General features: G+C 41.6%; 2 protein-coding genes across 3 annotated transcripts in view; both read right to left on the reverse strand.

Annotated features, from left to right (window-relative positions):
- Positions 1-17712: 17712 nt before the first annotated feature.
- CRHBP (corticotropin releasing hormone binding protein) lies at positions 17713-30446 on the reverse strand. 2 transcript variants are annotated; one of them, XM_060007004.1, is made up of 7 exons: positions 30314-30446; positions 29863-29956; positions 29436-29593; positions 27802-28012; positions 25941-26089; positions 22070-22187; positions 17713-18414 (listed from the first exon to the last, which is right to left on the reverse strand). In XM_060007004.1, the coding sequence occupies exons 1-7, from the start codon at positions 30392-30394 to the stop codon at positions 18257-18259; spliced, it is 969 nt and encodes a 322-aa protein (XP_059862987.1). In that variant the 5' UTR covers positions 30395-30446; the 3' UTR covers positions 17713-18256. The 2 variants fall into 2 exon arrangements, with proteins under 2 accessions (XP_059862987.1, XP_059862986.1); XM_060007003.1 differs by having other exon boundaries at positions 30275-30408.
- Positions 30447-70791: 40345 nt separating this feature from the next.
- The window catches only part of S100Z (S100 calcium binding protein Z), a 9264-nt gene continuing 7966 nt past the window's right edge, over positions 70792-72089 (reverse strand). The window contains 1 exon segment of the mRNA XM_060007176.1: positions 70792-70968. Coding sequence (XP_059863159.1) covers positions 70792-70968 — 177 coding nt within the window.

The raw sequence follows: 72089 nt of genomic DNA on the forward strand, positions 1-72089 counted from the left end.
GTTACTTGTTAAAGTCGTCAGCGTCCATAGAATGCCCTGAGGCTGCCATGCTGTGAGGGGGCCCACGGGGAGAGGCCCTGGGACTACAAGTGAAGAGAGAGGTGCCTGGCCAGTCCCCAGCTGCTCCACCCCCTGCTGTTCTAGCTCCAGCTATCATCTGACTGCCACCATAGGAAGACGCTGAGCTGCAACCTGGCAGTTGAGTCCTTCCCAAACCCTTTACACACAGAAACTGTGGGAGATAATATAATGATTATTTTTGTTTTGGGGTGATTTTTAAGCCAGTGATAGACAAACAGAGAATTCAGTGGCTGGAAATTGAATGCTGCCATAACCAAACCCTAAAGCAAGTGGCATTGGCTTTGGGACTGGGCTGCGGGTGGAACCAGAAGGGCCTTGAGAAAACTATTAGCGGAAATCTAAAAGCAAGAACCAAACCAGACCCACCCCACTGGGTGCTTCCCCAATGCCCAACCCACAGCCAGGAGAGTTAACAATATGGTTATTGTTTTAAGCCAGTAAACATTGGGATGTTTTGTTACACAGCAATAGGTAACAAGGACACCTCACATCTGGTACCAAATTCTGGACTGATTACTGTTCGATAGGAGAAACAGAACCACAGTAGGGATTAGACATCAGGCAACGTGGGAGGTGGCTAAGCAGTCTACATAAGGCTGCAGCTTCTGCTTCTGGTGCCGGGCTTGAAATTGGCAGACCCAGAACCTGAGAACGAAGGATGGACAAACTGGAACCTGTGAGAATAACCCAAAGTTCAAAGATGACAACCTGAACACCACATCCATCTCTCAATCTTAAAGATGCAGATAACCTGCAGTGTAAGTTCCTGCCCTTCAACACGGAGCTGCACGTACAACTGTCTAAGGATTCACAGACGGGAAAGGAGCTGCTGAAGGCCATGTGTCACTCCAACCTAACAAGTGAACCAGAAGACTGGTGACAGTTTGCGGGACCTGTAGCAGCACCTGGTCCCAGATCACCTCACAATGTAACAAAACAGCTGTCGCTGCTTTTCCACCATCCATCAGTTTCCACTCACATAAATCTCTCCTGTGACCAACTCTAACCAGGGCCATATGGGGAAGGAAATTCTGGGAAATATAGTACCAGCTCACCTGACACTGTACAAATGTACTACAGGGTCGACGAAATCAATATGGAAGCACACTTACTGACAAGGGAGATATTTACAAAATATAGTTTAGGAACAAAAGCAGATTAGAAAACAGAAAATACAGTGTGATCCCATCTTTAACATATTAATAATATTTGTAAATAAAGAGAAAGCCTGGAAGAATATTAGCAATATTAGTAATAATATTCAGTTATTCCTGCATCAATGCTGTCATATGCTTTTATTTTCCTTTATTTTGCACACCTATTTTTCTTATCTGCTGATAATCAACCTGCATTATTTATGCTAATAAAAAAAGTTCTTAAAGTGGTTTAAGATTAGCACAGCAGGAAGACATACACTCAGGATTGTTTTTTCTGTGTCACTTTAATCAATTGAAAACTCTGAAAGTCTATTTGAATGAATTTTGAGCTCAAACAACACAAAAATAAACCTTGATTATAAATTAGGAGAATCAATCTTCCTCAACACCAATAGCAGGTCTTTCTTCCCAAAACCACTCTTGTCAGAAGCCATTCATTGTTTTGGAAGCAAGGAAACCCAGAATTCCAAAGAGAGAGGGAGAGAGACAGAGTGAGCAACTAGGCATTCTTTATTGTTTAGGTGCAATTTCTGCAGCCCAGAGCTCAGATGTCAACGTTTTCTTTCTTTTCTGTTCCATTCAATTCCTTTTTTTTCTTTTTTTCTTATTTTATGATCAGCCATAGTTGGTGCTGGCTTCATTCTTTGTGCCAGAACTCTCTTCTGTTGTTGTTGTTTTGTTGTTTTAATTAAAAGAAAATGGAAATGTTATGATTTTAAGAGACAGAGAATAGCCACAGGGATTTTCTTTCCCTTTTTTCAGTGCCAAAAATGCCCGATGAGGCTTATGTTTTTATCCTCTGTTTGAAGGTGAAATACGCCCATTATCTCCATCTACACAGTAATAGTAATGGTTCCACCATATAAAGTTCTAACCCCACCGCAGACGGGTGGCCTTGCTAAATATGAAGCAGTTATAAAACTTTCTTTCCTCCACTGGATTGTATTGTATTTGAGAATGGGTGTGTGTCCTAGGGAGGGGTGTGTGTGTGCATGTGTGTGTGCCCGCATACACGCACACACACACACATTTGCAGTCCCAGAGTTACACAATGAACACTCAAAAGAAAGCAGGGGCAGGTCCACAGCTTCCACAGGAAGGAGCGCTTGAATAAGTTTAATGTACCATTGCTCATTATAGACGGTCCTGCTGGAAGTCCTTCCCCTATAGTATGCTTCTGGGCTGGATAATTCAGAATTAGGAGAAAACACAGCTAGGGGTTATTATCATAAACTGTGGGGGAAGGGAAATCAGTCCTAGGGTGAAACCAGTCCCTAATGGTAGTGCATGAGATTTCGCTAGAGCCGGATGGCAGAGTTGAACTGTGGAGGTTTGGAGAAGATGCTCCCGTACAAAGCCCTGACCTGAACCTTGAGTAAAGTGGGGAAATGGTGGAGCCCTATGAAGGCCTTAATTCTCAGAGATTTTTTCTTTAGAGTGTAGGAGAAGTCATATTTTCCACAGTTTTAAATTCTTTCCAGCATACCTTCTAATTCCTTTAATCTCCCTCACTCATTGTGTTAGTTGCCTAGGGCAGCCATAACAAGTACCACAAACTGGGTGGCTTCAAACAATAGAAATTCATTCTCACAGTTCTGGAGGCTAGAACTCTGAAATCAAGGTATTGATATGGCCGTGCTCTCTCTGAAGGCTCTAGCAGGGGAATCCTTCCTTGTCTTTCCTAGCTTCTGGTGGTTGCCAGCAATCTTTGGAACTCCTCGACTTGTGGCTGCATCACTCCAGTCTCTGTCTCCATCGTCACATGGCCTTCTCCCTGTGTGTCCTTTGCTCTTATAAGGACACCAGGGATTGGATTTAGGGCTCATCCTAACCTAATGTGAACTTGTCTTAATTAATTACATCTGCAAAACTCTGTTTCCAAATAAGATCCCATTCTGAGGTTCCTGGTAGACATGAATTCGGGAGGAGACAGTATTCAACCTGCTACACTCAGGAAAATGTTCAGCTCAGTGTGGTGATGTTATGGAAGGAAGTAACAGAGAGAAGCAAGAGGGGAAGTGAGAGCCGCACCACTCTCCTCACCCATATCCCACCAGGTATCAGATGGGACAGGAGTCCATGAGGCCCCTGGGCCACAACCAAAAGTGAAGTGCACAGGCATGAGAGGAGGGGAGAGTGGCTGCAGCCGACGTCAGGAAGATGCCTCAGAGAAGCCCTAAGGCAACCTTCCTCCCTTCCCCCACGCAAGGCTTTACCCACAAGCATAAGACAAGTTGCTGAAAGGGAAGTTGTGTGCCCTTCTTATTTTTCCATCTATAGTCAAAAGTCACTGAAGCAGAACAAATAATGAGTAGTTTCAAACAATTCAGAACAGCTAAATGTAGAAGCTTTTGTGCGTGGTTTGGGTTGCGGCTGCAGCTGAGTAGAGATAACTGAGGGGGTGGGCCTCCCTCTCAGGGAAAGTATATCAGATGCTTGGTTATAAATGGTCAGAAAGCATCCTTAACAAGACAGGGGTATCGATCAGGAAATAATTGTTTGCTGGAAGCAGGGCAGTCTTTTCCATGAGTAATTAAGATGGTGTCACTTGATACCAGCTCCAGGGAGAATCACTCTTCCCTTGCGGTGTCATTAACCTGGTGTCATGGCAACAAGCTGGTCATGGGTTCTCCCTCTGGCGCTTTCTTTTATTAATGTGTCTGCTGTTCACAAGTTACAGCTTGCTCCTTCCGTTGTGTTTCTCCAAACACAAGTGACAAGGTGGAAAAAAAGGGAGGTAGATTTTATTACTTAGCACAGGCCTCAAGGAAAGCAAAAACAAATAAACCAACCATTGGTTAGCTATATTGAAAGGTAACCTCCTTCCCCCATACAGGTCCCTATACCCTCATAATTCATGGACCAGTAACATCAGCATCTCTCAGGGACTGTTAGAAACTCAGAGTCTCAGATCCCACCCCAGAATCAGAACTTGACCTTTGATCCCCAGGAGATTCATATTCATGTTATAGTTTAAGAAGCACTGCCAACTTTAACTTCCCTTCAAATAATAACATGGCCAGCAGCTGTGTACAAGGCGTTTCTCTTTTGAAACAACATGTTTTTATTAGCCTTGGTGGCCTGATAAGATTTCACAAAAAAAGTGGAAAAGAGTCACTGTTTTCTGCAGTAAGAATAAGGCTTGCAATTTAGGCTAAATTTATCATAAGAAAATGTCTCCAGGCTGTGCCAGGTATTTTGTCCCCAGGCTTCTCTGGTACCTTGTCTAGATTAGGAGACCTGTCCCTCTGATTCTGAGCTCACCCAGTCAGCTCAGAGACTGCAATCTGTGAATCAGGAGCCATGTTCCAGAAGCACCAAATGGAGGAGGCTTTTGGCCTAGAAATACCACCTGGAAACATTGCCAAAGAAAATGCCAAAAGCAAGCTTTGTCTCTTTTAGTCAGGACACAAGGTCATGCCGCTTCTTCCTATTCATCACAGCAATGAATTCGTTGTCTAAACCTTGACATAAGTATCATTACGAAAATGTTTGGATAGCCAGAACACCACGTTTGAAGGACTTTCCTTCATTCCTGACATATGAAATACAACAAGCCAGATCTTACACGTAATGAGATGGAAAATGAGGAAATGACCCAGTACTTCCATTGAAAAGCAAATAATAAAAACAAACCCATTGAATTATCTATATATTTTTTCCCAGACTTCGGACTTTTTTATTTGGGAGGAGGGAGGATAGAACAGGATGGGTCGTAATGGAAGAGGTGAGATGGGACCGTAAAACAGATAGTATTTTAAAAAATGATTGATAATTAGGAATGAGTCATCGTTGCCAAGAATTAATATTTTTTAAGTTAATTAATTAATTTTATTTTTGGTTGCATTGGGTCTTCGTTGCTGTGCGTGGGCTTTCTCTAGTTGCGGTGAGCATGGGCTATTCTTCCTTGTGGTATGTGGGCTTCTCATTGCGGTGGCTTCTCTTGTTGTGGAGCATGGACTCTAGGTGTGCAGGCTTCAGTAGTTGTGGCACACCGGCTTCAGTAGTTGTGGCATATGGGCTCAGTAGTTGTGGCCTATGGGCTCTAGAGCGCAGGCTCAGTAGTTGTGGCACATGGGCTTAGTTGCTCTGCAGCATGTGGGATCTTCCCGGACCAGCGCTTGAACCTGTGTCCCCTGCATTGGCAGGCAGATTCTTAACCACTGTACCACCAGGGAAGTCCCACCAAGAATTAACCTTGACCAAGGAATGTGAATTTCTTTCTGTTATGGACGAGTAGCTGTATGACCTTGGGTAAGTGTCTTAACCTCTTTCCTCCTCAGTTCCTTAATTTGTAAAAAAAAAAAAAAGATAATAATACTGCCTACCTCTTTGGATTGTTGTCAGGTTAAATTAGATAATTGATGTAAACCATTTCACGATGGCCAGTAGTAGGTAATAAACACTGAATAAATATTAGATTTACTATTGTAGAAAGATGACGGCAATTCTGGAACTAAAAGAATGTGTTAGTGCAACAATTTGAGAATCAGTTAAATTAAAATCTACATAATAAAGAAATAAAATGAGGAATTGAAGTACTTCACCAGATTACTTAAGAAAAAACAAAACAAAACAAAATGACTACAATAGGAATTAGCAGATGAATCAGGCCCGAGAGAGTGACTTAGTCTGTTTTGGCTGCTATAACAAAAGTACCAGTGCTATAACAAAAGTACCATAGAGTGGGTGGCTTAGAAATAGCAAACGTTTATTTCTCACAGTTCTATAGTCTGGGAAGTCTAAGATCATGGCACCGGCAGACTCAGTGTCTGGTGAGGTCCCACTTACCAGATGTCCATCTTTTCTCTGTAACCTCACATGGCAGAAAGGGTAAGGGGCTTTCTTGGTCTTCTTTTATGAGGGCATTAATCCCAATCATCTCCCAAAGGCCTTACCTCAAAGTACCATCACACTGGGGATTCATTTCAACATATGAATTTGGGGAGATCACAAACATTCAGTCTATAGCAGAGGGGTTACCCTAAATTACTACTTTGTTCACCTACATTCATTTAATTAATAGAAGTGATCAGTTATTCACAGCATCTTCATGAGATCACTTTTTGAAATAGTAACTTTCACAAGAACTATTTTAAAAATCTACAAAGTTGACATGATACTATATATAGAATACTCTAAAGACTCCACACAAAAACTACTAGAACTGATAAATGAATTCAGCAAGGTAGCAGGATACAAGATTAACATAGAGAAATCAGTTGCATTTCTTTACACTAACAGTGAAGTAGCAGAAAGGGAACATAAAAAAGCAATACCTTTTAAAATCACACCAAAAAAAACAAACAAACTTAGGAATAAACCTGACCAAGGAGGTGAAAGACTTATATGCTGAGAACTATAAAACATTAATAAGGGAAATTAAAGATGATTCAAAGAAATGGAAAGATATCCCATGCTCTTGGATTGGAAACATTAATATTGTTAAAATGGCAATAGTACCCAAAGCAATCCACAGATTTAATGCAATCTCTTTCAAATTACCCATGACATTTTTCATAGAACTAAAACAAATCATCTTAAAATTTATAGGGAACCATAAAAGACCCAGAACTGCCAAAGCAATCCTGAGGAAAAAGAACAAAGCAGGAGGCATAACCCTCCCAGACTTCAGACAATACTACAAAGCTACAGTAATCAAAACAGTAGGATATTGGCACAAAAACAGACATACGGATCAATGGAACAGGACAGAGAGCCCAGAAATAAACCCACACACCTATGGTCAATTAATCTTCAAAAAAGGAGGCAAGAATATACAATGGAGATAAAGACAGTCTCTTCAGCAAGTGGTGCTGAGAAAGTTGGACAGCTGCATGTAAATCAATGAAGTTAGAACACACCCTCACACCATACACAAAAATAAACTCAAAATGCCTTAAAGACTTAAATATAAAACAAGATACCATTAATCTCCTAGAAGAGATCATAGGCAAAACATTTTCTGACATAAATCATACCAATGTTTTCTTAGGTCAGTCTCCCAAGGCAATAGAAATAAAAACAAACAAATGGGACCTAATTAAACTTACAAGTTTTTGCACAGCAAAGGAAACCATAAACAAAAGGAAAAGACAACCTATGGAATAGGAAAAAATATCTGCAAATGATGTGGCCAACAAGGGCTTAATTTACAAAATTTACAAATAGCTCATACAACTCAACAAGAAAAAAACAAACAATCCAGTCAAAAAATGGGCAGAAGGCCTAAACAGACATTTCTCCAAAGAAGACATATAGATGGCTAATAGGAAAATGAAAAGATGCACAACATTGCTAATTATTTGAGAAATGCAACTTAAAACTACAATGAGGTACCACCTCACACTGGTCAGAATGGCCATCATTAAAAAGTCTGTAGACTTTTTAATGATAGTCATCATTAATAAAGTCTGTTAGTAAAGTCTGTTATTTGTAAATAACAAATGCTGGAGAGGGTGTGGAGAAAAGGGAACCCTTGTACACTGTTGGTGGGAATGTAAGTTGGTGCAGTCACTATGGGAAATGGTGTAGAGGTTCCTTATAAAAGTAGAAATAGAATTACCATATGATTCATCAATCCCACTCCTGGGCATATATCCAGACAAAACTATAATTCAGGGCTTCCCTGGTGGTGCAGTGGTTGAGAGTCCACCTGCCAATGCAGGGAACACGGGTTCGTGCTCCGGTCCAGGAAGATCCCACATGCCGCGGAGCGGCTGGGCCCGTGAGCCATGGCTGCTGAGCCTGTGCGTCCAGAGCTTATGCTCTGCGACGGGAAAGGCCACAACACTGAGAGGCCCGTGTACCACAAAAAAAACAAAAAAAACTATAATTCAAAAAAGATACATGCAGCCTTATGTTCAGAGCAGCACTATTCATAATAGCCAAGACATGGAAACAACCTAAAGTCTATCGACAGATAAATGGACAAAGAAGATGTGGTACATATATACAATGGAATACTACTCAGACATAAAAAAGAACAAAATAATGCCACTTGCAGCAACATGGATGCAATTAGAGATTATCATACTAAGTGAAGTAAGTCAGAAAGAGAAAGACAAATATGATATGATATCATTTATATGTGGAATCTAAAATATGATGCAAATGAACCTATCTACAAAAGAAACAGACTCACGGACATAGAGAACATACTTGTGGCTGCCAAGGGGGAGGGAGTTGGGGGAGGGGTGGAGTGGGAGGTTGGGGTTAGCAGATGTAAGCTTTTATGTATAGAATGGATAAACAACAAGGTCCTACTGTATAGCACAGAGAACTATTTTCAATACCCTATGATAAACCATAATGGAAAAGAGTATAAAAAAAGAATGTGTGCATATATATAACTGAATCACTTTGCTGTACAGCAGAAGTTAATACAACATTGTAAATTAACTATACTTCAATTAAAAATGATAGTAAATAACAAAAAAAATCTGCAAGGTATCTGAGAAACTTCATCATTTATAATGAGGAGAAACAAAGTGCCTACCTACCATCCTGTGGCCCTCTCAGATGTACACCAGTGTCTCCTGTTCTGTCCTTCACACTTCTTAACTTCTTTCAGAGCTGATTTTCTCAGCTTGCCCAATCTTTTGAACCCATCCATTGAGCTTTATATTTTACTGACTCTTCATTTTTAAAATTTATTATATTTTTAAGAAATGAATCTTCTGAGCTTTTTCTCCCCATAATGTTCTGCTCTTGCCCTTTACACAGTTATATTCCAGATGTTTCTGCAGCCCTGGGTAGAGCACATTTTATCAGTGACATGAGGAAACACCTTGTTCATCCATGCACAAGGGAGTGCTTTCCAGTTAAAGGTGTCACTTTGAAAGAGTTTTCCAAGTTGGTTTCATTGAGAAAAAAACGAAGGAGGCTAAAATCCTTTCACCTGAAATTTGACATTAGCTGCAAAACCTTTGTTAATCATGAAGGTTAAGCGATAACATTTAACTAGTGCTGGTTATAAATAGAATATTGCTTGGAATTTATGTAGTCAAAATCTTAAGTTTCTGTGTAACTGTTGGCTGTTCTTTCTACAGTTCCTCCTAAAAATGGGACAATGAAATCCAGGAGCCATTTTTATTTTGGACTTCCTTTTCAGACATAGTTTATTTGGGTGAGAGCTGGGTTTTATTTTGGCCCTTGCCACCTTCAACACCTGGTTCTCAGGTAAGTAGACCAAAGTGATGTGGGGAAGGTGCTAATGAATCTGCTGGCACCCACTCCTTTGCCCTTTTGTGCCCCTGTATATGAAGTCAGTGTGATTGTGAGAGGACAATGTAAGAGAGAAAAGATATAAGCACCTCAGACCCTTCATTAGTAAACAGGGATTTAGCAATAGCTTTGCTTACAGTCATTATGGCTGGATACAAGGGAAAGATTTTCAGGGGGAAAAAAAGTACTATTTAGAGAAAACCATAATTCGAAAACATACATGCACTCCAATGTTCATTGTAGCACTATTTATAATAGCCAAGACATGGAAGTAACCTAAGTGGCCATCTGGATAAAGAAGATATGGTATATATACACACACACACACACACACACATATATATGCAACGGAATACTACTCAGCCATAAAAAAGGAATGAAATAATGCCATTTGCAGCAACATGGATGGACCTAGAGATAATCATACTAAGTGAAGTAAGTCAGACAAATATCATATGATATCACTTATATGTGGAATCTAAAAAAAATTATGCAAATGAACTTATTTACAAAACAGAAACAGACTCACAGACTTAGAAAACAAACTTATGGTTACCAAAGGGGAAAGGTGAGGGGGAGGGATAAATTAGGAGGCTGGGATTAACAGATACGCACTACTATATATAAAATACATAATCAACAAGGACCTACTGTATAACACAGGGAACTCTACTCAATATTCTGTAATAACCTATATGGGAAAAGAATCTGAAAAAGAATAGATATATGTATATGTAAAACTGGATAACTTTTCTGTACACCTGAAACTAACACAACATTGTAAATCAACTATACTCCAATATAAAATAAAAATTAAAAAAAATAAAATAAATGAAAAAAAAGTAGTATTTAGTGTGTTAGGGCTCTCCAGAGAAACAGAACCAATAGGATGTTCCCCCTCCCTCAGGGGACCTCCATCTTTTTTCTCTTAAGAACTTCAACTGACTGGATGAGGTAATCCATATTACAGAGGAGAATCCACTTTACTCAAAGTTTACTGATTCAAATGTTAATCTCATCTAAAAAATACCTTCACAGCCACATCCTGACAAACATTTAACCAAATACGTATTTAACCAAATACATAACAGGGTACCATGGTCTAGCCAAGTTGACACATAAAATTAGCCATCACATTTAGCCATTCTGAGAATTGAAACTGGGATTGGGATTGATTTGTTATAATATCCTCAAATGCCCTAAAGTCACTTTGAATGGTGTGTTCAAAAGGAATAAGGACCAAAAAGTTTTCAATGTCACTGCTATGCTGGCAGAAACTCTCTGTGAAAGCAGTGTTTCATACTTTATTCTAGTAACGGTCCCCAGCAGGGTGGTGCAATAGTAAAGTGGGCACGCTCTAATGTCAGATCCCTGGAGTCTGCATCCTGGCTCTACTGCTTTCAGTAGATTTGACACAACTCACTTTTACTTCTCTCGGCTTCAGTTTTTCCCTCCATCTATAAAACGGAGATAGGTTTAAATGTCCTAACTCATGGGAAGTGTGTAGAACAGTGCAAGGAACATATTAAGTGTTCAATAAATATTACCTTTTATTATTACTTGAATTAAGAATAAAGCCAAACATTTTCTTAACGTCTGCCCATCTTAGAGATAGGGGTTTTTTTTGGTTTTGGTTTATTTGTTTTGTTTTTAAACGTGTAGCATCACAGAAAGTTATACCAGCCTCACCCCTTCCTACCTGTACCTAGAGGTTGGCATTTCAGTGTCCCTTAAGGGGCACTCAATGTAAGCAAGTTGCTTTTCACCAGCAAGTCCAGGAGCGGGAAGAATCGTAGAGGCTCTTGTTAATAAGCCTGGACACGATGGGTAGAAGACTGGCTTTCACTGGGCAGATAGCAAGGTGGTGCTATGATACTATGAAATTTGCAAATGGACCACCACATTTCAATGAACTGATGAGTAAATACTGTAGCAGTAAGGCCATTTCAAGGAAAAAATATATATCAATAACAATTTGATGTTACAATAACAACCAGCTATTTTCTTTTTACAAATAAATTCTTTTCACTTAAAAGAACCATCTCTTAGTTCCTTTAAGTAGTACTTCTTTACAGCATTTAAGATGAAATTATATTACCAAAGCCTTGACTAATAAACAACTTTCCCAGGAAAGGGACACGCATATTTATAGCATCTGCCATGTACCTAGAATAGTGTTTGACACTTCATGGAAACTATCACATTAAAAAGGTAGGTGAGGGCTTCCCTGGTGGCACAGTGGTTGAGAGTTCGCCTGCTGATGCGGGGGACATGGGTTTGTGCCCCGGTCCGGGAGGGTCCCGCGTGCCGTGGAGCGGCTGGGCCCATTAGCCATGGCCGCTGAGCCTGTGCGTCCGGAGCCTGTGCTCTGCAAGGGGAGAGGCCACAACAGTGAGAGGCCCACATACCACACACACAAAAAAAAGGTAGGTGTTCCTGCTTATACTTTGCATGTGAGAGAGGTGATGCTCACAGAAGTGTGGGGACTTGCTCAAGGGCTCACAGATGGTTAGTGGCTGATAAATAAATTCAGCAAGGTAGCAGGATACAAAATTAAGATACAGAAATAGATTGCATTTCTTTACACCAACATTGAAATATCAGAAAGGGAATGTAAAATGTAAACAAAATGATACCTTTTAAAATCGTACCAAAGAATAAATAAATAAATAAAAACTTAGGAATAAACCTGACCAAAGAGGTGAAAGACTAACATGTTGAGAACTATAAAACATTAATAAAGGGAAATTAAAGATGATTCAAAGAAATGGAAAGATATTCCATGCTCTTGGATTGGAAATAGTAATATTGTTAAGATGGCCATACTACCCAAAGCAACTTACAGATTTAATGCGATCCCTATCAAATTACCCATGACATTTTTCACAGAACTAAAACAAATCATCTTAAAATTTATAGGGAACCATAAAAGACCCAGAACTGCCAAAGCAATCCTGAGGAAAAAGAACAAAGCAGGAGGCATAACCCTCCCAGATTTCAGACAATACTACAAAGCTACAGTAATCAAAACTGTGTGGTATTGGCACAAAAACAGACATACAGACATATGGATAAATGGAACAGAATAGAGAGCCCAGAAATAAACCCACACACCTACAGTCAATTAATCTTCAACAAAGGAGGCAAGACTATACAATGGGAAAAAAGACAGTCTCGCCAGCAAGTAGGTTGAGAATGCTGGACAGCCACACATAAATCAATGAAGTTAGAACACTCCCTCACATCATACACAAAAATAAATTTAAAAATGGCTTAAAGACTTAATAAGACATGACACCATAAAACTCCTAGAAGAGATCATAGGCAAACCATACTCTGACATAAACCATACCAGTGTTTTCTTAGGTCAGTCTCTCAAGGAAATAGAAATAAAAAAATAAATAAACCAATGGGACCTAATCAAGGGCTCACAGGTGGTTAGTGGCTGAATCAGAACTCAACCCTGTGTCTGGTTCCAAAGTCTGGCTTCCTCCCCCTCCAGTGTGACGCCTGTATTCATAGGAATAGATCTTGTCTCTAAAGCTGTATCTCTGGTCCCACCCATGCTCCACAGGCAAGAGTGTCTCCTGAGCTGGTCGCAGGCAAAACTGAGGAAGTGCCACAAAGTTTATCTTTGACAACAGCCAACTCCATTGCAAGTTTTCTTTTTGCCTCCCCTGCAAACTCTCAGCAAGGTGGTGGTTTCATCAGTTCCTGGCTGGCCTTCCCAGTAGCCTCAATGGTACGTTCCTCTGAGTCTATCTTCTTCTCAGTACCTCATCCTCTTGATTTCACCCACCACAGTCTCCTTTATTCAAAGCTCACCTACCAATTCTATGTCATGTAATAATGATTAGCGAAACCTTGTATGGTCAAATTAATTACTGACTTGAAGTCACTTCATTAACTAGTTACCTCTGTACGGTCTCAAGGTTTTAATGCAATAAAGTACTCATGAATTACTTGCTTAATTAAAATACATCTTAAAGAAAAAAAGAACAAGGATTATGAGGGTGTGAATTTTGGTGCTATTTTCTGTCAAGTGGGTCTTTCACTGTCCCTCAAATCACACCACATAGGCAGCCATCTACTTTGCTCGGCTTGGCTGGCTTGATCACCTCTGAATCATTAATAGCACAGGACACATTTTTTTATACTTCAGAAAACTGGAGAGAGGAGGGGAGTTGGGAGGGGGGAGTCCATCTTCTTACTAGGAAACCCCAATACCTGATAACTGATCTAGTTACAAAAATCACAGTTCTGTCTAACTTAACCAGCTGTATGTCCTAGTATTGATATTAAGTCTTCTCCTTAAAGCACAAAACATTTCTCATTTTCTGTTTTTCAGCACAGAGGGATTGAGTACACTGTTGTTACCAAGAGCAAAACCCAGAGTCCAATTTGAAGACCCCGATTTTCACAACATTTTCAAACCCTCTAATCAAGCCTTCTTTCTCTTATCCATATTTTCTCTCTTGCCTCTCTGCTTTTTCTTTCTCTGTACAGTTTGTCTTAACACATGAAGAAAATACTTTTAAACGCAAAGAGAAAAATGGATGGTAATCTACTACAAATGACCTCTTAAAACTGAGACCATTCAGTCTGCTTCTTTGAACATACAAAATTGTTTCTCTCTTCTGAAATACTCCACAGCACAGAGATGAGTGTATTCAGATATAATTTCATGTGATTACCCCACAATAAGAGCTCATATTCACAACTCTCTATCAGGTCTTGTTAAGCACATAAGTGAACTGCCTTCAAGTAGACCCTGTCCATCAAATCTTTATTTTTCTTTCATGAAGAGTCTACCTTGCAGGCAAACTCTGGTAATGTTGCCTCCCTATTAAAATAGCAAGAAAGGAAAGTTTGAAGTTGGGAGAGATCTGGAAGAATCTTTTTTTTTAAAAATAAATTTATTTATTTTATTTATTTATTTTTGGCTGCATTGGGTCTTTGTTGCTGCGTGCGGGCTTTCTCTAGTTGTGGCGAGCAGGGGCTACTCTTCATTGTGGTGCGTGGGCTTCTCATTGTGGCAGCTTCTCTTGTTGTGGAGCACGGGCCCTGGGTATGCAGGCCTCAGTAGTTGTGGCACATGGGCTCAGTAGTTGTGGCTCATGGGCTCTAGAGCACAGGCTCAGTAGTTGCGGCGCACAGGCCCAGCTGCTCCGTGGCATGTGGGATCTTCCCAGACCAGGGCTCGAACCCGTATCCCCTGCATTGGCAGGAGGATTCTTAACCACTGTGCCACCAGGGAAGCCCTGGAAGAATCTTTGTCACAAAAATTTATCCTATGTCAAATATATTTCCTGAGGAAAAAAAAAACTACAAAGCAGGATCCAGGCTCCTTGCATCCTATGGCTCTGTCTCCTTGTATGAACTTGGAATCCTCTGTTAGAACCTCAGTATCTTACCAATACATGGGGGAAGAGAAAGAAAGTACAGAGGATCATATGAGGGTTGGGCATCATTTCTACCCACATTCCTTCAGTCAAAATTCAGTCACAGAACCAAACCTAACTGTAAGGGAGGCTGGAAAATGTAGTCTAGCTGCATACTTAGGAGGTAGAAGTATAACTTGTGGTGAACAAAATGCATTTCTACCTTATTCTCTTAACTGAAAGCAGCAGTGCCAGGAAGAGTTGAAGACATGATGATTTAGATACTGGGAGAAAGTCCAATATCACAGGCTGACCAATGTATTCCACACATCATAGGCTGGAAGACAGTGGCAGTAGAGGCAGGCTTAGAGGAGATAGAAAAGTGTCCAGAGGACGGGATGGGCACAGTGACATAAAACCTATGAGCAAACATACTCAGAATTTCAGACACGGAAGCGGCAGGAATTTGGGAATTCAGTGATCAGTAGTAGAGCTAAGTCACTCATTTAGTATTTAGAAAATGTGGGGTTTGGAAGGGAGGATAAGATTAGGGTCAGATAAGAGCTAGGATGAAATAACCAAGAGCTAGGAATATTATAGAGATGGGGCCTGGGCACAAGGGTAGACAGTCAAGGCAGATCATTTGTGAAGTGACTCCTTCATAACCAGCATGGTGGACAAGAGCTGTTCAAATTCCTCCTGTCCAAGGTCAGCATTGGTCCTGGAGCAGTTCAGAGACTACAGATAGGGTCAGCTGGGAGGAGACGCACATGAGAACCGGCTAAGCCCTGCCATGATCTACCCTCAAATGTTACCAGTAACCTTACTCTGCTTCTGGGTCCCAGAAAACAACCCTAACTAACCCTATCTTCCTCACAATGTCCTGGGATGAAACAGGACAATTGAATCAGTACAAACCCTTCAGAGCATAAAGCAAATGCCCCTCTCAGAGTAGGGAGGACCTGGGACAGCATATTTGCTTACAAGTGAGAAATAATAATAAAAGTGACAGCTGACATATACAAGACACAGTTCTGGGGCTTTAAATACATTTAAACACTCAATCTTGCCAAAAATCTTTATTACTCCAATTTTACAGATTAAAAACTGAGCAATACAGACTTATGACTTGCTCAAGTAAGTGGCAGAGCTGGGATTCAAAGAGGTCTGGCTACAGAATCGATCACCTTAGTTACTATGCACACTGACTTTTTTAGGAAGTCAAATTTGGCCAAAATTTTTTTTTTTTTTTGCGGTACGCGGGCCTCTCACTGTTGTGGCCTCTCTCGTTGCGGAGCACAGGCTCCGGACGCGCAGGCTCAGCGGCCATGGCTCACGGGCCCAGCTGCTCCGCGGCATGTGGGATCTTCCCGGACCGGGGCACAAACCAGTGTCCCCTGAATTGGCAGGAGGACTCTCAACCACTGCGCCACCAGGGAAGCCCTGGCCAAAATTTCATATCACATTTTGCTTGCTTAAAGGAGGTGTCAGCAAAGATACTTTCTTGCACTTCCCTCCAGAGATCTCATCTACCATTTTGTTTCCAGAAAGCTGTCCTATCCTTTTGGAATGAAGACTGAGTCATGGATCTCCAAAGAATAAGTCACAGACTGTTCACTTCCTCTCAAAGAACATACACAAATATGCAATAACAAGCTCTGAAGTCTCGTATGTCACAAATAAATGACTGCAGAATAAGAAGAAACCTTAGGGACCAGAGTCCCACCCATTTTAGGGCAGAGAGGCTAAGTAGCTTGCAAAATGTCCCTTAGGAACAAAAGCAAGTTGTCCTAACTTCCATGGTAAAAATACTTGCCTCCTGACTTAAGACCACTTATTTTCTCTACTCAGCATAAGGGGATCATGAGGGTTAAGAAGCAAAAACTTCAGATTGTGATATGTGACTGCATTAATTCTTTGGTTGCTAGAAAGACTATGAAAAAGATAAAAGGGTTCAACTACACAGAATTTATTTTCTATGAAATAAGAAATCCAGCATCTTATGTAACTAGTCAGGAATTATACAGCCATATGTTCAGACATTTATTCATTCATCCCAGCCTTTATCCCAGCATTTATCCATCTATCCATTCAGGCATTTATTCATTTATTTGCTAAAGTATCCACTCATTCCAAAATACCTACTGAGACAAAATTTGTCTCAATCCTGGGTTTTTTTTAGCACTTTCAGTCAACTATTTTTCTTTCTGCTTGGTTTTCAGATTTTGTTAACAAGCCCAGTGTATGGGATTCCAGTACATTCCATTATAAAATTATCTTAAATATGTTTGGGGAATCAGAATCAAGCCATTAATTATGGAACAGTTCGCAGCTTCCATCCATTAATTCAAAGTAAAGAGGACTATTCACTTAGGAGTATTTCCTTTGTTCCTCAGGGCCTCATTTTTGACCCCAAGGTGTCTTTTACAGACCACATGCTTGGTCTCAAAGCCAAACGTGGACAAGGTTCAGTCAACAGTAAACTACCTTCAGTACCAAAAAAGTACTCAGGTTTCTGCAAATTGTGTCTATGAGAGTTTAAGGCCTTTGTTGTCCCTGTTGAAAAGTACACTCTTTACTGTGACAAAGATATGTATTCTCAGTTTTCTTGGAGGACAGTGGAAGAGGGATCCCCATATCCTGCTTCCCTATCACCACCAACTGGTTAGTGTTGTTTGTTCAAACACTGCAATTTTACCTTCTGCCCTAAATAATCCTACTTAACGACCCAGGGTTCTTGGAGCTCTAAGAAGTCTAAAATGATTTAGTTCAGCATTTGATGCTGTACCACCTGAGAACATTATTTTCTGATGGTAATAAGGGAAGGAACTACTCAGGAAAACAAAGCAGGATGTTGAAGTGCCAACATTCTGAATATGTTTATTCATGTTCGGATTTATGGATGCAAAGTGTTTTACATGCTACAAATGTCTGTTAAAAACAAGTTGTTACAAATCAATAAATAATACTAGCTACAAGTATTCTCTACTGTAAACAGAATAATAAGCAGAAAATAAATAGATGCAACTACTTTGGTACACACGGACATGCGTTTTCTGTCATAAAACTGATAAGAGCGCTAACATTTTTAGTTCTTTGTAGTATTTTCCCTTGAGATACAAGTTTTCATTGCACTCGTCTTACCAGTTCAGGTTGGTAGCATATCAAAGAATTACTGGAAACTGGTTTTCTACTGGAGTCGGGGAGAGGGCTTATTTTCTGCCACGTGGTCATTTATATCTTACAAATGAAAAAGAAGCAAGGTACAAAAATTAGTGTGTGTGATATGTGCTCAAGGTTGGGAATACTGATTTGTATGAAAGGTTCTTAACTAGCTGCTCATCAAAATCATATATAACGGCCATTAAAAACTCCCTTAGCTAGCAGCATGGAAATCATTGGCTTGGTTCTTCAAAGAGTAGACAAACAGAATTCCTGGATACTGTTTCCATTCGGGTTTTCCAGTTCGTATGGTTCCAGCTGGCGGTATTCAAAAGTCACACGATTTACATGTTTTCCACTGGAGACCATGCGCAACACCGTGTTGTCACAGCCAATTTTCATCTGGGCTATAATTCACGGAAAAAGTAAAAGTTTCCCAGCAGGTTAGAAAGGACACAGTCAAACCATTTCTGTCCACGAGATCATTTAAACACGAAGAAAGCAAGGGGATGTAGCTTCCTCTCACGTACTCAAACCAAGCATCTGCCATCAGGTGAAACGTGTTTGTTCTCATTCTTATAATGTACAGCTGACCTTGAATGACGTGGGGGGTGCGTGGGGCGTTAGGGGTGAGGACCCTCCCCACAGGCGAAAATCTGCCTATAATTTATAGTCTTCCCTCCAGAGCCACGGTTCCTCCAGATCCGAGGTTCCACATTCTTGGGTTCAACCAACCTAGGATCGTGTAGTACTGTAGTATCTACTATTGAAAAAACTCCGCCTATAAGTGGGCCCCCGCAGTTCAAACCACTGTTGTTCAAGGGTCAACTGTATAATTAATTGTAGAATAGTGAAATTAAGCTCAGCCTTTCTCCTCATGTGCAAGAACACTGTTAGTCAAGCAAAACTGGCTGCAAAGATGTAAGAAGATATCTCCTTGTGCTTTTTATGTTCTCTTACCTGCAAAGCTTTGGTGGTGAAGGCAGAGGAAGGCAAGCATCCGACCTGCTGCACCTTTGCTCTAGTTGTGTCCTCAGGGGGGCAGTGCCGCCCTCTAGGGACAGGTTGGGAATTTGCAGAGGCAGGTTTTGGTTATATCTGGGGGTGTGAGTGGCATTTAGTGGGCAGGGCTGAAGGATGGAGTGTATTGCGGGACATTTATGTAGACTAAAAATATCACCTATTTATTATTTTCTGAGTCTCAGTAATAATTCTGTTTTACATATAAACAAAAATATCATTTGCGTGGTTTAGACATACACTAAGTATACTCATTTTTGTTCTATTGTTCACCTGTACTTTTTAGCTCTAATTTTTTTCTGTACTTCTTATATGGAATGGCTTTTGATATCCTTACTTTTCTTAAATCCAATCTTATTCATTATTTTTATAAGCATCTGGCAACATTTATGTATCTTCTAGGACAGATGTGCCTGAGCAGTTATATACTGAAACTGTGTGTGTGTTTAAGGCATTCTTCAAAAATTTTTTTTCAGGTTTATTGAGGTATAGTTGACAGAAATTGTATATATTTAAGGTGTACAACATGATGGTTTTATATAAATATACATTGTGAAATGATCACCATAATCAAGCCAATCAACATTCATTACCTCACATAGTTACCTTTTTTTTTTCTTTTCATTCCCCACTCCCCTCCCTTCTAGCAACTATCTGTTTGTTCTCTGTACCTGTTTCTGTTTTGTGAAACTCAGCATTTTTATTAAAAATTACTTCTGTTTTATTTCTTCCGCCTCAATCTGGTTCCTGAGGCAAGATTTATCTGCCCTACAATAATCCTTTCTGCTGTTTTAATTTTCTCAATCTTTTTTTCCCCACGTTGTCTCTATAAGGCCTAAATTCTGAGAAATGTTATTAACCTTGTATAACAGGTACTTCACAAACATGCACCTGGGTTTAAATGAAGTAAAACAGCCAGATAGAGTTATTTAGGTAAAAGTCAATTTGGAGACATAATAAATATAAACCCTATAATTATTTTAATATAAGCACCAGGAAGTCTAGGCTAAGCTTCTGTGAGGAAGTCCAAAGTTAATTTTTTAAAGTTTTTAAAATAAATTCATTTATTTTTGGCTGTGTTGGGTCTTCCTTGCAGTGCACGGGCTTCTCACTACGGTGGCGTCTCTTGTTGTGGAGCACAGCTCCAGGCATGCAGGCTTCAGTAGTTGTGGCACATGGGCTCAGAAGTTGTGGCTCGCTGGCTCTAGAGCACAGGCTCAGTGGTTGTGGCGCACAGGCTTAGTTGCTCCGTGGCATGTGGGATCTTCCTGGACCAGGGCTCGAACCCGTGTCCCCTGCATTGGCAGGTGGATTCTTAACCACTGCGCCACCAGGGAAGTCCCTAATTTTCTTTAAATTGTTTGCAAGGCCATTCTTTTCTGATCTTACTCTTAACTTTAATTGACATAACGTGACTTATTTCCTTTAGTTAATGTGCATATCATTTATTATTTGACGTAATTCCTAATACAATCCATTGTAAAGGGCAGGATACCTAAACCTAAGAGTTCTTCATTGTCTGAACGACTTAAGAGGGGCTCATGAAAACATGGTGAATTCAAGAAAAAAGTGAAGTCTAACATGAACCAGTGAGTCAGATAATTCAAGCCTTCACATTACCTTAAGACTGGTTTCAATTATCTAAATAATACAGGCAAAAGTGGTTTTTTGGCCTTAGCCACACCCTTTGAAACCAAATCATATAATTCATGCACCAGAATTACTATGGCTTCAATTATCTAAATTTTAAGGCATGAGTGTGCTTCAGTTCTTAATCTAATCTTTTTACCCAGCTCAAACGCAGCTCCTCACAGGTGCTCTCCGTCAGCCTGGAAGGATCCAGTGCCTCTGAGAGCACACAGAAAGGGAGAGAAGCCATGATGCACTGGTTTAAACCAGGGCTCAGGTGTAAATTAGTATAAACTAACCCTCAAGCTTTTAGCAAAGTGGGTTTTTAGACATCTTTTCCCTTGACCTGTGTACATTAATTCTATTTCAGAGAGATTTTGTTTATTAAGTTCCCAGCATTAGCTCAGAGAGAGAAAATACTGGTTGGCAGACCTGGCTTTAATTAAAACAGGTAACAGCTGATCAAAAGGCTGTCTGACTTGCAGCTTCATTACTTAGTTGGTTAGTGATGTGTGCTTAAAAAGAGGAAGGGGGCTATGGTAAGGGATGAAAGACTGTTCTTCTGTTTGACTTCTGTCTCTTAAAAGATAATCACTGGTTCCTGCATCAGAAGTACAGATACAGGAGTGACCTTTACAGAAATGTTTTATGTAACCCTCTCCCCCAACACTTGGATTTCGTTAATTAATTTGGTCACTAGTCAGCAATTCCCACCCTCCTCACCCCACCCGAGCATAATCAAATGGAAAAGCTTCACTGATCTTTAACAAAGAAGACCTGATTCTGTTTGGCGAGAACCAGGTCTTTTATTACCCGTGACCACTTTTAGATCTCAGAATTTACCTCTGTTTTGCAGTGGTCTTTCAGAGGCTGGTGTTGCTGCTAGAAGTTGGGGACGTTCAGCAGTTCTGAGAATTTCTAATAAAGCGTATCACCTTCTAATGTATCAATATTTACTATGAGTAATACACACACATATGCATATGTATGGTAAAGTTATTTAGATATTACTTCATTTTTATACTATTACTAATTGACGATACATCCACTATTTGAACAACGGTTTTCAGTCAGTAAAATCTTTAGTCTCGAGAGGAGGAAAGCAGGGACCTTCAAGAAGGTGGACAGAGCACAGAACCAAAAAGCTTTGTCTTTTTCATAGTCGTACTTAGGGCAAACCTTAAACACGCAACCTTGTTACTTCATAAGTTTTTCTCGCAGTGTCAGATATTGTGGTCATGCATTCTTGATACTGTGCCTAGGCTCAAATGCAAAATCCTCACAGTTGCTCAATGTGCAAAATCGAAGTTTTTTTGGTGGAACTTTCCCTCCCATGTATAAAAAATTTGAGGCATTTTATTTAAGGAAACAATCTTAATAGGCACATAAATAATAATCAAAGAAATATCTTACCAGGGCCGTGAAAAGGATAGCAGAGATCAGCTAAAGGCATCATCTTGGAAGGGTCGAGTCCAGTTCCTCCCAGCAGCTCCACAAAATCTCCTATTCCCACACAACCTGCTGAGGACTTCTAAGAGAATAAAGCAGCAGAGGCAGATGTATTTAAACCAATTAAGGAAGTCAAACCATTGGACCAATGGCAAGTTGGTGAATTCAGTCAGCTGTAGACATCCTGGCAGCGCCATTTAATTTAACATCCAGGACTCTGGGAAGTAAGACTTTTTAAAGAAAAAAAAAAAATCATAGGAATTGCTTTTCTAAATCGGTTGGGTAATCATTTTAAAAAATGTATGTGCATTTAAAAAACATTTTTTTATAAGCTCAAGGACTAGAATGATGAAATTGGAATCTGTAAACTCCATATACAATATATGAAAATTGAATCTGAAAATGCTTTGCTTTTTAAATCATTTGGACATACACAATGAATTATTTGAATTTCTTCATGCATGCAGTCAGAGTTTTTTTTTTTTTTTTTTTGCAGAACGTGGGCCTCTCACTGCTGCGGCCTCTCCCGCTGCGGAGCACAGGCTCCGGACGCGCAGGCTCAGCGGCCATGGCTCACGGGCCCAGCCGAGAGGCACGTGGGATCCTCCCGGACCGGGGCACGAACCCGCATCCCCTGCATCGGCAGGCGGACTCTCAACCACTGTGCCACCAGGGAAGTCCTTTCCTCTTCTTTATAAAAGACTTTTTCTGCTATTGAGACAATTCTTATCCTTTCTACTGATAAGGATTTAGACTAGTTATAAGAATATTAAAAAAAGAAGAGACCCCTCATTTGGGGCTCAAATTAGCTAGAGTTACCATCAACTTTCTCCTTCCAACTAAAATAAACTTATTTCAAGCTACTCAAAATAAGTGTGTAGCCTTAAGACTTTGTGTGATGCACTGTAACCACCTTTTCCTGCTTCCCTTCATCTTTTCCACACTGTGTCATCCACAGCAATTCCCGTGCTTCACTTTCCCACGCAAACAAAGCAGACCCCCTCTCAGCCCCAAATGTCACCGTTTGGGCCACCCGTTTCCCGCGATCAGGCCTGGCCTTGTGATCGTGCCACCCGTGCCCACAGGGCTCACACTTACAAGGCCTAGTGCTCGGCTTAATGCTCTGCTGTCCCCATTTTGAAATTCCTAATCATTTTAAAATAAGGCCCCTGTATTTTCATTTTTTACTGTCCCCCCACAAATTATACAGCCAGTTTTGCCCGTGATCCTCTTCTTCGTGAGACGTAGCCATCAAGAGATCTAGCGGAATGTGGCAAGGTGCTTAGAAGCTAAACAGATAGACCACGCTCCATAGGGACCAAAATCTAAAACAGAGAATGTAAAACACACACATACATAAGCGCACACAGTCCCACATTTGGAAGATATTGAAATGCAGCTGGAACTAAACAACCGATAGAAAATCATACAACAGCAACTCTTTGACTAATGAAAGGAAGCAGGTGTGGGTATATATATTTAAAGCACCTACTCTGTCCTGGGTTCTATGCTTAGGTATTTTACACGTAATTTCATCAATGATGAAATAGAGGGTTAGTTAGCCCCACTGTGTACAGGGCTCATTCTCTTGTAGGAAGAGTTGAATAAGCCATTGAGAGGTAAAGGGAAAAAAATGTAATTGCCTTTCCCTTGAGCAGAGGGTGTCCAGGGGGAACACGTCTTAGACTAAACATTCCACCTGGTTCTGTAGGTTCCAAATTTCACAGGAGGAGGTGAAGGGGAAAAGGCAGGCTCAGGAGAGAGAAATGGGAAATAAGAAGTTGGGAAGAAATGGCAGCTAAAATGAAGGGAACAAAACCAAGAAACAAGGAGGTTGGGAGCACGTACTTTTTGGCGTTCAGTGACTTTCCTCTCCTCTTTCCAAACCTCTCAGCTGTTCTTATAAACAACGGCAGAAGCTGAGCTGTGTAGGGACCTCTGGGGTTCAGCTCCTCAACAGTAACCCCCGAGATTTCTTTGTTGAGGTTCTATCTCCCTGGACCAAGTCACTCTCATCTCTTGCCTAGACTATGACAATGGCCTTTTAGGGGCACTGCTGCACCACTCTGGCCCCTACAGCCCATTCATCATCATTCATGGAAGCCAGAATGACCTTTAGGTAACCGTCTCCTTCCCATCGTGGACTTTGTCAATTACTTTGGTCATGAGGCCAGCAATTCCCAATCACTCTCACCCCACCTGAGCATAATCAAATGGATTATGTCACTTTCCCGCCTGAACCCCTTCGGTGGTTTCCCACTGAAAATAAACTCAAACTCTGTAATATTACCCGCTGGGCTCTCCACCCCCTGGCCCTGCCTGTCTGCCTGATGCTGTATGATACCACTCCCCCTCTACTTTTCCTTCTTTCCATTTCTAGAACTCAGCAAGCCCATTCCTGCCTCTGAGCCTCTGCACTACTGTTGCTCTGTTTCCAGCTCTTCCTGTGGCTGCTGGCTCCTTCTTACCTATCACTGAAACCTCACTTTAAATGTCTCCTTCTCAAAAGATTTCTTTCTTGACCATCTCATCTCAAGTAGCTGCCTGCCCCTCACTCTACCCCCTTGTCCCCAGCCACCACTCTGCTTCATTTTCTGTAGGGCACTCACCACTATTTGAAATACATTATACTTTTGCCTGTCTCATCCCACTAGAATACAGGTTCTATGTGAGTAGGACCTGTTTTGTTCGTTGCTAATTTCCTGCATCTAGAAGAATGCCTTGCACATGGTAAGCACTCAAAGAATATTTCGTAAAGCAATAGATACCTAGAACACTGCAGGCTTCACATTTGTTTAAGTGGTAAGCACCAAGTATACTCCTCGTAGCCAAAGATAACTAAAGTGCAGATCTCTCAATCTATCACACTTGCCACCTTCTATATTAAACATCAAGAATGACATACAAAAAATCTCAAGCCTATAGGGCTAAACCAAAGACATCCACTTATCCTGGCCTTTATCAAAGGATTATTCTTCCACTAAGGTTCAACTTTAAAAAATAGGCACTGGCCTATGAATTTGGGGCTTAAATGAAATTGGATTTACTGCTTTTCTCAGCCCTAATCCTATTTATTTGGTTTTCACTGCAATCTTTCTGATTAGGAAGTATGACTATCTTGGATGCCAGCAAATGCATGAGCTGTCTTAACCTAGGCATATGAGAACATAAAAGGAAATGAGGATGACTCAAAGGAAACAAGCTACCAGTGCAAATAAATGTGGTCAAGCTCAGCATTAATCGTAAAATCCATACAGAAGTTCATGGGGGAAGACGTTGATGGGGAGTCTCAACTAATGTTTTGTTGCAAAATGTATGGAATTAAATGTAATGCAAAAAAACGCTTCAAAACTTTACTGTATTTTGCAATATAAAAATCCAGTTTTGTATTTTATGCTATGCTTAGCATTCCTTCATAACACAGTCTGTCAATGAGATACTTCCTTCATGTCAAAAGAAAATTCCAATAATCAGAAAAACAGCTGTGGAGATGACTCACACTAGGTTCTGCTAGGAGATAATTTTTGTTTAAAAGAGGCAAGTACAAGAGAGTTCAATTGTAATTATATGTCACAACTCTGCCAACTGAAAGCATTTCTAACATCACAAGAAAAGTATTCAAGTAGTCAGAAGAGGCACCTGAGTATGCAACTGGCAGTATAACGGAAATAGAAGAGGAGTTTATTAAAGCAGCGGGGGCAGGCTCGTGTGAGTTCTAACCGCCAAACAGAAGGACATACTACACCAGTTCATCCACATCTGCCCTGTATAGTTACTTTGGCTCTGAGAAAGCTGAGGTCTTAGGAAGTGACTGGGAAGCAAATAAGCAACTCACCTTTAATTGCAGACCATTTAAGTGTCCCAGGGTGAGATCAGATATTTTGATCACCACAGGATAAATGATGGAGAAGCTGCAGTTGCGATGCTTATGTGGCACGACCAGAGTAAACCTTCCATTTGGGGTCTGGGAGATGACATTGCAGGCTTTGTAGGAAAACAAAATCACATTTTCACTGCTTGGTATGCTGGGCTTTTATAGAAATTTATCTCATCCTTATTCTAAGCTCCTATTCATGGTCTAGGGGCTTGTGGCCCAGAAGAGAGTACTTATCACAAAGGTGATTTGGAGAAAGGAAGGAGTTGGGGAATAAAAAGCACCAGTGATGTATGGACATGGTCAGGAGGCCCTGGCTGCAAGGGGACTTCTGATCGTAATCTCAGGGGGTCACCTTGTTTATAACACTCACAAGACATAAATTAATAACCAACCAAACAACACTAGCTGGTAGAAGTTCTAGGAACACTTCATTAACTAGGGTCCAAGTTCAAGCTGGGAGTCTGGAAGAATCAAGGCTTAAAGGTAAGGCCAGAACTCAAACCCTGTCTGTCTGAAACCTTTATTAACTGAACTTGGAGCTACATGTTACTTTTGAGATAATAAAGTGAAGAAACATTAAACTAGTTACAAAGTAGGCTGAGAAAAATACAAAGCAGGCTTATGTCTGATAAATATTTCCTGGGTGTTAAGTGATAAGTTGACTAATAGGTAAATTTTAAATGTTTATCTACTCCCAAGTCTTTCTGAAATTTTGTTTTGTATCTCAAGACTAGACTTACAATAAATTTATTCTTCTAGCTATGAAACTAGAAGCATCAGAGTTTGTACTTTTTTTGGCCAGTTATGGGACAAAAGTTTCTGATTGATCAGACTATGTCAGAACTACCTTTTGCTTCCATCTTATATCTTTAATTACACTTAATTTCAAAAAGAACTGAAATTCCTTGATGATTCTAGAAGGTTTCTGATCTCTAAGCAAACAGGATATAGGAGAAACAGTTCATGTTGTCCTCTAGTGTTATTCTGCTCCAGTCCTCAGCAACAGCCATTTTGGGGGGCTTCTTTCAAAAAGCTTTTTTTTTGTTTTTTAAAAACAAAATTTGGGAGATCAGTCCGTACATTATTTTTTGGCAGATTAGGTAGGCCCCATTCTTCAACCACATGAAGTGTTAATAATACTATTGTATACAACCAAAAATGAATGTTTTCCTGATTTTTTTATAAACATTTTCCTCTTAATGGGGAAGAAATAATAAACAGATGAATGAACTCATTCTGATTAAGATCATGTGTTTTAGGCCTGGGCTATTCAGCTTTATAGCATCTATTTGTGTATCCACCAGAAATGAACTAAATTAGAGCAATGGGTTCAGACTCAGAAGGCAATGTCGAGGTCCTCTGGTCCAACCCTCTGCTCAGGGCATGAAATCTGTCTACACATCCCAGATATGTAGTCTTTCAGCCTTCACCTAAATATCTGTAGGACTGCAATTTCATATCTGATCCCTCAAGCTTATCGAGATCAATGGAATGACTTGGAGGGATTAAAGTTTGTCACTGAATACATTGTAGTAGCTCAGGAGATCAGAATAAGACTGGAGAAAAAATAGAATTCCAGCCATCATAAATTAGTATCTTACCTAGCCTGGTAAATAAATTAAAAACTGCTTTGATTTTCATAATAATGAATTGGAAATATCCTTTAGGTCATTTCTAATTACAAAAGAATTTCCATTCAAATCCTTCCTCACTTCAAATTTCTTAAGTCTGTGCAATGATGCTACCTTTGAAAAGCATAACTGACACTCTCTCCCCCCAAGTCCTGCCTTCCAACTAAGAAGACATTTAGTCCACTTACGAAAGAGGTTAGGATCTGTCTTTATGGTTAATGTGAACCCATTTCCTGGTTCATGGACCCGGAAGAAGATCATGGCCACGTTCTGGGAGGATCTGATGCTCCTTCTGCTAAGACCACTCTCACAGAAATCTATGTACCGCTCAGTCATGGGGAGAGGGTGATCCTGGGAACTGGGGAACTTCTCCCCCTTGAGAATCCAACCATCAAATACCTTCCAACAAAAAATACAGACAAAGATGATCACTTTCATCAACTCCTGAAGTCACAGGTGTGTTGAAAAGGGGGAAAAGGTTATCCAGCCACAGGCCTTCGGTCATAAGTGAGGAATAGACAGCCCACACCCCCCTGCACCCCCCTTCTATTTGTATATATTTTGACTGTGAGGGTTGCTTGCAAGTCGCATTATTATTTAATTATTGCTTTTTTCCCCTTTATAAACTCTAACATTTCCAAAGTAAATAAACTTTCTTATACTTTATCATTTCAGCCACCTTGGTAAATGAAACTACAGACAATATACATTTTTGTGTTGGTCATATTTTCCACACATCCTACCTTCAGAAGAATTCCACAGGAACATAATTTGTTTTTCAGTTTTTCTCTTTCCTCATTAAAATATGAACAAAATTTCTCAAAAATAGCAAGAGGAAAAACTGGGGCAGCAACTTTACCTACCTGCCGATGGTTATACACACCCATTTTCCTCATTTTTTTTACTCTTATCACATATTAAAATATCAAGAACTACTTTAACACTTAGACGATAATGGCTGATATGCAAGTTTGGAATTTTTTCCTTCACTTGTGGAAGTTTGTAGTTGGCTGGACAAAAGGTCAGAGTCTATTGACTTTACTCTTAAAATCACCACAGGTCTCCAATTTAATGAGTCCAACCTAGTTCACGTTAGTAAAATTACCAGCTACAAATTATTTCACCAGATCAGTCCTCTTCTACGGCGTTTGACAGGTTCCAAAATAATTCCACTTTGGGATTTTAATCATATTCATTTTAACTGGACTGGAGAAGTCCAGCATCCATCCCAAGCTGACCCGTTAGACTCATGGAGAACGGGGAGTGGGGACTTTTCCACGCCTCCCACCTGCCTCAGACTAGATTCCTTCTCAGCAACCTTCCCTGCAGCCAGTGCCCTTCTGCTCCAAAATCAGGTCACCCAGGCATTGAAGACAGCGTCTGGGAGCCTGAAACAGCTCCACAGAGAAAGGGACCAGCAGGAGCAAGGCGGGCTCAGATCTCAGACATGTGAGGTCGCCTTCTAATCAGGACCTCGGGTTCGGCGGACCCGAGGGCTCGTACTAGTTGGTTTGTACACCTTTTCACCTGCTCCCCATTGCAACACAGTGGTTCGCGCCACGAGTTCTAGTCTTTGGAAGCGCCCGGGACCGAGAGCGCACAGGGATGAATTTAAACCACTGCAAGACCAAGGCACTCGCCCTTCTGGGAGTGGGGCGAGGTACACGCTGCGCGGGGGTCCCGGACTGCGCCTCTCCCACTCCTGCACCACCGGAGCATCTAATTACGAGCGTCGCCGGCTCTCCACGCTAGGGCGCAGCGTCCTGGCCATGACCCCTCCCTTGCCCCGCGGCTGGGGCTGCGCCTGGCGGGGGCGCCTCACCTTCAGGAAGTCCCCGCTCTCACAGTCGATGGAGACCAGTTCGTAGTGGATGGTGATAAACTCCTCGGGCTCTGCGATGAAGAAGGCGGCGCAGTGCAGCTGAGGCCGGTCGGCGGTGAAGGTGAACTGGCCCTGGAGGCTCAGCATGTCCAGGCACCCTGGGGGGCGGGGAGGGGAGGGCAGCGGGATTGGGGGTCCCGGGTTGCAGCCACTGCGGCGGCACCCGGGCAGCCCCTCTCCGCTCGCGCCCTGACTCCCAGCTTCGGCTGCGCCCCGCTCCCGCGCTCCGGGTGCGTCACCCCATCTCGCCCCAGTGCGACTCCTCGGACTGACCCTTAGCCATGGGAATTGCGCCCCCCGCGGTCCTCAACAATCCCCACCTCCCCGCTGCCCGCGGACGGACGCCAGCCAGGCAGCCCCGACTCACGCATAGCGCGGCGGTACAGCTGCTCCCCCGGCAGCTCCCGCTTCAGGTTGGCGCTGAAGAGTAGGAAAGGGTCGTAGTCCACAGCTTCCCGCAGCTGGCCAGGAAAATCAGTCAGTCCGCAAAAGTTCAAGGAGGGGGAAGGGGGACCAGAAGCAAGGCACCCTCCCTGCCCCGCGGCAAAGAGAATAAAGTGACCGGGTCAATGTCTCCCGGGTCCGGAGAAGACGGGAAGGTTTAGACCTTTCCCATCAGACCAGGGTATGCCCAGGGACCAGAGGGAAGGAGGAAGAGGCAGGGAGGAAGACCCAGGGGAAACCAGAGGAGAGGGGACACAGTAAATGGGAAGAAAGAGCTAACCAAAACATGTCTGAGAGCAGAGGCAGCCTGCCCACCCCCAAGGCTGGACACTCACCACAGGAAGGTGTGATGGGTCAACCGGGTAATCGCTCACCTCCAGGTACCGGCTCTCCCCTCTTAGAGCCATCAGGCAGATCAGAATGAAGTGACACTGAAGTTTGAAAGTGGGAGCCATGCCGGCCTTGCCTCTGCAGCTGGTGCTTTCTGCTCCGCAGGTCTGGGCTTTGCTTCCCACGCGCTCCCCCAGGCTGAGAGCTAGAAGCTGGTAGGGTCCCTTTGCGGGTCTCTTTTATAGAGCAGTGAGGAGGGGAGGCTCTCTGCCCCTTAACTGATCTGAGCTCAGTAACCATGGGTTACTCTGTCTCAGTGACAAAGTGCTTGGTGATGACGAGGGTCCAGCTCTCAGCTGCAAACTTTCCGAGTGGTCCAGCGTTATTCACCGAGAATGATTTCAGACACTTACAACTTAGTGAATTAAAGTGTGAGAGAAAGAATGAAGCAAGGATAGAGAATAAGGGACGGCATTTTACTTGGTCGGCCACATGCTGAATTATCCTCTCCCATGGACATGCAGGGAATTTTTGGTTTTGCAAAGCCAAGTGACAGTGTTACCCACAGGCATAAAATACCCAAACACACACAACCTTATCATACAGACTTGTCACATAACCTTAAATGGAGCCATGTTGGAAATTGTCAGAGAATATAGTATTCATGCAATTGCTCATGCCTCTCAGGAAGAAACTTGAGGCATTTTCAGCTCCAAAGAGAAGCTGATTTCGCAGACTATTGCAATCATGTAATTCAAGCTTTCTTTCTGTCCCTTGGTCTTTGCTTTATCCTGGTCCAGTTTCTTGTAAGCTTTTCCTTAATAGAAAGCTAACTGTGGAGTCCATGGACTCCTGGATTTCAGCTGAGCTCTGTCACATAGCCTGAATGTATAGAGGATGGACACACTCCTGGGCCAGCTAACCGTGGCCATGACCTTAACATCCATCTAAACCACTGAAAGATGGCGTCATTCCATTTCACGCCTTCGAACACCTGGATTACTTTCATACTCTGGTAGAAGGACCTGCTGAGAAGCTCTATTAAAACAGCTCATCATCAAATTTCCAGGGCTAAACAAATGACTTAGAGATGCAGGAATAAGTTAACCTTATCTTTGCTGATTAGATGAGAAGAGAATTGCTTCTCCTTTATGTCCAAAACTGTGGGAAATATGAAGATCTCCACTTTCAGTTTTCCCACCCCTCTCCAATCTCTGTGCTGAGCAAGGCCACTACAAATCCTAAAAAAAATCATGTTTTTACTTCTGCCTGACAGAAAACATGGTTACTACCCATAGCTTTCTTTACTATTAAAATTATTCCAGGGCTTCCCTGGTGGCGCAGTGGTTGAGAGTCCGCCTGCCGATGCAGGGGACACAGGTTCGTGCCCCGGTCCGGGAAGATCCCACATGCCACGGAGCGGCTGGGCCCGTGAGCCACGGCTGCTGGGCCTGCGCGTCCTGAGCCTGTGCTCCGCAACGGGAGAGGCCACAGCAGTGAGAGGCCCGTGTGCCGCCAAAAAAAAAAAAAAATTATTCCAAATAATAAGACCATCATATAGGGTTTTGACTCAAGGAAATAGTTCCATATTTAGTTTATAAATACTCAGAATGAAGCAGCCATTTGTCTAGTGGTGTCAGAACTTGATATTTTCATATTTAAGACAATTCTGAGCTCTGAAGGAGCAGCCTTTTAATTGTTTAACCTGGAGGCCTTCCTACCATAGCCCAACTTTGTAAACAGTCCTCAGACCACAGACAGCATGAGAGGAGAGGGCACCCAAATGTCATAAACACTGGCCACTATGTCCTTCTCCCCACCCTGGGACTCTTTGGATGTCTGAATTTTAGAGAGGGTATAAAGAAACCTGAGAGGAATAAAAAAAAAGAGAAAAACAAATGGCTTAACCTCAACTGCACACATGCCAGGCCTGTCTCCAGAAAGAGCTGGGGAAACACGATGACAGAGGGGTAACATACTATTTTACGAAACAATCCACAAACTATGGTAGAAAAAGAATTTCATTCCTACCAAATCCTAGGTGGGGATATTCATGTGTTATTTTCACCAGTTTGGCAAATATCTACTAAGTCAGTGGAAACCGTGTTTTGTTCTGTTTTGTTTTGTTTAAATAAGAGTAACTAAAGGATGAAAATTAGAACCTATAGGGGAATAACAAGAAGATGGAGTTGGAGGACAAAGAGAAGAAGGTAGCCATTCTCTGTGAGCCGAAGTATTAAAAATGGGTGAGAGCGGGCTTCCCTGGTGGCACAGTGGTTGAGAGTCCACCTGACGATGCAGGGGACACGGGTTCGTGCCCCGGTCCGGGAAGATCCCATATGCCACGGAGTGGCTGGGCCCGTGAGCCATGGCCACTGAGCCTGCGCGTCCGGAGCCTGTGCTCCGCAATGGGAGAGGCCACGACAGTGAGAGGCCCGCGTACTGCAGGAAAAAAAAAAAAAAGTGGGTGAGAGCAATGGAAGAGCCGTTTGGATTAGACAGAAGAAAAAGTTTCTGGACAGTAACTAGGTCTATGTCTGAAGAAAAATTATTTTCATGGGCCAATTTAGTCATTGAAACAATTAGCTTAATATTTGTTTAACCAAATTGATTACTTTGAAATACGTTCTGAGTTAACTCAGAGTCCCCAAGCATGCTGGTTGGAAATTATTCCTATGTTCACCTCCATTCTCTGCACACATTTTAGTTTTTCTCCATGTTTTTCTAGACAGCCTCTCCCATGCTGATGTTAATACAATCCCTGCTCAGTATATTTTAGATCTTAAATTATTGTTAGGAAGGGTTAAGACATCCTTTTCATTAGGTAAGACATTTTTCCTCTCACAAAGCCCCAGAGCAAATTGTCACTGTGTTAAGCCTGAAGGTCAAGGTGGCCACATGATACAGAGCCATATTCAATCCATGAACATGGCAGGGGTGGGATTTTAAAATTTTGCTGAGACTGAAGAGGTGCACATAGCCAACTTCTAAGCAGCATAAAGAGGGACTTTGTTGTCACCCACAGGGCCTATGACGTGATTATGAGAGCCAAGTGCAAGTTTGTGGAGGCTGCCAAGGCTTACACACTGTGGTGTCTGAAGCAGAAAGGGGACAATGTAATCCCAAATCTCTTTCTACTCTAGGGTCTGTCTTAAGATTCCCTTAAGTATTCCCTACATATAATAGTACACTTTTTCTTTTGTTAATCACTTGAACAGAGAACATTAGCAACACCTGCTCTAGAAGATCTTCCTTTTCCCTTTCCCGAGTGGTATGTTGAAATGTTGGAAATGGGACATATGATTGAGTTCTTTAAGAAATAAAGATGACTGAATATAGCCCATTGTAATTAACCACCACCAACAAAAACTAGTTTTCAGTAAAGGGTCACATGACCCACCACAATGGCACTAAAAAAAACTAAAAAAAAAAACCAACTAGTTTTCCATTTCTTTCAAGATGACTTGCTGTTTGAATGAATTTGACTATTTTTTTAATGTAGTTATTTTTTTTTTTTGGTTGATTTAAAGTTTTAATTTCCTTCTTCTGTGGGGGAGAGTCATCATTTGGATTAATTTAGATAACCCACAGTATCTGGTAAAAGAGGGAGTTAGCCTACGAGAGAAATTCTTACCGATCTTTTTCTTTGCAGCGCTGCTGATTTATTTCAGGATGTCCTGCCAAATTTTCTTCAGTCCGAAATGAGGTTAATAACACCTGCAGAAAGGCTCCCTAAGCTCAATAGAATTTTGTGGTAACGTGAAATCCTAACACTGGAAATCAGATTAATAAAATATCTTTACTCCCAACTGTCCATGGAACAAATGGTTACTCACAAGCTCCCTGGGTAACTAGTGAAGGACAGCATCAATACAACTCATCTTTCTAGATGTTCACAACATCTAGAAAGGACTTTTCTTTCAGTAAAATATTCCTGAAGATGATTTCTGTAGTATGTCCTAATCAGGTATGCCTCCCAAAATCCTTTTTATTTTTTTAACATATTTATTGGAGTATAATTGCTTTACAATGGTGTGTTAGTTTCTGCTGTGTAACAAAGTGAATCAGTCATACATATACATATATCCCCATATCTCCTCCCTCTTGCGACTCCCTCCCTCCCACCCTCCCTATCCCATCCCTCTAGGTGGTCACAAAGCACCGAGCTGATCTCCCTGTGCTATGCAGCTGCTTCCCACTAGCTATCTATTTTACGTTTGGTAGTATATATATGTCCATGCCACTCTCTCACTTCGTCCCAGCTTACCCTTTCCCCTCCCAGTGTCCTTAAGTCCATTCTCTTAACGTAGTTATTTTTAATACATAAGTTTTCTTTTTCAGATGTGTTTGAGATCAGGAAGGAAGAAACTAAACTAGTTCCTTGGGGGGTCTAGTATAACTTGGCCTTTGAATGAAACTCTCACATGTCAGTGACTTTCAACTCAAATCCATTATCTCCCTTTGATGTGGTTAAGACAACCAGCAGTCAATAGAGGTTAGGACTTTCGGGGGTTGCAAGTGACTGATAGCGAACTGGAACTGAAGGGGAAGTTATTATCAGGATGGCTTGCAGAATGCTGGAGTCAGGAGCTACCTCCCAGTCTCTCTGTCTCAGGCTGCCTTCTCCCAACATCTGTAGCTTTTGTGGTGGTAAACCAGCCACCAGTAATGCCTTAGCTTTACAAGTTACCCTTAGACAAATAAAAATACTCTGATCCAATGTACTCATAATCCCCAGTCCACAAACTTAGTGGGAAAAGGCTCCGAGGCCAGAGGATAGGATCCAGTCATTCCATGACTGTTCTCATGACAGCCATATGAATGGGGAAGGGAGAAGCGGTCTCCAGAAAAAAAAGGAATGCTGGATTCACAAAATAATAGGTGTCTTCAAAATAGAGAAACAAAATAAAAACAAAAACCCTGGTTCAATGACTTCTTTGATCATAAGTTTTCTCACCTGTAAAATGGTGATCTACACTGGGAATTATTATAGGCATACCTCATTTAATTGCACTTCACTTTATTACACTTCACAGATATTGCATTCTTTACAAATCAAAGGTTTGTGGCAACCCTGCATTGTCAGACAATTAGCCTTTTTCAGCAAGAAAGTTTTTTGTTTTTTTTTTGGCTGTGTTGGGCCTTTGTTGCTGTACACGGACTTTCTCTAGTTGCAAGAGTGGGGGCTACTCTTCATTGTGGTGCGCGGGCTTCTCATTGCGATGGCTTCTCTTGTTGCAGGGCATGGGCTCTAGGCATGCGGGTTCAGTAGTTGTGGCGCACGGGTTAGTTCCTCCGCGGCATGTGGTATCTTCCCCGACCAGGGCTCGAACCCCTGTCCCCTGCGTTGGCAGGTGGATTCTTAACCACTGCGCCACCAGGGGAGCCAAAGAAAGTTTTTTTGTTTTTTTTTCCTGCGGTACGCGGGCCTCTCACTGTTGTGACCTCTCCCGTTGCGGAGCACAGGCTCCGGACGTGCAGGCTCAGCGGCCATGGCTCACGGGCCCAGCCGCTCCGCGGCATGTGGGATCTTCCCAGACCGGGGCACGAACCTGTGTCCCCTGCATCGGCAGGCGGACTCTCAACCACTGCGCCACCAGGGAAGCCCAGAAAGTATTTTTTAACTAAGGTCTGTACATTGTTTTTCAGACATAGTGCCACTGCACAGTTAAGAAACTACAGTATAGTATAAACGTAACTTTTATATGCACTGGGAAACCAAAAAATTTTTATGACTCAATTTACTGCAATATTCACTTTATTGCAGTGGTCTGGAACTGAACCCCAATATCTCCGAGGTATGCCTGTATAGGAATTAAATATTATAATATATGCCCTTCAGAAAGGATAACCTTAAGTGTAGATATTATTAAATTATACCAATGATATTATATGTCTTTATCACTAGGGCTTTCCTTCTAATGATAATTTTATGAGTGCATGTGTAGGATATGTTTTTTATATTATTATTACATTAGAATGAATGACTTCATATTAGAACATTAACAGACTTTAAAAGCCATAGTTAGACAAAGAGAGAAATAAGTTGAAATATACTACAGAACTGCATTTCAAAAACTAGCTAGGAATGGGCCCCATTAAAGATGGTGCATTATACTGGATAGTGGCTTAGCTGTGACAGAGAGAAAAATTGAAATGTAGAGAGTAGAGAAATTGATATGATTGAGGAAAGGGGAAGGTTGAAGTTATAAAGCGGAAACAGAAGATAAGATAATTAGGAACTACCCAAAGAGAATAATATTTGATTCCATATCAGGGATTATTGAATGACGTCCTCTGTTAAGCCTTAGGGATACTGGGAATAAGAAAGCAACGATTTGGCAAGACTTCCAAACAAACAGTGATGATGGGAGGAAAGAAGAGAGATTAAATGATGTGCCCAATTATCACAATGAGTCAGAAACGAAGTCTAGGCTAAAAAGATCTCTCTCTATCCAGACAGGTAATCAATCCTCCTTCAAAGACAGCAACCCTGGACATTCACCCCCAAAATTATATTTTAGGTTTTAAAATTACTAGCAGCAGAAAGTGAGATGGCACAGGCCAAAGCAAGATGCTGGCAGATCAATAACTGAGAAGGAGATTGGGGGTTGCTCATGTTTCTGCAACGGCATCCTTGACTTTGGAGTGACATTGTTATCTCAGCTCCCTTCGGGCTTACTCTAAAATATGCCATGACTAACATCTAGCCAGTAGATCATAATGAAATGCCATTTAGTAATCCCTCACTGCCTGCATCAAAGGGAAAAGTACAGCCGGGTCCAGTACCGGTGTGTTTGTCATTAGGTAGTGGTGACGCGCATGGGCACAGAACATCAGCCTCTGCTCTGATGGAAGACAAAGGAAGTGTAAAGAGGCTCATTTCTTAGTGCCTTAGAATAGATCTAAAGGAGAAAAGTCTGCCAGTTACGTGGAGTGACACCAGAGGTTCTAAATAAGGAAAGCAATAGAGGAAAATGCAAGCAAGCAACGCAGCGGTGAGCTATCTGCGGTGCCTTCTTAGCTGACTTTTATCGGACCCCTGGCAGCGGCCAGCCTGCTCCTCCCCTCTGCCAACCCTTCCTTCCTCCCTCCTCCCTCCCTCTCTCCCTTCTTTTCCTCCCTCCCCTGCGTCCTTCCTTCCACACACTCTGAGCAACAGAGTTAGCTGCTCTAGACTCATAACGCTCTATATATATGCCTGAAAGCCCTTACCATATTTTGTCATGACTTTTAGTATGTCTGTCTCCAACCCTAAAGGTACGCTCCTGAAAGCCTGCTTCTGCATCTCATCCATCTCTATCCTCAGCAAGAGCACACACACCCCCACACCTGGCACTCCTGGCACTCCTGGCTGGTACCTAAAAGCAAATGGCAAAAGGGGCTTCTGCTCTTCCCATTTAGTTACAAATTAAAGAACTGTCACCGCTCAAATGTTAGCTGTCAACATCCAAAGATGCGACATCAACCAGGTAATGTGAAACCTGAGGAAAGGGAAGGGAGGAAGGGCTGAAACAGTTCCTGGAGTCGGCTCTGAAGACCACGGCCAGCTGTGTGGAGTGGCAGTGAGAAAAGTGGGGAGGGGTAAGGGGACAGGGCCGGGACTCAGGCAGGGCAGCGAGGGCACTCTGGGGCACAAAAACTCATCATCATGATAAACAGTATGATGCGGTAAAACGTAAAAGGAAAACCGATGCCAAAAGAAACCCCAGGATAAACAAAATATCGAAGTCTTAGGTAAAGACACCAGGGGTCTTAGTGGTTCTTCCTTTTGCTTCAGGCTCAGCACAGCGCTGTGAACCTCCTTATAAGCAACACCCTGTGGGAGTAATCAAGGATTTCAGGGGGTTTATTCCGGTTTCCACGTGCAGTAGCTATAGGGTGGAAGCAAAACGGCTCTGGATCAGGTATCCCAAGCCCCAGATCACTGACTGGGAACTTGGGCAAGTCCTCACCACATCTCGAAGAGGGAGATGGGTGTAACTGTCAATGTCAGAGCAGGAAACAGATGGCGGCTCACAAGGGGGTCATTTGTGGGGCGTTTAATACAAGGACGGTACAAAGGTGTGGTCAGCGTGCAGGGAAATCACCAGGGTGCACCGTCCCAGGACTAATAGCAGGGAGGAGCTGTCACCCAGCTTCCTGGGCCACAGGACTGGGAGGGGATATGGCCCGAACTTAGCGACATGCTTCTAATAAATTGGCAAAGTGACCATGAAATTTCTGAGGCTAAATTAGAAAAAGGCAACATGCCTTCAGCGTGTGTTCTCTCCCTCTCCTGGGGTAGCCCTGAGCTACCATGTAAGAAGTCCAGCTCCCATGAAGCTGCCATGCTGGAGTGACCATGTGGAGAGACCACACAGAGATAGAGGGAGACACCTGGGAGCCCCAGCTGTTTTAGTCCGCAGAGGTTTTGATCATCCCAGCCCAGGTCGTGGATGTGTGGCTGAAGAAGCCCTCGAGGCAACCCCAGTTCTCAACCACCATTTGACTGAAAATCAGGAGAGACTCCAAGCCAGAACCACCCCACTGAGTATTTCCCAAATACCCAACACATAGGAACCATGAGAGATAATAAATGACTGTTGTTTTCAGTCACTAAGTTTGGGAGTGATGTGTTATATAGGAAAAATAACCAATACTGGCCTGTCTTAGCTTGTTCTGGCTGCTATAATAGAATACCACAGACTGGGTGGCTTATAAACAGCAGAAATTTATTTCTCATGGTTCTGGAGGCTGGAAGTCCAAGGTCAAGGTGCTGGCAGATTCAGTGTCTGGTGGGAACCTACTTCCTGGTTCATAGACAGCTGTCTTCTTCCTCTGTCATCACATGGTGGAAGAGGCAAGGGAGTTCTCTGCAGTCTCTTTTGTAAGGGCACTAATCCCACTTATGAGGGTTCCATCCTCATGACCTAACTACCTCCCAAAGTCCGCATCTTCAAATACCATCACATTAGGGATTAGGTTTCAACATATGAATTTTGGAGGGACACTAACATTCAGTCTATAGCAAGGCCCTTTCCATTTATAATCTATCAATACATTTTTGAGGCCTTGACTTGGGATCTCCAAATGTCCCAGCTCTGTGACAGCCTTTGTCTTTGAAGCCCTTGAGCTGAATCACTATCTTCAAGGCATGCCCTCGTGCCCAGACAGCTACTTCTAGACTGAGTCAACATCTGTAAAACCAAGCTGGCTGGTGCCAAGCTCAGCTTGTGGGGCACAGTTAGTGGCTGGACAGTAGATGCTAATCAGCCTTGGAGAGACTGAACCCTGTGCCCCAGCCCTGAAACCAGCTTGCTCTTATCAGCTGGCTGTTGGAATCATGTATGAAAGATCAATAAACACTGCTCCCTCTAAAATGGTGACATTTTCCATTTTTAATAATTACTAACGTGCAAAGAGAACAAGATTCCTCTAAGGCATTTAAAGGGAAGGAGGCCATCTAATATTGAAGAAATCAGTTTTTGCCAATATAATAATTATACTGTAGATCCCATTCCTGCTTTTAAATCTCATGGTATAAAAACCGAAGTGAACACTAAACAGCTTTGGGTTAGAAAGTAAACATGCAGAGTTAACTGGAAGAGCTTTCAATGGCTAAAACTGGAACAATCTGAGTAGCAAAACAAATAAAGTATTATTGGATTATAACACTGTATAAAATAAAGTTCCCTGAGTCCATATTGATAGAAATAAATGATTGAAAAATTAATAAATGGGAAGAAGGGACGACTCTCCCATGCAAAAGCATTCCAAATAGTTTATGTCCATATGCTGCCATCAAGGAGGGGGAGCATAACTCCCCACTCATTAAGTGTGGGCGGTGCATAGTGACTTCCTTCCAAAGAGTACAGTGTAGAAAGGAGATGGATGGAGAGTAACTTTAAAGCCGAGAAACCTGATAAATACTACCTCAGCCAATTCAAGGTCAACATCAAGTGTCATTTCATAAATCACATTGCTAGGACGTACCCTTGATATGATGTGATGAAAATGGCGCTTTACCTCCGTGATCTTCCTCTCATAAACCCATAACCCAGTCTAATCATGAGTAAAACATTAGACAAATTTCAATAGACAAACATCCTTTGATATACGTGATCAGTACTCCTTGTAACTGTTAAGGTCATCAAAAACAAGGAAAGTCTGAGAAACTGTCACAGCCAAGAGGAACCTAAGGAGAAATGACAGTTAAATGTAATGTGGTATCTTGGATGGGATCCAGGAACACAAAAAGGACGTTAAGCAAAAACCAAGGAAATATGAATACACTATGGACTTCGGTTAATAATAATGTATCAAAACTGGTTCATTAATTGTAAAAAAGGTACCATACTAATGTAAGATGTAAATAATATAAGAAACTGTATTAGGGATATATGGGAACTGTATTACCTGCTCAATTTTTCTGTAAATCCAAAAATGTTCTTAAAATATTATCTATTAATAATAAAATAAAATTTCTTTTAAAAAGTAAGCATTCATATATGGGATTTCTAGCATCAGAATGTATTTGATATTTGCCAGGCAAGACCCAAAGGAATTTTATCTCCAAAATTTATTGGTTCCTCCTTTCTGTCTCTTAGAAAATTGCCTCGTAATTCTATTCATCCCTGTTAAGTCTTGTTTTTCCCTCAGCTTCCCTTGCTCCTCTTGTTTCCACCTCCACCATCCTGCAGAAAGTCCCCTCATTTAGGTCACTCCTAATTTTTACATCTAAAGGTCACTTCCATTGTTCCTTGACATCTCTGCATTATTTGACGTTTTCCCCTATTTTTCTTTTTGGAACTTTATTCTTTTGGTTTTAGGTAAACTTGATTTTTTAAGAGACAGATACCAATTTTGAAGACATTGAAAAAAATGAGTTAAACCACAATGTTGTTTCATATTATTTCACCCTTTATATGATAGATGTAAATTTGCAGCACAAAACTCAACAGTTGATTTTCTTTGTATTGGGTTGGCCCAAAAGTTCGTTTCGGTTTTTCCATAAGATTTCATGGAAAAACCCAAACCAACTTCTGGGCCAACCCAATATCTTAACCATTGGAAAGGCAGAGTCAAAGAAAAACTAAAAAGATTTTTCCTTACAAAATCTTTTTTCTCGGGGCTTCCCTGGTGGCGCAGTGGTTAAGAATCTGCCTGCCAATACAGGGGACACAGGTTCGAGCCCTGGTCCTGGACCAGGAGCAACTTAGTTGCCGTGGAGCAACTAAGCCCGTGTGCCACAACTACTGAGCCTATGCTCTAGAGTCTGCGAGTCACACCTACTGAAGCCCACTCACCTAGAGCCCTTGCTCCGCAACAAGAGAAGCCACTGCAATGAGAAGCCCACACACCACAATGAAGAGCAGCCCCCGCTCACCACGACTAGAGAAAGCCCATGCAGAGCAATGAAGACCCAATGCAGCCAAAAACAAATAAATAAAAATAAATCTCAAAAAAATTAAAATAAAAATTTTTTCTCCCTAAATCTGAAATATATGATTCTAAAGACGGAAATAATTTGTAATTGTCTGGGGGACATAATAATTTGCACTTAAAGTTATTGGTTATGCACATAGCACAGGGAGACCAGCTCAGTGCTTTGTGACCACCTAGAGGGGTGGGATGGAGGGGGTGGGGGGGAGACGTGGGAGGGAGGGGATATGGGGATATGTGTGTGCATATGGCTGATTCACTTTGTTATACAGCAGAAACTAATCCAACAATGTAAAGTAATTATACTCCAATAAAGATGTTTAAAAAAAAAGTTATTGGCTATGTTTTAGGGCAGCAGCAGGATGTGGGAGACAAAGATATGTATCACAAGATTTCAGGTTTGATTTAGAATTCTTTTTGCATGATAAGCAAAGAAAGGTATAAAGGCACATTCTGTCAGTTTAACGACATGAGATGCTGGAACAACTGGATATCTATATCGGGGAAAAAAAAAAAAACTAACTTGATCCCTACCTCACACCACACACAAAAATTAATTTGAGATGGATCACAGACATAGACATGAAAGCTAAAACCCTAAAGCATACAGAAGAAAACATGGGAAAATATTCTTGCAACCTTGGGATAGGCAAATATTTCTTAGGTTATAGAAAGCACTAACCATAAGAGAAAAACTGATAAATTAAACTTCATTAAAATTAAACATTTCTGCTCATCAAAAGATACCATTGGGCTTCCCTGGTGGCGCAGTGGTTGAAAGTCCACCTGCCGATGCAGAGGACACAGGTTTGTGCCCTGATCTGGGAAGATCCCACATGTCACGGAGCGGCTAGGCCCATGAGCCATGGCCGCTGAGCCTGCGCGTCCAGAGCCTGTGCTCCACAACAGGAGAGGCCACAACAGTGAGAGGCCCGTGTACTGCAAAAACAAACAAAAAAAGATACCATTAAGGGATTTCCCTGGCAGTCCAGTGGTTAAGATTTTGCTTTCCAATGCAGGATGTGCGGGTTTGGTCCCTGGTTGGGAGCTAAGATTCCACATGCCTCATGGCCAAAAAACCAAAATATAAAACAGAAGCAATACTGTAACCAAATTCAATAAAGACTTTAAAAATGGTCCACATCAAAAAAATCTTAAAAAAATAAAAAAAGATACCATTAAGAAAACGCAAAGACGAGCCACAGAATGGGATAAAGTATTAACTCAGATATCTGACAAACCAATAATACAAAGAAAACAATTCTATTTATAAAATGGTCAAATGACTTGAATAGGCACCTCACAAAGGAAGATCTATGTCACCAACCAGTGAGTGGGAAGATGCTCGACATCATTACTCATCAGGAAATGTGAAATAAAACTACAATGAGGTACCATTTCACATCCATTGAAGGACTAAAATTTTTTAAACCTGACAACATTTTTTTAAATTGTAAAGGCAAATTGTAGCATATTTATATAATAGAAAAGTTCTCAGCAATAAAAAGTAAAGCTAAAAAGCTAATTCGTGTATCAACATAGATGAATCTAAAAAACATTATGTAGAGGAAAAAAAGCCAGACACAACAAGAGTACATGCAATCAAGTTTAATATAGGCAAAACTATTTTATGGTGATAGAAATCAGAGTAGTTTTTGTCTCTAGGGGTGGGGGATTGACCAGGCATGAGGAAGTATCTTGGAGGGAAGGAAATGTTCTATATTTTGATTGGGATGGAGGTTACATGGTGTATATATTTTCTCAAAACTCATCAAATTGTACAGTTAAGATCTGTATGTTTTATCATATATAAATTGTTCCTCAATTTTAAAGTATTAGGGAATAAAAATCATGGAGAAAAAATGAGTAATATCTTTTAAATTTTGTTGAGAGATATCTACAAACTTTTGTTCCCAGAGGAAGGCTATTGTGGTGTGACTATGAGATCTAAGGTAGAATGAGAGAAAATTAGAAAGAGGGAATGGGAGATTAGGGGAAACAAAATAGGAATGAAAAGAAGAAAGAGGAAAAACACAAGAAAGAGGGAAGAGGTCATGCTTTGCTCCCCCTTAGTCTTCATCCTAGAACTATCTTCTGGGGTAGAACTATCTTCTGGGGTAGCACCAACTTTTTTGAATTGTAAAATATGTAATACATAGAGAAGAGTGTATAAAATATACATAGAGAGTCTAGATAAGCATAGTAAAATGTATTACCATCCATATTTCTACCACTTTGTTTAAGAAATTAAAACTACGAGGATTCTACCCCAGATGCACCCCTTCCTCCCAATCATAGGGAGCAAGGGTATTCGTTCCCTTACTTCTCTTTTGGTGATATCACCTACATATGTAAGCCTGAGTGATACACTGTTTAATTTTGAAATTTTGAGGAGCAAGCATAAATGTAGCCTGTAAAGAAGCCTCTTCCAGTCTCTTACCTGGAAGGGTAGGAATCTGGTTGCTGGTGTTCTGGAGTCAAATGAAAAGACCTGGAAGGGCTCTGCATTCAGCATTTGGTGAGTATAAGATCTCTTCTTGTTCTGTTTTTGGTATGGTGCTCAGACTTCCACCTGGTGTCCGCAGTACAGAGACCCTCTCCAGATAATAAATGTCCAAGCTTCTGTGAGGGTGATGGATAACAGGCTCTAGGGCTGAGGAATGACAAATGATGAGAAACTGTACTTGGAGATTCAGCAGCCTCTCAAATGGCTTTTCCCAGTGCTCCTTACTTGGTGCTCTCACCACCCATGCCCTCTACACTCAGTCCCAGCAGCAATCCCTGGGAGGATTTTGCGGCATAAAGCAGGTTGGTCCATAGCTTTCCCCACTGCTTGCTTTGGGATTAGGCCTTCTCTAGCCAATCAAAGCAGTTACCGTACTTATATCTGCCTTCTAGCTTCCAAAGTGTGTGTGTTTTATAGGAAACTTAATGGAGTTTTGGGAGACAGTGAAATTGGATGCTAAGTTCAATCTTCCATCCTCACCTCCCAATTATAAAAAAAATATTAATTTTTTTCTGTACTACACATAAAATATATGTTCATGGTAAAAAAATGTTTTAATATAGATAAATAAAAAGGAAAACCCATAAATCACCCTGAATCCTACCATGTAGATATAACTATGATTAACATTTTGATATTTATATTTCCAGAGAGATGTATACATAATTTTCCTTATAAAAAATAAAAGTAGGGCTTCCCAGGTGGCGCAGTGGTTGAGAGTCTACCTGCCGATGCAGGGGACACGGGTTCGTGCCCTGGTCCGGGAAGATCCCACATGCCGCAGAGCGGCTGGGCCTGTGAGCCATGGCCGCTGAGCCTGTGCTCCGCAATGGGAGAGGCCACAACAGTGAGAGGTCGCGTACCGAAAAAACAAAAAACAAAAAACAAAAAAATAAAATAAAAAAAATAAAATAAAATGATAGCACATATACTATTTTATGATATGATCTGTTGATGTCATATCACAAACATGTTTTTATGTTATTACATATACTTTTCCCATATCATTTGAATGGTTGTATACATTCAACTGGCATGATATTTTACTTAACCAATACCCTATTGGTGAACATTTCTATTATTTCCAATAATTTACTATTGCAATCAAACCAATGCATAATCTTAACCCCTTATTTTGATTCTCTAGACTTAAAGACTTAAATGGATCCTCACCATGGATTCTCAAAGGTGACATCTCTTTAAGTCTGGGATCAAGGATAAAGCAACAGACCAGGGAGAAGGTAGTACCATTTATAGTACTGGAGGAAAGATAAATCAATTGCTTTTCATGAACACTCTGATGCCTTCTACAATACTCACTCAGTGCCTTCTTTTCAACTTAGAAGAGAGTTTGAAAGAAAAGGAGTAGAAGCATGAGGCCAGACTAAGCCAAGTGGTTGCTTTATTTCTGGGACTGGGGTGGTGGATTTCAGGTTGCTACACATGGCAGCTCACAGCACATTATTCCCGTCTGTAAAGACCTCTGGGCATTCTGAGAGCAAGAAAGGTCACATTAATCTCAATGATGTGTCAAATTACTAATCATATTAATTCCATATTGTCACCTGCTCTTGGGCAGGTTTGATAAGCCTCATGTTAAATTGATTATGCAAATTCTCTTAGGTAAATTAAAACATCTGTTCCACACATCACCAGATTTCAAGGTGAAAGTCTTTCTGAAGGTGAGTTTTCAGTCCCACACTAAACAGGACGTCTCTTTTGGCTACATTATGCTTCGGTTTGCTAGCCTCTCAACTCATCATCGGTATCTTCCTTTTCTTATGCCACACATTAGGATGCTACATTTTCACAGCACTGATGATAAGCTGGTTTGTTTTTCATACATAATACATGTTGACATGATCCATAAAAATGGGAATGAAAAATATGGAATAACTACAAGAGATTTATCTTTTTCCTTCTTGAAAGGATAAGTCATAAGGTCACGAAACAGGTATGGGTGGACACAATGGAAATCACTCCAGGAGACCCCACAGAATATGTAGGCTTTGAGAACTCTGAGAGTCTTGTTTACTCATTTCTCCCTTTTAGTGAGATGACCTAGCCTTGAGTTCATTATTATGGCTTCTTTTTCTCCGCCACCATTGTTTCTCAGTTCTATTTTCAATAAGGAAGAATGAAGGAATTCTCAAACTTTAGTTTTACATAAGAATCAACTCAGGAGCTTATTAAAAATACAAAGATTATCATTTTGTAGGACTCGGGGTGGAGGTGTGGCCAGAAAGCTACATTTTTTAAGTGTGCAAGGTGATTCTGATGTAGTGGTCTATGGTCTGCATTTGGAGAAACACTTGTGTCAAGGATGGTTAAGAGCGTGGATCTCAGAGTGTGACATCGGATTTGAATTCTTCCTCTGCCACCTATTCCCCCTATGGCCCTGGGCAAGTTATTTAATATGTCTGTTCCCCAGTCTATAAAATGGGGATACTGATCAACACGTTGTACACCTTAAATTTACACTGCTATGTTGATGATATCTCAATAAAAATAATAATAAATAATAAAATAAAAATTAAATAGGAATACTACAACATGGATGAAACTTGAAAACACTATGCTAAGTGAAATAAACCAGACACAAAAAGACAAGTATTATATGATTCCACTTATATGAGGTTCCTAGAATAGGGAAATGATAGAGACAGAAAGTAGAATGGTGGTTGCCAGGGGCTGGGGGTAGGGGGAGGGAGGAGTTTTTGTTTCATGAGTTCAGAGTTTCAGGTTGGGAAGATGAACAAGTTCTGCCAATGGTTGGTGGGGATGGTGGCACAACAATGTGAATGTATGTAATATACTAAATTGTACACTTAAAAATGAAAAACTTCACAGTATGTATAGCTCACCACAATGAAAAGAAAGGTGTGGCCATAAGAGAATGAGAATAAATAAATTGACAAGTTGTATTATTAAAAAATGGGGCGGGGCTTCCCTGGTGGCGCAGTGGTTGAGAGTCCGCCTGCCGATGCAGGGGACACGGGTTCGTGCCTTGGTCTGGGAGGGTCCCACATGGTGCGGAGTGGCTGGGCCCGTGAGCCATGGCCGCTGAGCCTGCACGTCCGGAGCCTGTGCTCCGCAACGGAAGAGGCCACAACAGTGAGAGACCCACGTACTGCAAAAAAAAAAAAAAAAAATGGGGCGAATCGTTCCTGCTCCCTAAGGTTGTCGTGGATCTCGAGTGAGATAATGTTATGAACAGTGCTTACTTAATACAGGGCCTGGCATGTAGCAAAAGCTCAGCAGAGGGCAGTACCACTGAGTGCTCCTTCCCGTACACAGCAACAGGTCACACAGTGGGCTGAGCGGGGTGGGAGGTGGGGTCGTTATATATCAAGGCTTATCAGGTACCGCCCAGGCTTGATCAGATCAGCGACGTCTCTGTTCTCTGGGGTGCGTTCAAACCGTCCAGGGGCCACCCCCACCTGCCCCAGTTCTACAACTGCTTCTGGAAGAGGCTATCCCACACCCTGTAGGGTCTCCCTGCTCTTTGCCTAAGGAAACACAGCACCAGAACCACATTCTCCTCTCCAAGCCGTCCCTGGGGGAGGTGAGAATGCTACCCAGCAACGCAGCAGAGAATAGGAGAGGGGAAGCCTCGCTCTGGGGACCCCACTGCCACCCGACTCCTCGTCTGGCTTCTCTGAGTCATCCCAACAACCGTGCTGGTCTTGAGCTGCTGTTTTTTATTTTTTTAATAACATTTTTATTGGAGTATAATTGCTTTACAATGGTGTTAGTTTCTGCTTTATAACAAAGTGAGTCAGTTATACATATACATATATCCCCAAATCTCTTCCCCCTTTCGTCTCCCTCCCACCCTCCCTATCCCACCCTTCTAGCTGGTCACAAAGCACCGAGTTGATCACCCTGTGCTATGCGACTGCTTCCCACTAGCTAGCTATTTTACGTTTGGTAGTGTATATATGTCCATGCCACTCTCTCACTTTGTCCCAGCTTACCCTTCCCTCTTCCCGTGTCCTCAAGTCCATTTTCTAGTAGGTCTGCGTCTTTATTCGCGTCTTGCCTCTAGGTTCTTCATGACCTTTTTCTTTTTTATTTTAGATTCCATATATATGTGTTAGCATACGGTATGTGTTTTTCTCTTTTTGACTTACTTCACTCTGTATGACAGTCTCTAGATCCATCCACCTCACTACAGATAACTCAATTTTGTTTCTTTTTATGGCTGAGTAATATTCCATTGTATGTATGTGCCACATCTTTATCCATTCATCTGTCGATGGACACTTAGGTTGCTTCCATGTCCTGGCTATTGTAAATAGAGCTGCAATGAACATTGTGGTACATGACTCTTTTGGAATTATGGTTTTCTCAGGGTATATGCCCAGTAGTGGGATTGCTCTCACTTCACCTGTCTGTTCTGAGGCTCTCTCTTCCCTCCCTCCCCTTTGAGTCATCTCACTTCTATAAAACTTAGCAAATTGTTGATTTTTTAACAAAATACATGCTTAGACTTTCTTTTAAAGTAAACTCCCACAGTTGCAAACAGCAAGAACTAAGATTGTTACACAAAATTAAATTTAAAGACAGAAGTGCCTCTTTGTTTTCCCTTGGATTTATTTTAACATTGATGCAGCAAATATAATTTTGATTTCTAATTAGTTTTAGCTCTCCCTGACAATAAGCCATTTTGTTTAAGTTTTAAATGTTGCAAAAATTAATTAAAGGCTTTTCTTTTCCTGTTTTTTTATTTTAATCTTTCTTCACAAACCCTACTGGCAAAAAATAAGTCTAGTTTCATTTAATTTTTATTTTTAAAATGTTGAAGAATAAATAAATAACTTTTCTTTGAAACAGGTAATGAAGTCATTTTTCTGTGGGATGTGGATGAGTGGGCAGCCCAGTGGGCTCAGTTTTCCTAATTTTACATTTTCCATTTTGTAAGTGGTTTTCACTTCTGTCCTGTCACTATAAGTGCACAAAATCTCATGTTGTTGAAAGCCTAGGGGAAAGTTCAGGAAAACGTTTATTTTCCAACTGAACAAAAATTATAGCACTTAGGTTGTGCCTATAGGATATCAAAACAACTAGTCAGTCTTGCACAAAAACCAAACCACCAACAACGCCAGATCTCATATCAATTTGGTGGGGAGAAAAACAAAAGTTAACATTAAATGCTTGAATTTACAACCTATTGTTTTGAAATACACAGATGCAATACAAGTGACCTTTGAAAAACAGCTGAAATTGTGAAAAGATATATTGGGAGGATTTGGGATATAAATTTTATATATACACAAATAATAAACAGGTTATTTTAGAAAAGTAAACAATACAGATAAATGAAAAAAGATCAAATAACTTACAATTTCGCCTTCCAGGATTAACTACTGTTGTAGACTCTAATCCTATTCTATTCCTCTGTATCTCACTCCAAGATATGTGTGAATGTGGGTGTGTACATACTGGCATCAAATTTTACCCTACACTACAAGTTAGGTGTACAAAAGAAAAAGGAGGAAAAGAAATTTTCTTTCTTCCCTATAAGTGATCTCATCTCATTCTCAAGACTTGCCTCTGGGAACTAGGCTCCCACAATCAGTGGCCTCTTAATTGCAACCCCAGCATTCTCAGATTCCCTATCCATCTGGTCCTTTTTACAGCACTTCTCCAATCCCTGCCAAGGCTCATTAGGAGGCAGGAAGTGAGGACATCTCCTATTATGGACTGAATAGGTCCCTTCCAAATTTATATGTTGAAGCCCTAACCCCCACTGGGTTGGTATTGGGAGGTGGGGCCTTTGGGAGATAATTAGGTTTAGATGAGGACATGAGGATGGGGCCCCCATGATGGGATTAGGGTTCTTATAAGAAGAGGAAGAGAGACCAGAACTGTCTCTCTCTCTTCCAGGCATGTAAGGACACAGTCAGAAGACGGATGTCTAGGAACCAGGAAGTAAGCCCACACGGGGAACCCAATCTGCTGTCACCTTGATCTTGGACTTCCATCCTCCAGAACTGTGAGAAATAAAAGTCTGTTGTTTAAGCCACCCAGTCTGTGGTATTTTGTCATAGCAGCCTGAGCTGACTAAGACAACTTCAGATTCTACCTGTGCAACTCAGGGAAATTTATTCGCATCCCTGTGCCTGGGGATAATCTGTGAAGTAGTGATAATCCTACCTAATTTTTGAGTTGTTGAGAGGATTAACTGAGATCATATGCCAGAAGCTTTATATCTCTACCAGGTACAAAATAGAATTCAACAAACTTTACTTGCTGCCTCTACTTTTTTTCTGCCTGGAGAAATAGACTCAGTGTAGTTACAGACTATGTGTTCCCTCTCTCAGGAGTTAATTGAATTGCCAAGGAGAGGCTCAGCACTTAACCATAAAGAGAATGAATCACTTTGTCTGACTTTAAGGTATCAATGTGTGTTTGGAGGGCTTTTCAAGCTCCCCACAAATCACTCTTCAAGAAATGCCATTGTCCCTGCAAGAAGCAAAAGTACTGCGTAAACTGGAGGTTTGATGGGCTCTATTACCTTACTCTTTATTTACAATTAGCAAGCCCATAGGTTTAAAATCCACATGTTTTAAAACTCTGACTTCAGAACAGTCTCTTGACTCCACCTCAAAACAAATGCCATATATCTATGTGCAAAAATACGTTAACATCAATTGAGTTTTATAAGTTTGGGGATTCTTTTATGACTCTATTTAGGATAGATGCAGAAACCATAGGTTTAAACAACAACAACAAAAAGGAATGAATGTCTCTACCTTAAATTAACATCTTAGGCAGAAAACACATTAATAGAACTCAGAAAAAAAAAAAAAAGAACTCAGTCTACAAGGTTTCTCTATCACAGATTACAAATAATCATTGAGTGGACCCAAAGGGGTCCCTTCAAGGCTAGATCAGACTTTCTTTGCTTTTTTGCAAAGTGTGCAGACCTGTTCAGCATTCCTCTGGCTCTCCAACTTCAGGCAAGGAAGTTCTTCACCCCATCCTAACTCTTCTGGACTTCTCCCGAATTAACTGAGGTGTCAATTTCCACAAAAAGTCTGCCAGGCTGTATTTTAAAAATATCTTCCCCAGTAGACTCCTCAACTATCTCTCAGACGGGTAATATTTGCCAGGAAATTGCAGGACCACAAACCCCTTCTTCTCCCTGGATCCCCCGTTCACCTGAAGTAATGGTCAATTGCTCAAAACTATCAGCGGTGAGTCAGACCCAGAGATCAATAGAACAGAGCCCGAGGTATTACACAGAGTGATGATCTAAAGGTAAAGTTTAAGTAGCCCCAGTGGACATGCTAATCAGGCATTTTCAGAGCCTTCAGAACCAGGTGATGGTGTCTTTTCTAGGGTGTCAGGAGCTCAGTAAAGAGCTTCCTGGTGCAGAATGAACAGGACAGTTGATCCAAATTGCCTCCTGCCCTAAACAACCAAATCTTCAACTCTGTGGCCCTGAGGCCCACACTGCAAGATTTGTGCCTACTCACCATGGAAATTCAGTTAGATTGGGTTTCGATGTGCTTCACAGCTGAGTTCAGTCCTGGCTCTGCTGTGCCCAGAGGCCCTCGGGTGTGTCACTTGTGTGGACCTCAGTTTCCTCCTCGGTTAAATGCGGATTTGCACTAGTCAGGTCCCCAGATGTGCCCAAGCTCAAGACCCAGCAGAGAGTTTGTTCAACAGAGAGATCCCAGCCAGTGCTGGAAGAGTCCAGCCTGGGCCTCACAGATGACTCCACTCTGCCCAGAGTTTAGGAAACACTGGATTTGGAGCTCGCTGGGTCTTTTCTCAGCTCTTAGATTTCTGATTTTAAAACATAAAACTACTCTGGGTAGTAGAACAATGTCTTTACCACAAATGCCTTGCCCTGTTATAGGAAAAGTAGGCCAGCAGCGGGTACCAGGAGCATCTCAGGATGCTGACACCCAAGATGATTTTATTACCATTTGCTTCTTCACATAAAGGTTGACACGTGTCTCCTTTCCTTTCATCTGTTCCTGAGAGCTCTCATTAATCATTAATCGCACGTCCTTCCTTCAGCAGGGTGGGGAATTAGTAATGAGGTTTCCAGGTGAGGGGGGCTCACACACATGCCCCCCCACACACATGTCAAAGCCTCACTTGTGAATTTTTTTCAGCAAAGAAAAGCACAATATGCACCTTTCTTCTCTCTGCCATGTAAAAGTCTGGGATGGATATATAATTCAAAGACCAACCTTTTTCTATGTATTGGGAGCATTGCTCAGCCAGGAGCTTTCATTCCACATCTGACCCCCTGGAATTTTCTCTCTGCAACATCCATCAACAAGGTGGATAGTAAGTTCCTCCTACGGTGGCTCAGACTCTAACAGTGAAGTAAACACAAGAGCCAGCCAAATAGTCAACTTCCAGCCCAGTATGTGATGCTGGGAGTTTGCAGAGGGTTACAGAGCTCCATCTGGATATGAAAAGAGCCCTTGTTTGCAACGCAGCCCGAGCTGCTTCCACCTGCACATCATCTTCTATCATTTTGATGGGGAAGTGGAAGCTGTGTGTGGCTTTGACAGCTCACTGCTCTCTGCAGCATAATTTGGAAAGAAAGCAGAGGCTCTAAGTAGCTTCCCCCTCCTGGCTCACCCTTCCCCCATAAAGCCTCTGTTATTACTGTGTAAAATGTGTCAGGAGGGACAAAGGATTCTCTCTCCCACCCTGAAGATGCATTATCATTTTCAAAATGCGCTCAGAAGGCACAAGCACAACACTTACATTTATTCTGCCAAGTAAAAGATTACTCGGGAAACAATCAAGTTCTAAAATTTCAGGTATCTTTTTGCTGCTTATATGTCCACCTTCTCTGCACAGGGAGATTATTGATGGCCCAGTTATAGTCCTTGTTTCCTTTGCAATTGAAGGGCCAAAATGTCATCATTTATAGAGGTCCCTATTGTGTAAAAATGACAGTGGATTTGACCCTTTGTTTCAAAACAGAGGAGGCAGTTCTGACTCAGGTTCTTCTAAAGCATATTTGAAATCAGTATAGATGGTGAGAGCATGGGAGGTGTTCTTCAATCCAGTTTCCATGGGTCTTTGAACATCTATGTAATGTCAGCACTCCCTCTGGCCCCCATGTCCTCAGAGCAGAGAGGGCAGGGGTGTGGGATGGGAAACACACACACACACACACACACACAAACAGGCTTGGAGTCAGCCTGACCTCAGCTTGAACCCTGGCTTTGCCATGTATTAGCTATTTGATCCTGAGAAATTTGCTTTACCATTTTGAGTCTCAGTTTCCTCACCTGTAAAGTGGGGATACTAAACCTTAACTCCATAAGCTTGTTGAGAAGCTTACCACCGCTTGGGTAAGTCAAGGGGACAAGGCCTGACCTGAATGAAGGTTAGTCCTCAACTCCCAATTTGCCCCTTTCTATGTGTGTCATTTCACATGTTGAAACTCTAATCCTTGTCTCATGTCTTCTTTCTCCAAAACGCTCTTTGGATTTTCTTTCATAGTTTTCCAGCAGTTTTCTTCAAGAACCTAAGCCACCATTGGGATGGTCATTAGCTTCCCAAGCCTTTGAGGTGAATGATTTTGCAGGCAGCCCGGTTGTGTCTGAGAGAGGTTGTGGAGGCCTAGTTTGTTGCCAGGAAGGATCAAAATGTAAAGGGAATGATGGGGCAGGCTGACCTTTCGAGACTTGGAACTTTTCACCATTCACAGTACATTCAATAAATCATTTTTGAGTATTTACTACACTCCAGACAGTAAAAAAGGCCTACTTGGGTCTGCTCTCCTGGGGCTCGTGAGCCGGTAAGGGGAGACCCTTGTAGTCAATTTGGGCTCTAACAAGTACCATAGACTGGGGGCCTACACAGCCGATGTTTATTTCTCACAGTTCTGGAGGCCAGAAGTCTGAGGTCAGGGTGCCAGCATGGTTGGGTTCTGGTGAGGGCCTTCTTTCTGGTTTACAGACATCTACCTTACTGTGTCCTCAGACAGCACAGAGAAAGAGAGATCATCTCTCTCCTGTTTCTTCTTACAAGGGCACTAATCCCATTCATAAGGGCTCCACCCTCATGACCTAATTACCTCCCAAAGACCCCATCTCCAAATACCATCATATGGTATGAGAGTAGGGCTTCAACATATGAATTTTGAGAGGACACAAACATTTAATCCATAGCATACACTTAATGATCAAACCCATAAACCAGATAATTTCAAATACTAGAAGTTCAATGAAAATAAAACAAGAAAAAAGAAACAAGAATGACTGGGGGAGGGGTCCTTCAGATAAGAGATCAGAACGGCCCTCCTGAGGAGGCAACATCTGAACAGAGATGAGAAAGGTGAGAAGGAGCCATCTCCATGAGGACCTGGGGCAGAGGGAGAGCACAGTTTGGCACCCTTGACTGCACACTTGAACCCCAGAAAGTGGCCAGTGGGCTGAAGCTTTGGAGAACACGGTGGAGAGGTAGGTAGAATGCCAAATCCCAAGTGCTTTGTAGGCCAGGATGAGGAACTTGGGCTTTAGAATACATCTCACCCAGAACTTCAGAAAAGACCTGAGGGATTCAAACTCCACTGAAAAAGGGACACGTAATTGCACATTTCATTTCTTGTGGGTCAGCATCTTTGCTTTGGGTCCTATTGTCTTGCTCTTACTACTATTAGTGTAAGAAGGAAGCGGCAGAAGTCTTAAAGCCATACACTCCTAAGAGAATCACAAACAGACTGAATGGGGTGCTTGTCCCAGCCACTAAGTGGTAAAGATACTGTCTTAACTCACAACGAAATCAATAATAAAACATTTAGAGGAACAACAACAGGAGATTAAAGACAGGAAGATGGGAGAGAGAAAACCTAATCTTTGTATTTACTATGAAAATTTATAAGGAAAAGCACAAACCAGATAGCTTTGCATCTCTTCAGGGGGAATCTTTTCCTTTCTATTTTGAAAAGCTGTCTCTACTGCCTTGATATGAAGAGAATGTCAGTCTGGTTTCATCAGCCTGCTCTCTCTCCAGCTCCCCTCATCCAGCCCCTCTCTGCTTTCTCATCTTTCTCGTGTCCTAGGACCTACTTTGTCCTTTCTCCATCTCTGGCATTTAGCCTGTTCCTCAGATTCGGGTGTTAAGCTTTCTGCTTAGTTTTCTCTGGCATCTCTCTCCCCAGCTCCAGAGCCCCTGACCAGATCATACAAATGAACTTATCTATGAAACAGAAACGGACTCACAGACATAGAGAACAGACTTGTGGCTGCCAAGGAGTGGGTGGAGTGTGGGAGGGATAGATTGGGAGTTTGGGATTAGCAGATGCAAACTATTATATATAGAATGGATAAACAACAAGGCCCTACTGTATAGCACAGGGAGCTATATTGAATATCCTGTGATTAAACCACAATGGAAAAGGATATGAAAAAGAATGTATATATATATATATATATATATATATATATATATATATATATATATATATATATAAATAACTGAATCACTTTGCTATACAGTAGAAATTAATACAACATTGTAAATCAACTATACTTCATAAAATAAATTTAAAAACTACTGTTGGGCTTCCCTGGTGGCGCAGTGGTTGAGAGTCCGCTTGCCGATGCAGGGGACAGGGGTTCGTGCCCTGGTCCGGGAGGATCCCACATGCCACGGAGCAGCTGGGCCTGTGGGCCATGGCCACTGGGCCTGCGGGCCCGGACCCTGTGCTCTGCAGCGGGAGAGGCTACAACGGTGAGAGGCCCGCGTACCGTAAAAAAAAAAAAAAACTACTGTTGTACACTTGAAACATTGTAAATCAACTATACTTTAATAAAAAAGAATTTTTAAAAGATATTCAATTCTGTAAAAGGCAGCTGTTAAAAATAAATTCAGGGACTTACCTGGCAGTCCAGTGGTTAAGACTCTGCACTTCCAGTGCAGGGTTCGATCCCTGCTCGGGGAACTGAGATCCCACAGGCCATGCGGCATGGTCAAAAAAATTTAATAAAATAAAATAAAATAAAATTCTTGGACAAAAATTACTTATTGTTAAAAAATGTTAACCATCATCTCAGCTTTCAGCAAATCATAACCTTTTTGCTGGTGGAGGATCTTGCCTCGATGTTAGTGGCTGATGACTGATCAGGGTGGTGACTGCTGAAGGTTGGGGTGGCTGTGGCCATTTCTTAAATAAGACAGCCATGAAGTTTGCCACATAGCTTGATGGACTCCTCCTTTCACTAACGATTTCTCTGTAGCATGCGTTGCTGTTTGATAGCATTTTACCCACAGCAGAACTTCTTTCAAAACTGGAGTCAGTCCTCTCAAACCCTGAAGCTGTTTTATCAACTAAGTTTATGCTTTATTCTAAATCCTTTGTTGTCATTTCAACAATCTTCACAGCATCTTCACCAGGAGTAGATTCCATCTCAAGAAACCACTTTCTTTGCTCATCCATAAGACGCAACTCCTCATCCCTTAAAATGTTCTCATGAGAGTGCAGCAACTCAGTCACATCTTCAGGCTCCACATCTAATTCTAGTTCTCTTGCTATTTCCACAACATCTGCAGTGACTTCCTCTACTGAAGCCTTGAACCTCTAAAAGGCATCCATGAGGGTTTGAATCAACTTCTTCCAACTCTTGTTAATGTTTATATTTTGACCTCTTTCCATGAATCATGAATGGTCATAGTAGCATCTAGAATAGTGAATCCTTTCCAGAAGGTTTTCAATTGACTTTATCCAGATCCATCAGAGGAATCACTGTCTATGGCAGCTATAGCCTTATGACATGTATTTCTTAAATAATAAGACTTAAAGGTCAAAATTACTCTTTGATCCATAGGCTGCGGAATGGTTTTTGTGTTAGAAGGCATGAAAACAAGATGAATATCATTGTACATCTTCATCAGAGCTGTTGGGTGACCAGGTGCATTGTCAATTAACAGTAATTTTTTTTGGTATATATATATATTTTTTTACTGGTACGCTGGCCTCTCACTGCTGTGGCCTCTCCCATTGCGGAGCACAGGCTCCGGACGCGCAGGCTCAGCGGCCGTGGCTCACGGGCCCAGCCGCTCTACGGCATGTGGGATCCTCCCGGACCGGGGCATGAACCCGTGTCCCCTGCATCGGCAGGCCGACTCTCAACCACTGCGCCACCAGGGAAGCCCTAACAGTATTTCTTTTTTTTTTACATCTTTATTGGAGTATAATTGCTTTACAATGGTGTGCTAGTTTCTGCTTCATAACTAACAGTAATATTTTGAAAGTAATCTTTTTTTCTGAGCAGCAGATCTCAACAATGTGCTTAAAATATCAGTAAACCACGTTGTAAGCAGATGTGCAGTCATTCAGGCTTAGTTCCATTTCTAGAGAACAGGCAAAATAGATTTAGCCTAACTCTTAAGGGCCCTAGGATTTTCAAAATAGTAAATGAGCATTGGCTTCAATTTAACATCACAAGCTATCTTAGCCCCAAACAAGTCAGCCTATCCTTTGAAGCTTTAAAGCCAGGCATTGACTTCTCTCTAGCTATGAAAAGTCCTAATGGCATCTTCTTCAGTAGAAGGCTATTTCGTCTACATTGAAAATCTGTTGTGTAGCATAGCCACCTTCATTAATGATGTTAGCTAGATCTTTTGGATAACATGCTGCAGCTTCTCCAACACTTGCTGCTTCACCTTGAGCTGTGTTATAGAGACAGCTTATTTCCTTAAACCTCATGAACCAACCTCTGCTGGCTTCAAACTTTTCTTCTGCAGCTTCCTCACCTCTCTCAGCCTTCATAGAATCAAAGAGGCCTTAGGGTCTTGCTCTGAATTAGGCTTTATTAGGAAATATTGTTTCCTTAAGGCTGGTTTGATCTTCTACCCAGACCACTAAAACTTTCTCCATATCAGCAATAAGGATGTTTCACTTTCTTATCATCTGTGTGTTCACTGGAGTAGCATTTTTAACTTCCATCAAGAATTTATCCTTTGCATTCACAACTTGGCTAACTGTTTGGTGCAGGAGGCCTAACTTTTGGCATATCTCAGCTTTCAACAAGCTTTTCTCACTAAGCTTAGCGTTTCTAGCTTTTGATTTAGAGTGAGAGATGTATGACTCTTCCTTTTACTTGAGCACTTAAGGCCATTGTAGGGTTATTAATTGGTCTAATTTTAATATTGTTGTGTCTCAGGGAACAAGGAGGCCCAAGGAGAGGGAGAGAGACAGGGGAACGGCCAGTTGGTGGAGCAATCAGCACACACACAACATTTATTAAGCTCACCATCTTATATAGGCGTAGTTTGTGGTGCCTCAAAGTAATTACAATAGTAACATCAAAGATCACTGATCACAGATCACCATAACAAGTGTAATAATAATGAGAGAGTTTGAAATATTACGAGAATTACCAAAATGTGACAAAGGGACACGAAATGAGCAAATGCTGTTGGAAAAATGGTCCTGCTGATAGACTTGCTCCATGCAGTTGCCACAAACCTTCAATTTGTCAAAAAACACAATATCTGTGAAGCACAATAAAGTGCAATAAAGAAGGTATGTATGTAAATATATATTTATATGTGTATTTTATATATAATTAAACTTTTTATTTTGAGATAATTACAGATTTATACACATTGTGAGAAACTGATTGGATTCTTCTTTTTTCTGATGTAAGGGTTTGGTGCTACAAATTTCTCTTTCAGGACTTCTTCTTTGTGTCCTATAAATTTGATACATTGTACTTTCATTTTCATTCAGTTGAGTGTATATTTTTAATTTTCACGAAGATCTCCTCTTTGACCCATAGATCAGTTAGAAGTATGTTGATTCGTTTCCCAGTGTTTGGAGAGTTTCATCTTATCTTTATGCGATGGATTTCTAGTTTGTTTCCATTGTGCTCAGGGAACCCTTCTCAGGATTTCAATGTGTTTAATTTTTTTTTAATGGCCCAGGATATGGTCTGCCTCCGTATATGTTCCATTGGCACTTGAAAAGAATGTATTGTCTACTCTTTATGAGCAGAGTGTTCTATAAATGTCAATTAGATCCAGTTGGTTGATGGTAGTGTTGATTTCTTCTGTATCTTTGCTAATTTTCTGTCTGCTTCTTCTATCAATTATTGAGAGAGGTGTGTTGAAGTCTTCGACTAAAACTGTGAATTTGTCTATTTCTCCTTTTAGTTCTATGAGTGTTTACTTCATAGATTTTGTAATTCTTGTTAGTACATGTATATTTAGGATTGCTACATCTTCATGATAGATTGACTCTTTATCATGATGTAATTTCTCTCTCCATCTCTGGTAATTTTGTTTGCTCTGAAGTCTATTTTATCTGATATTAACATAGCCAATCTTGCTTTCTTTTATTAACGTTTGTTTGATATAACATTTCTGTCCTTTAACTTCAATCTATCTATAACATTACATTTGAAATGAGTTTCTTGTAGACAATATAGTTGGGCTATGTCTTTTTTTTTTTTTTGCGGTTCTCAGGCCTCTCACTGTTGTGGCCTCTCCCATTGTGGAGCACAGGCTCCATACGCGCAGGCTCAGTGGCCATGGCTCATGGGCCCAGCCGCTCTGCAGCATGTGGGATCTTCCCGGACTGGGACACGAACCCGTGTCCCCTGCATCAGCAGGCAGACTCTCAACCACTGTGCCACCAGGGAAGCCCATGGGCTATGTTTTTAATCCATTCTGCTAATCTCTATGTTTTTGTCATATTTAGACCATTTACATTTAATGTAATTATTGATATTAGGGTTTAAGTTTATCATTTTATTTTTTGTTTTCTGTTTGTTCACTGTGTTTTTAATTTCTCTGTTTTTTTTCTTCCTATATTTTTTGTGAGTTACTTGAATATTTTTTAGATTTCCATCCTGATTAACCTACAGTTTTTTGAGTATATCTTTTTTATAGCTTTTTCAGTGATTGCTCTCAGTAGTTTATTCACTGCAAGAGCAAATCTAACTGTGCAGAAATTATTATCCCTACAATATAATATCTAATTTGTAAAATATGACTATCAAAACTTTTAATAATAAAGTGATAATAATAATTACATTTTAAAATAAAAGCTTGAATTTTTTCTTTTATACTGGAAGTTCTCTTTCTATGGTGGTATTATTTAACTTTAGTCTCACCTTTGGCCAAATATTGTATTTAATGGTTGGCCATTGACAACTCAAATATGTATTCAGCGCACCTCTAAACGCTGCTATCAAAACGAATGAGATAAAATAGAATAGCAAAACAATTTTGAAAAAGAAGTATAAAATTATAAGACTCAGACCATCTCATTTTAAGACTTACTATAAAGCAAGTTATCAAGACCATATGGTATTAGGGAAAAGATAAGCAATAGAGCAACAGAAGAAAGTCCAGAAATAGACCCATGCATATGTAATCAAAGGCAGTTCAATGGGAAAAGATAGTCTTTTCAACAAATATTACTGAAATAATTGAACATCTATGCCAAAAAATGAAAAAGAACTTCAATCGATATCTTCCACCATGTACAAAACTTAACACAAAATTTGTCATAAACCTAAATGTAGAATCTAACATTACAAAAATTTCTTAAAATAAAAAAGAAGTAAAAGAACAAAATATTTTTGACCTTGAGTTAAGCCAGGGTTTCTCAGCCTTAGCACTATTTACATTTTGGGTTGGATAATTCTTGTGTGAGGGGCTGTTCTGTGCACTGTAGGATGTTTAGCAGCATCCTTAGTTCCACTAGTCACCAGTAGCACCCCCACCCCCAGTCATAACAATCAAAAACTTCTTCAGACATTGCCAAATATTCAGGATAGGTGGGTTGTCTCCCATTTGAAAACCACTGGCTTATGCAAAGTCTTCTTTGATACAATATCAAAAGCACGATCCATTAAAAAACAATGATAGGGCTTCCTTGGTGGTGCAGTGGTTAAGAATCTGCCTGCCAATGCAGAGGACATGGGTTCGAGCCCTGGTCTGGGAAGATCCCACAGGCCGCGGAGCAACTAAGCCCACGTGCCACAACTACTGAGCCTGAGCTCTAGAACCCGCGAGCCACAACTACTGAAGCCTGTGCACCTAGAGCCTGTGCTCCACAACAAGAGAAGCCACCGCAATGAGAAGCCCATGCACCGCAACAAAGAGTAGCCCCTGCTCGCCGCAACTAGAGAAAGCCCTCATGCAGCAACGAAGAGCTAATGCAGCCAAAAATAAAAATAAAAACAAAAAACAATGATAAATCTGACTTCTTCAAAATTAAAAATTTGTGCTCTGTGAAAGACAATGTCAAGAGAATGAAAAGGGAGAAAATATTTGCATAACACATATTTGACAAAGGTCTTATATTTAGGAGTATAAAAATGGGTGAAGGTGGTTAAAAGGTAAAAACTTCCAGTTATAAAATATATAAGCCATAGTGACTATAGTTAATAATATTGTATTGTATTGTATATTTGAAAATTGCTAAGACAATAGATCTTAAAAGTTCTCATCACAAGAAAAGAATTTTGTGTAACTATGTATGGTAATATATGTTAACTAGACTTATTGTGGTGATCATTTTGCAGTACATACAAATACCAAATCATTATGCTATACACTTAAAACTAACATAATGTCATATGTAAATTATACCTTAATCTTTTAAATCAAAAAAGAACTTTTAAAACTCAAAAACATAGGGGACTTCCCTGGTGGTCCAGTGGTAAAGAATCCACCTTGCAATGCAGGGCACGTGGCCTCGATCCCTGGTCAGGGAACTAAGATCCCACATGTTGCGGGGCAACTAAGCCCGTGTACCACAACTACAGAGCTCATGCGCCTAAACTAGAGCCTGCGTGCTGCAAACTACAGAGACCACGTGCTCTGGAACCCGCGCACCACAACTACAGAGCCCACGCGCCCTGGAGCCTGCGTGCCACAACTAGAGAAGAGAAAACGCTCATGCCACCACAAAAGATCCCGCACGCCTCAATGAAGATCCTGTGTGCCGCGACTAAGACCCAACGCAGCCAAAAATAAATAAAATAAATAATAAATAAATCTTAAAAATAAATAAATAAAAACATAAACAACCCAACTTTTTTAATGGGCCAAAGACTTGAACAGATACTTTACCAAAGAAGACATATAGATGGCAAATATACATATAAAAAATGTTCAACATCATTAGTTATTAAGGAAATGCAAATTAAAACCACAGGAGATACCACTTCACCACTATTAGAAAGGTTAAAAATTTAAATCTCGGGCTTCCTTGGTGGCGCAGTGGTTGAGAGTCCGCCTGCCGATGCAGGGGACGTGGGTTCGTGCCCCGGTCCGGGAAGGTCCCACATGCCGCGGAGCAGTTGGGCCCGTGAGCCATGGCCGCTGAACCTGTGTGTCCGGAGCCTGTGCTCCGCAGCGGGAGAGGCCACAACAGTGAGAGGTCCGCGTACCGCAACAACAACAACAACAACAACAAAATTTAAATCTCGTAATACCATACTACCCAGGAATCCCATGCTTAGGTACAAGCAAAATGAAAATTTATGCCCATAGAAAAACCTGTTCACCAATATTTATAGCAGATTTATTCACAGTCACTCAAAATTGGAAACAATCCAAACATCCTTCAGTTGGTGAATGAATAAACAAATCATGGTAGATTCATACAATGAAATACTGCTCAGCAATAAAAAGGAATAAACTATTGGAAACACACAAAATCAGGGATGAATCTCAAACGTATTACACTAAGTGAAAAAAGCCAGACTCAAAGGCTATATACTACATGATTCCATTTATATGACCTGCTGGAAAATGCAATACTATAGAAACAAAAAAACTAGTCAGTGGCATCCAGGAGCTGGGAGGAAGTAGTGGTGGTTGGGGTGGCGGTATGAGAAAAAAACAGCCTTTTTGTTCTTTTTTAAGGAAAAATCCAGGGATGTTTCTTGTGTGTTTTTAATTTATCTTCCCCTGCAAAAAAAAAAAAATCTTTAATACAACCTAATGAATGAAATGTCAGATGCATCTGTGGCCAATATCAGTACACTTATATAAGTATATGTTAATGTTGTATGGAAAGAGCACCTCTAAAATTGAAACTGCTTAGGTAGATTTCAGGGGTTTTAAAATGTTCTTGGGCATTAACTTTCAACTGTTCTCTGCTCATACTAGGTGATATTTGATGACCAAATTTCTGTCACTTGGGAATTGCTAGCAGGGATGCTTGTCAATAACCCCTTTAAAAAGATTGTTTCTTGGGGCTTCCCTGGTGGTGCAGTGGTTGAGAGTCCACCTGCCGATGCAGGGGACGCGGGTTCATGGCCCGGTCCGGGAAGATCCCACGTGCTGTGGAGCGGCTGGACCCATGAGCCGTGGCCGCTCAGCCTGCGCGTCCGGAGCCTGTGCTCCGCAACGGGAGAGGCCGCAGCAGTGCAAGGCCCGCGTACCGCAAAAAAAAAAAAAAAAAAAAAAAAAAAAGATTGTTTCTTGCTTATCCCTGTGGAACTCCAGAGTTCAGCACATGATAATTTGCTCTCTGTCAACAAGGAGGCTTTGTTATTTGGTCAGTGCTGTAACTGTCCAGTGGAAAATCTTTATAATGGTGATGATGTGAACAAAGAAAATCCTTGGCACTCTCAAGATACGTTCATGTCAAAGATCATGTGCTTAACTCTCTGATATGTTGGTGCTATGCTAGGTGCTAGGGTTAGAAAGACAAGTAAGACAATACAAAAGAGGACATTGTAAAAGGCAAGCAGGGCTGAGGAAGCTGTCTCAGACAAAAAGACTTTTTAGTTGGTAAGAGGCGCATAAGGGAGGAATAAAGCATGTAAAGCCAGAGTAGTGGGAATCCTCTCATAAAAATAAATAACATCACTTTCTTCTGAGTATTGTTCATTGCTGAAACATCAGAAATTAGATAAAATTATAAAGAAAACATCAAAATCGCCTATAACGCCACCATCCATGGTGAACATTTCGGTAGGTTTCCTTCCAGGCTCTTTTCTAGGTACATATACCCGGATGTTAGAAATTGGCTGAAGCCTTAAGATAATAGACACTACATTCCAAAGGAAAGTTGGAGAAACCTATGTAAAACTTGCAAAAGGTGATGGTAGAAACCCTGAGTGCACCCTTAGGTGATCATGCTCCTCCAGTGGGTGATCTATAACAAACAAGATGAAGAGGGGCTTCCCTGGTGGCGCAGTGGTTGGGAGTCCGCCTGCCGATGCAGGGGACACGGGTTCGTGCCCCGGTCCGGGAAGATCCCACATGCCGCGGAGCGGCTGGGCCCGTGAGCCATGGCCACTGAGCCCGCACATCCGGAGCCTGTGCTCCTCAACGGGAGAGGCCACAGCAGTGAGAGGCCCGCGTACCGCAAAAAAAAAAAAAAAAAGATGAGGAGATGGGAATCCTAGAAGAGGATTCCGGGGAGAGGCCATTCAATTGCTGAGGCCTGCACTACTCTGGGGACCAGAAACCGCCTCCTTTCCTCCAGAGCTCAGGGGAAATCCTTTCCTCTGGGATAATTCTCCTTCTCCTGACATTTTCCTTGGAGACCTCTCACATAATTACCTTAATGGCTCAAGCTCTGGAAAACAAAAATTAGAAAAGGAAGTGGTTTTCAGGCAACTTTTGATTTCCAGGCCATCATAGGCCTTCCCTTTGTAAGGAAGCCTTTCTCCTCTTGATTGGGATAAAGAAAAATAAAAATTGCAAGTAGAAACAAAGCAGTATGTTAAAAACTCACGCTATAGCACTTTTTTGAAACCAAATTGGGACCATATCAGACACACTGTTATTTAAAGTTAATATTATATACTAGGCACTTTCCATTATAGTCAATGGTCTTTGAAAACACGTGTGTAATGACTGCATAGTGTTCCATTTCTTGAAAAGAAACTCTGAGAAAGTGGGAGAACTCAAGGGGAACAGTAGCCTCTTCTGGTGGCAGGCAGCCGGAGGCACCAACTTGAGAGAGAAGGTTGGATAAAACCCATGAGCTGCAGAACGAGGCTGGACCAGAAGTGCTCACCATCTTCACCCGTATGGTTACCACTTACTGAGCACTTATTATGTTCCAGGCACTTGCTATCTTATTTTAACCACCAGAGTTCTAGTTCTGCAAGTTGAGGGTACATAATATCCACCGAGAGAGCTTGCTATCAGTGCAAATGCTCACCTACCCCTTTTCTCCTTTCTGGTTCATTTGGACAGGGGTGGGGCCTAGGGATCCCAACAATCATTGTGTTCCTTGTCGACTGATATAGGTGAGCCACTAGAGTTGAGACATGCCAGAAAAATGAGGCTTAAAGAAGTTAAATAACTTGTCCAAGATCTTTGACCTTGTATCTGAGGAAGGCCCTCCGGGATACAAAAGCCTTTCTGTGTCCACCCCCCTGCCCCATTTCTTATTTGCAGAATAAGAAATTATGAAGCAACAGGACCTGCTGGGGAGAATGCCAGTGGTTTGGGGCACCCTAGAGTATGAGGTGTAGGAGAGCCGATTCAAACAGTGGCTAATCAGAGAAGTGAAGGAATGAAAAAACAAAGTAGCAAAAATCAAGAAACTACAGAGCAGGATCCTGGTTCCTCCTCAAGGAATATATGTCACAATATCTTTGAGTTCTTCTGCAGAACTGAGGCCCCCACCCAGGTAGAGGATGGTGACTTCAGGCCGAGCACAAGATTCCTGGAGCAACACCCTGTTACCTCACCACCAACCAATCAGAAGAAAGTCACACACCCTGCAGCCCTCACTCTAAATTTTGCATATAAAAGCTTGTCCTTCAAACCATTGGGGAGGTCGGGGTTTTTTAGAGCACCAGACACCCATTCTCCTTGCTTGGCCCTGCAATAGACTTTTCTCTGCTCCAAATTCTGACGTTTCTGTTTGGCCTCTCTGTGCTTCGGGCACATGAACTTGTGTTCAGTAACAACACAAGGCAGTCCGGTGGCAGACTGTTCCTCCCCCTCCCCTGCGGCCTTAGGGAATGTTCCTTCCTGGTTGCTTCCACCTCTCCCCCAGCCCTCTCTGTGCCTAATGCCTTGTGTTGTCTTATATTCTTCCAAAAGGAGTATTCCCCAGCAAGAACTATTCTACAGGTGCTTGCTTCCAAAACAGCACCTCCATACTTTTGTTCCGACCCTTTCCTCTTCATCCTAGAGCCTAGAGCATTTCTATCAGCACTGTCAACGTCTAGGAGTTTCTTAGAAATGCAGAACCTCAGGCCCCAGCCCAGACCTACTGATGCAGAATCGGATCACCAGATGGTTCACACACATTAAAGTTGGAGCAGCCAGAAGTTGATCTGATTACTTGATTAAGCAAGTCACCATAAAAAGGAGGGTTTTTCAACCCTGTTTGCATTTAGAATCACCTGGTGCTCTTTTTAAAATTCTGATTCCTGGGTCCTGTTCCCAGACCAATTGAATCAGAATCTTAGTGGGGGTGGAGCTTATATTCATCTATATTTTTATGCAATAGCTTGGGTGAGTGTAATGTGAAGTTAGAGTTCAAAACCACTGCTTTAAAGATTTAAATATTTTAGGGGGACATTTAGAAACATAAAAACTGCTCTAAGTAATAAGAAAAAAATACATAAAATCCTACAGTGGTTTCTCATAACATTCAGGATAAATTTCAAATTTCTCACATTAACACCCAAGGCCCTTTCTGATTCTGAGCCCTGTCTACCACTCCAGCCCCATTTCCTGCTCTCCTACACCCCATACCCTAGGGTGCCCCAAACAACAGCATTCTCCCCAACATGTCCTGTTCTTTCATACCTGTGTGACTTTGCCCAAGTTCTCTCTTTAATATCCTTGCCCCATTTCTTTGCCTCTGTAAAGCCTTCCTTAACCCCATGATTCTTAAGGAAAAACAAAATCTGGTTTTCAAATTAAAACTTAAGGTTTTTGTTTTTCTTTAATGCTTTCTAGCTATTTGTATTGTCAGCCATATCTCAAGCCCAGGGCCCCAAGCAGACGTAGGCTATTGTCTTCCATAAGCCTAGTCTTCCAATAACCACACTGAGAAAATGTTAAACATCAGAATGTGCTAATTTAGAGATGACCCTTGAATATTGTTTAAAGCTGATTTAAGCTCCAGCAAATGCAAGGCCAGTGCCTCTGGGCGGAAGAAATAATCAATTTTGCCTCCTACAAACTTATTGTAAGTACCTATAACACGTACACACAAAAGAAACTTTACTAGAAAAGAGCTTTTGGTACATCACGTAATTCTTACTCATTTGAAATCTAATTTGACACATAAATTGCTTTTCCTAACTTTTCATCAATTTTTAGAAACACCATGAAATGAACATTGCTTTTCCATTTATTCCTCTCTGTTGAGAATGTCCTTCCTTTAATAGAACATGAGGAAATTTTCGGATTTACTTCTCATGATTTAGTGGCCCATTTTTCAATATGTAAACTTTGGACCAAATTAAATGAAAAGTTTAAAGGTCCCTGAGAAATAGTCAGACCTTCTCTTGCATAATTAATATGCCTGCTTATAAGAAAAGAGTCTAAACATCTCTGAAAAGTGTTCAATTTTTTCTCCTCATTTTTTCTTCCAACATTTTCACAGATAGGAGTAAATAAATACCAATGGTATACACTTCTCTAGAATGTTCTGACCTCTAAATTCTCTCTGTCCTATCTGCTCAGAATGGGCTTAAGGGAAACAAACAAACAAAAATCCTATTTAAAGAACAAAATGACAGGTCTTAGCACTAGAAAGTCAACAATTGGCTGATTCTTTTATTTGTTTATTAAATATTTATTGAGCACCTACTATCAGCCAGATAGGGAGATAGGCACCTCTGTAAGCAGAATCACTTTGGTCAGGGTCCTTGATGTTACTGATGATCTCTACCTTGGCAAATCTAAAGGTCAGGTCTCTGTTCTCAACTTACTCCTCCTCTCAGTGGATTTCACCCTCTTTCCTTCTCCAGAGACGTTCTCCCCTAGGCTTCTGAAGTACTGCGCTTACCTGGTTTTCCTTCTACTCCCTGACTATGCCTTTGGTGTATCATTTGTTGGCTCCTCTTTCTGCTGAAAGCTAACTGTTGGACCTTTCTTCTTCTCTATCCACATTCTCATCCTAAGTGAGCTCCTCTAGTCCTGTGGCTTAATACCATCTAGATGCTAATGACTCCCAAATCTGTATCACCAGTTCCCTGTTTACCCTGAGCTCTGGACTAGATCATATATCCAACTGCACATATGATATCTCCACTTAGATGTTCAATAGAGATTTCACACAGAGCTATTCCCCTCAATGTCCCCACATAAAGCCCCTCCTACCCCAGTCTTTCCCATTTAGTAGATTGCATCATTTGCTTGACCAAAAATCTAAACGTTAGGGATTGCATTCAGCTGCATGTTAACAGAATCCACCTTAACCAGAGAGCAGGGGTTTTTTGTTTGTTTATTTTCATATAATAAGAGGGCCAGAGGCAGGCAGACCAGAGCTGTGCACTGGTCCCCCTAAGCTAACAATGTTCCGGCTCCTTCTATCTTTTTTCTTCACCGTCCTCATGGTTGCAAGATGACAGCCCCACCTCCAGCCTCACATTCACATGCCAATGGAAAGAAAAGGAAGGAATTAACAAGGTGGAAGGCACAGAGCCTATATGGAAAGAGCAAAACACTCCCAGAAATCCCTAGTAGATTTCTGCTTATCTCTCATTGCCCGGAACTGTTACAAGCTCTACCTCAGATACAAGAGAAGCTGGGAAATATGGCTTTTTAGCTAAGCACATTGCCACCCTGCATAAATCAGGGCTCTGATATATGGAAGAAAGGTAGAATGGACTCAGATAGGCAATAGCAGTACCCGTTCTATCGTCCTGGACTGCTCTCTTTTCCTACACTTGGTTACCAATCCCTCAGCAAGTCCTATCACTCCTACCTGCAAAAGACAGCAAATTCAACTGCTTCTCTTCATCTCCATTGCTCAGACCCCGGCAGGAGATACCATCGTCTCTCCCTCAGACCACAGCATTCGGCCTCCTAGCAGGTCACCCTCTTCCACACTTGCCCTCTCTCTAGACCTTTGTTCACACGGTGGCTGGGATGAGCACTTAAAATTATAAATGTAATCTCACCATTCCCTTTCTTAAATTCTCCAAAGCAGGGTTCCCCAACCCGCGGGCCGTGGACGGGTACCAGTTCGTGGCCTGCTAGGAACTGGTCTGCACAGCAGGAGGTGGGCAGCGGGCAAGCGAGGGAAGCTTCATCTGCCTCTCCCCATCGCTCGCATTTCCGCCTGAACCATCCCCCACCCGCCCCCACCCGCATCCCGTCTGTCCGTGGAAAACCTGTCTTCCAACGAAACCGGTCCCTGGTGCCAAAAAGGTTGGGGACCGCTGCAAAGGATCTGTCACAGTTTGGGTTTCCTCCAAGCAGACCCTGACACAAGTAGTTTGAGAGATGCAGGACACATGGGTGGGGCTTCACAGCGAGACCAGGAAGGGAAGGCAGCCCAGAGCAGGTGCGAGACCAAGGCCTCCTTCCCCGGGGGCCACAGAAGCTCAGCCCAGGGGAAGCCCTGGGAAATGGCATTAAGACACTTGCCTCAGAATCACCTGACCCCAGGGACAAGGAGGTGTTTCTACACCAGCCCCCAAGGGTTGCTGGCCGCACTCTCTTGGCTTGAGCATCCTGGACTTACCCCTTCCCTGAGCTAACTCACTGCAAAAGCCAGCACTTCCTTCCACTTATCAGCCTTTCTGTTTACAGACCATCACAGCTTCGTCTTCTCGAAGCAGAATCACAAGAGGGTGCAAGAACCACTTTATTTCTTTAATAGGATAATTTCAAAGTACAATTTAAGGATGATGAATGAGAAATTTGCTGAGTTCTAGTCTCATTTGAAAGAGCTAAATTTTTGTGATGCTCTCTCTTTGACAAAAAAAGTATATAACATCTTTACTTGAGATGAATAGATACACACTACTATATATAAAATAGATAAACAGGGCTTCCCTGGTGGCGCAGTGGTTGGGAGTCCGCCTGCCGATGCAGGTGACACGGGTTCGTGCCCCAGTCCGGGAAGATCCCACATGCCGCGGAGCGGCTAGGCCCGTGAGCCATGGCCGCTGAGCCTGCGCGTCCGGAGCCTGTGCTCCTAAACGGGAGAGGCCGCAACAGTGAGAGGCCTGCGTACCGCAAAAAAAAAAAAAAAAAAAAAAAAAAAAGATAAATAACAATGACCTACTGTATAGCGCAGGGAACTATTGGGTTGGGCAGAACGTTCGTTCAGGTTTTTCTGTAGGATGATACGGAAAAACCTGAACGAACTTTTTGGCCAATCCAATGTATTCAATATCATGTAATAAATTATAATGGAAAAAAATCTGAAAAAGACTAGATACTGAATCACTTTGATATACACCTCAAGCTAACCCAACATTGTAAACCAACTAGTCTTCAATTTAAAATATATATATAGGAAAATTTCAAGAAGGGCATATAAAATTTGGAATATTTATTTAAAGTCAATATATTAAGGTATGCATCATTTACTAATACTAGCAACTAATTATATGTATATTATAGCTATAAATGGCATTACTATGGATCTGGAGGGTATAGATGAACAGTCGGTAAGTAACTGTGGATATATTTCTGCCTTTAGATTAAATTACTACTTGTCTTTCCTTTCTTCTTCAATTGTTCTACAAAGTAATCATTACAAGCAACGGTCAGAGCTGCCACAGTGACCACGAATTCATTAAAATCCACTTTGTTGTCCTTACTGGCATCCAGGTCCTACATTATCTTATCAACCAACTCAGGATCCTTTTGACACTAAAAGGAAAAAGAAAATTTCTAACTCCCAGGCTCTGAGGTTCATGATGACAACTGAAATCGTATTTTCCTTTTATCTACATTAAAGTTTGCATTTCCATTTTTAGCATCTAAAGCAATTTCCAAGAGCCTATTTGCCGGGAGGTTTGAACCAGGCACACATTCTAAACGAGTCTGGGCTTCTGCCCCACCCCCACCATATAATCGTCAGACCTAAACACCAAGAGGAGCAAACAGCAGCATATCCAAGTGAGCTGGACAGGCTGAGGGCCAGGACCTGGGGAGGAAATCAGGGGGACATGAAAAGAAGGAAGCCTTGAAGCCAAAGGGGGATCGTGAGTGGCTCTGCCATTTACCAACAATGGGACTTGGAGCAAATCACTTAACATTTTAAAATGTCCTAATTTATCAAATGAGGAAAAAAATATCTCCCACAAATTTGGGGGCTACTTCAACATGCTTTTATAAGTGCTTAGCACCACGTTGTTAGATTTAGCAAGTAAAAATTCAGGATGCCCAATTAAATGTGGATTTCAGATGAGCAATGAATACTTTTTTAGTATAAGTATGTCCCAAATAATTGCATGGGTCATATAATATTTTAGCTGGCAGCCTGTTTTGTGTGTCGCAAAACAAAACAGAGGCACCCAATAAAGGGTAGATCTTATAAGGATGACTCCATTTTATAGGTGGAAAGGAAAGCAAGGAGCCCATTGAGGAGATCAGGGTTCAGAAAGGGTGGGGCGGTGAAGCACCTACCTTTCCTATGATAAGAGGCTGATGAGAAATGTTTCCAGAAGTATAATTCACTTCCTCCAAGAACTCCCCATTGTCCTCTCATTAGCTGCCAACCATTAAATGGTTGGAAATTTAAACTGAATTGATCAAAATCAACTCAATCAAAAACAACTATAAATTTCACTTGAATAAATCAATGTGCCAAGTGTGGCCTACCGAGTTTTTTATCCTAAATGTTATGTAATACAGTAGCCAAACTGAATTTGAAAAAGAAAAATGTTCTCAGGGGCTCTTAAAATTACTGAAAAGGTATTGTATGTTAAAAATTCTTACTGGGGCTTCCCTGGTGGCGCAGTGCCGATGCAGGGGACGCGGGTTTGTGC

This window comes from Delphinus delphis, chromosome 3 (assembly GCF_949987515.2).
Source record: "Delphinus delphis chromosome 3, mDelDel1.2, whole genome shotgun sequence".
Taxonomy (NCBI): domain Eukaryota; kingdom Metazoa; phylum Chordata; class Mammalia; order Artiodactyla; family Delphinidae; genus Delphinus; species Delphinus delphis.

What these genes read in the sequence shown, in the direction of transcription:
- CRHBP (XM_060007003.1), bottom strand. Translation starts at nt 30,394, where the DNA reads ATGGCTCCCACTTTCAAACTTCAGTGTCACTTCATTCTGATCTGCCTG. An exon ending in AGAGCGGGGACTTCCTGAAG is followed by an intron (nt 28,013 to 29,435) that starts GTGAGGCGCCCC and finishes TTTTGTTGGAAG; the next exon opens with GTATTTGATGGTTGGATTCT. An exon ending in TAAATGGTCTGCAATTAAAG is followed by an intron (nt 22,188 to 25,940) that starts GTGAGTTGCTTA and finishes TTATTCTCTTAG; the next exon opens with AAGTCCTCAGCAGGTTGTGT.